Source organism: Cupressus sempervirens, chromosome 5, assembly GCF_028749045.1.
Source record: "Cupressus sempervirens isolate cs-2001-9-10 chromosome 5, ASM2874904v1, whole genome shotgun sequence".
NCBI classification, from domain to species: Eukaryota; Viridiplantae; Streptophyta; class Pinopsida; order Cupressales; family Cupressaceae; genus Cupressus; species Cupressus sempervirens.
This window is the reverse complement of record NC_143122.1, coordinates 185,532,081-185,604,169: the sequence shown is the minus strand read 5'-3', so window position 1 is coordinate 185,604,169 and position 72,089 is coordinate 185,532,081. Positions and strand designations below refer to the sequence as shown.

The 72,089-nt window shown below is 34.7% G+C and overlaps 1 protein-coding gene and 1 pseudogene across 1 annotated transcript; both read left to right on the top strand.

Annotated features, from left to right (window-relative positions):
• LOC149555033 (uncharacterized) overlaps positions 1-17,383 on the top strand; it is an 18,373-nt pseudogene extending 990 nt beyond the window's left edge.
• Positions 17,384-47,312: 29,929 nt separating this feature from the next.
• On the top strand, positions 47,313-49,690 carry LOC149555032 (protein trichome birefringence-like 36). Its single transcript, XM_089829059.1, has 5 exons — positions 47,313-47,699; positions 48,096-48,267; positions 48,553-48,740; positions 48,832-48,990; positions 49,168-49,690. Exons 1-5 carry the CDS (start codon positions 47,362-47,364, stop codon positions 49,448-49,450), a joined length of 1,140 nt encoding a protein of 379 aa, XP_089685185.1. The 5' UTR covers positions 47,313-47,361; the 3' UTR covers positions 49,451-49,690.
• The last annotated feature ends 22,399 nt before the right edge of the window (positions 49,691-72,089 follow it).

The window sequence follows — 72,089 nt, the reverse complement described above, 5'->3', positions numbered from 1 at the left end:
TTTGGAGTGGAGTTTGAGAGAAGGTACTGGGAGAAGAATTTATCTCCAGGTTTATGCTATTGTAAGCCCATAGGGCCTATTTTGGAGTCTGTTTCTCTATACTAAGTGTACTAGCATATTTTTACAGTTAATAAAATTTTCCCTTTCTTTTTGTGTCTATTTTGTGCTTGGCTTGTGTCTCCATCATCATTGAAGTATGTTCTACTTTTCTCTAATCTACATTTCTACTCCATTATTGATAAAATCTACCTAGAAAGAAGAGCACAGTCATTAAATCTATAGAAATAAAAAATAAAGGTAAATACTATATAAAGATCAAAAGTGTACATTATAGATGCTTCTTTAAAATATCTTGGATCTAAATCCTAGTAATGCTTCTTCAAAATATCTCAAATCTAAATCTTATTATCCATTATGAGAAAAAAATGATTATGTATATTTCTTGTTTAAATTTTTGATTGATTAGGATAATTCATCTAAGATCAAGCTATCTTCCTCAATAAGAATCATCTATCAGTATAGTTTTCATGAATCAATTTAACAAAACAAAGCTTCAAAGTTTTTTTAAATTTGATAGAACAATGATATCTCGAGGTCATAGAATTTAAGAAATGTTTTTTTTCTCAGTGAGATCATGACTCATCCAACATCACATTATCTTCTTTAATAGAACCTACTAATTGGAATGGTTTTGATGAGTCATTAGAACAAATCAAAGTTTAAAGTTTGATGAATCATTTGGAATCACACTATTTCTTGTATAGGAATGGTAAACTTCTGAAGGGCGGGGGGGGGGAGTGGGGGGGTGAATTAGTAGTTTAAACTTGGACCTACAGAAGTTTCACCACACATCCATCTCATACCTTAACAAATAAACTAAAATAACATATAAATCATGTAAAAATATAAGCAATCACACACATATGACACTAGATATGATTACCCAGAAACCCTCCAATGAGAAGGTAAAACTAGGGTGGGAATGACACCCACAAATCTTCACTACTATAGTAATAAAGTGTACCCAATGAAAGTTACAATGCTTTGATTATGAAACATGATCTACCCTATGAAAGGTCTACCATGTTAAAGGCTTACAAAGATTGCTAGGTCTCACCTTGTTAGAGGATTTCAATGCCATGTTAGAAGTGTGCCTAGTTAAAGGACTTTAACTTACAATTAAGTAAGCACCCTATTAGAGGATTTCATATAGCCTATTAGGACTACATTGTTAAGATATTTTGACTGAAATCACCTATTAAAATGTCTTAGCATTGATCCTACAGTTAGCACTTTCTTGCTTGATAATTGATCACCTCTAAACTGATGTCTTTTCGATCCTTCTTGATCAGATGTCTCTTTTTTGTATCCTTTTCTTTCCTCTATTCTACTGTAATTGATTCTACAATGTAATCTCACTTCATAACATCTAAGCCACTATGAAAACTCTATTTTCTCATGCAAACTATTCTCTTCACTCCTTTGACATTCATAGAAAGTTTAGGATTTTTCCTCCTTAAGATGACTTTAGTGACTTAGGGTTAGGTATGAATCTACTGCTGAGATTCATCCATTTTGCCACTTAAACCTTCCCATTTTTTGTTTGGTTGCATGTAATTGCATAGGAAATCTAACTAGAGATTCATCCTTATCTCCAAAATATTGTAATTCATCCTTAAGTTGGTTCAAAAATGGTTTACATAGTTGTTTGTGCCTTTACAAACATGTCAAAATGGTTTCACTCAACATCTGAAGTCTTTGATGCTTGGCATGCACTAATCTATATTGTGACTCGGCATCTATAATGTTAAGCATCCCCTATTTACTCAACTCTTAAATCACTCGGCATGCACTAACTTCTTGGTACTTGAGTAACTCAACACATGATCCCCTATTTACTCAACTCTTGAATCACTCAGCATGCACTAACTTCTTGGTACTTGAGTAACTCAACACATGAGTGGCTTGACACTCACTATGACTCGGCATGGTCTAATATATACATGGTGTCCTCGACATGTACTACTTGTTCATCATGAACTAAGTAAATAACCAAACTGTGTTGACACTCATTTGTTAAAACTAATTTGAGATCAACAATCTCCCCTTTTGACATGAGTGTCAAAAACACTTGAGTATGCATTAACATCCTTATCCTTACAAGCACAACATATCTTAAGTTGGCTTATATACAAAACTTCAAAATGTCAAAATTTTGTAATAACTTGTATACCTTAAAATTTGATAACTCCTCCTGAGTTGATATGTTTGTTCTATATCCAAAATTTGGTAATCTAGCTGAGTAAATTTGATACTCTTTGACTTCATGACGTTTATGCTTGCTCTTCCCTTAGCTTGTTCTATCTTAACTCTATCCTTTGTCTTACTTCTGCCTCCCCCTGTGCTTGCTCTTCCCATTTCTCATTCTCCTTATATCTCTCCAAAATTCTTATTCTCCCCCAAAATATTTCTCCCCCTATGTCCTATTCTCCCCCTTTTTGACACTTATGTCAATGGGCTATACACTTATAGTGTGTTTGTCCATAAAAGATTTATGGACATCCAATATCATCTTGAGAGTTGCATCCCGGTACTCACATGCTATATCCAATGACTTGATTTGGATTGCTAGCTTGGTAGCAAGGTGAACTAGACCATCTAGTGTAGAAAGATTTGGGTCTTTCTAATACAAGGTGCTCCCCTTAATACCATAAACTCATAATAGAAACATAGAAACAACGAAAAATGTGAGAATAAAATATGGACTTCTTCTTTGCAATGCAAATGCAAAATTATAGAATTCATAAGTACAATATGCTAACGCACATGGGTGCCATCAATACAATAATTTGCAAGACAAGCTACAAACTATCACCCAAAGTTGTCCTAGACAATTTTCAGGCATTTCTTAAATAGGTAGTTTTATGCTACCCAAGAAGGTTGTAGATGCTCAAATTTAATACCTAGGGCTGAAAAACCCTAACAATCCACATAGAGTCAGCCAAATACATATTTGACAAATTATTTATTAAAATTTTGGTAGCCCAACTTTTGAAGGCCATAACTCACAAACTGTTACTTTGATTGGCTATTATAACCACTTTTCATAAATGTGAGCTCTTGATCTATAGGCTTGAAACTATGCTAGCACCCTTCTGTCGAGTTTTCAAACCTCATCCGGGCACTCTAAGGCCTCCAACAGTGAGCTCAAATATTTTTTTGCAAATTTTTCTATCAAAAATCTGCAATAACTTCTCTAATACTAATGCTTGAGTAGTGATATTTTTATGGTAGGCTTACAACTCTAAAATGAACCTTCCTTAGAAAATGAAAATATTTTGAGCTCATATGACAAACTTAATAAAAATAGTAAGTTACCATAAATAGTAACCATCATGTCTACTAGTTCTTATTAAAATAGAAAAGACTAAAAATAAAATATTTTTGGGTAATGCAAGATTTCCCTTGCACCCAGGATGCTCCTGCATTAGACACTCGGGGTAATTTGAGAAGTGATCCTATCACATCTGAGGTGTTCAGAGGATTATCAAGATAGTTAACCTCCTCATTTTCTAGCCATGATGAATCCTCAACTAGTCTCCCTTTTCATTGGACTAGTATTCCTCATAAGTTCTGTTTCAGGTACTTTTTCCAACATGACTATCTAGTATCTCCTCAATCTCCTTTGTAGACAAACTAGCTACAAAATGCTCCACTATGCTTCTGCAACTTCATCTCCATCACCTCCTTTATAATAATCTATCAAATCTAAAATATTAAATACTGGTAAAATATTCAATTCACTAGGTAACTCCACTTCATACACATTTCTAGAATCATGCCTTTTCGCTATCTTGCATTATCCAAACTTCTTCATCTTCAAATTATTATATGTACACACTGGAAAATGCTCCTTTCTCAAATGAACCATGACTTCATCTCCAATCTAAAATTCTTTATATCTCCTTTTCACATCTACCTAAGCCTTATACTATGTATTCATCTTTATCATGTGCTTCCTCACCTCCTCATGCATGTTCTTCAAATGCTCAACAAAATCTCCTGCTTTAGCACTACTTATCTCTCCTTTATCAAACTACCTCAGTTCAAAAGAATTTCTAGGACTACTCCCATATACAATCTAGAATGGTGATTTACCAATACTCCTATTGACAAAATTATTATATGCAATTTTTTCCTGTGGTAAAATCATATCCCATCCTTTTGGTTTATCTCCAACCAAGCATCTCAGCAAATTTTCCAAACTGTGAATCATAGCTTTTGTCTATCTATCAATCTATGGATGATGTGATGAACCAAACTTCAAATCTATCTTCAACTTGTTCCACAATGTAAGCCAAAAATATCCAACAAATTTGGTGTCTCAATCTAAAATTATACTCTTTGGCAGACCATGTAATCTCACCACTTCTCTAAAAAACAACTCTGCTACATGAACAACATCACTAGTCTTTTTGCAACGAATAAAATGTGCCATCTTTGAAAACTTTTCAACCACCAAAAAAATAGAATCGTGCCCATGTTATGCCCTCAATAATTTAAGAACAAAATCCATGATGATATCCTCCCATGGCTTCTCTGGTATAGGTAATGGCTAATACAACCCTGTAGTATGCTTCACTCCTTTCGCCATCTAACATACTCCACAAATTTGCACAAAATTAATCACATCTTGCTATAACTATAGCTAGTAGTAATTTTCAGCAACCAAAGCTATAGTTTTATCTCTGCCAAAGTGTCCAGCCACTCCTCCACTATGCTTCTCCTTGATGAGATTCTCTCTCATTGAACTTCTAGGAATTCACAATTGGCTTCCTTTAAACAAAATATTATCTTGGATCATGAAATTCAACCACTTTTTTCTATCACATGTAATAGGTTATGTAGAAGCCTTCCATGCTTCAAGAAAATTAGGATCATCTAGATACAATGTACTAAGTTCTTTAAACTCAATCACCTCTATCTATATTTCTCTTAGCTAAGAGCATCTATAACTTTGTCAAACTTCTCACTCTTGTGTTTCAAAACAAATGTATAACTTTGCAAAAACTCAACCCACTTTAAATGCCTTTGGTTCAATTTTTCTTGACTATTCAAATATTGCAAACCTTGATGATTACTGTACAAAACAAGCTCCTTAGGAAGAAGATAGTGTCTCCACATCTTCAATGCTTGAACTATAGCATAAAATATTTGATCATAAATAGAATATTTTCTTTTTCCATTATTTAACTTCTCACTGAAATAAGCAATAGGTCTACCTTCCTAGCTCAAAATAGCTCCTATTGTAGTACCACTAGCATCACAGTCTACTTGAAAAACCATGTTAAAATCAAGAAGTGATAAAATAGGTTGCTCAGTAACTTTCTATTTCAACAGATTAAAACAATTATCTACTCCTACAATCCACTTAAACTCTTTCCTATCACCTCTCATTATTTCACTCAAGGGTCCACAAATACTACTAAAACTTCTTATGAACTTTCTGTAAAATATAGCTAGTCCATGAAAAAATCTTACCTCTATGGCACTCCTTGGAGTAGGCCATTCAAGGATAGCCTTCACTTTATCTGGGTCCATTTTTAGACCTTCTCTTAAGACTACAAATACTAGGTACACCAACTCTTTCTTTACAAAATTTCACTTCTTTAGATTTATTAGCAACTTTTCTTCCCTCAACTTATCAAACACCTTGCGAATATGAATCAAATGCTCCTCCAATGTCTTACCAAAGATCAATATATCATCTAGGTAAATAATGACAAACTTATCTAGAAACTCCTTCAATAGCTCATTCATGAGCCTCATGAAAGTGCTCGGTGCATTAGTTAGCCCAAAAGGCATGACTAACCACTCATATAGTCCAACCCTTTTCTTGAGAGTAGTCTTCCACTCATCACCTTCTCTAATACAAATCTAATGGTACCCACTCTTCAAATCTATCTTTTTGAAATACTTAGCTCCACTCAAATTGTCCATAATATCTCCATCTTTGGAAATGGAAATCTATACTTTATTGTGATATTGTCGATAGCACAAGAATCTATGCACATCCTCCATTCTCCATTCTTCTTTGGTGCTAATATTACTTGTACAACACATGGACTCAGACTCTCTCAAATCAACCCCTTCTGCAACAACTCGTGAACTTGCTTGTTCAACTCTTAAGTTTCTACTAGTGGCATTCTATGCACTACCTTCTTTGGAAAATAAGCTCCAAGAACCAAACCCATCTGGTGACTAATCTTCCTCATTGGGGGAAATCCATCAAGTACATTATCTAATACAATATTAAAAAAATCTTCCAACATTTTTGCAACTTCTGCAAGTACCTCCTCTACTTCTTCTATACTATCCTTAGGAATTATAGCAAAATACATATGCTCATGTTTCATACCTTTAAGAAACTCTTTTCCATCAACAAAACATATTCTCATAGCACTACATACATTTTCTTCTTTATCCTTCAATGGCTTTTACTTATGTTTTACCCCATTCTTAGTTAGAGTGTAGGTATTTGCTCATCCATCGTGTACAACATGCTTGTCAAACTGCTAGGGCCTACCCAACAACATATGACATATGTCCATTGGTATGATATCACATAAAACCTCATCTTGGTAGCTTCCAATCTTGAACTTCACTAAGCACTACTCATTGACCATGATCTTGTGGTCATCTTGCACCCAAGAAATACGGTATGGACATGGGTGTTTTTCCCTCTTTAGCTTCAACTTGGTGACCATTTTTTCTGACACTACATTTTCAATACTTCCACCATCAATGATCACATCACAACACTTATCTTCACATTTGCGCCTTGTGTGAAACAAGCTCCTTCTTTGCTCAAGTTTATTCTCACAACTCAACAAGACTCTTCGATTAACTAGGACTTCTCCTCTTTTAGCATCTTTAGAATGTAAGGATCTTGAATCTTCATCAACATGTGCAACTCTCACCTGACCTTCTATTCTTTGATCTATCCTTCATTGTCTTTAGGTACATTCAAATGTTCTATTCCCTTCTTCTCTATAGTGAAAACATTTTCCATGGAAGCCTCCTCTTCTAGATCCTTTTCCTCTTCCTCTTCCTCTCTAATCTCTATTGTTCTAATCATGGAAATGATTGAAATTGTTTCCCCTCTAGTTATGACTACTACTTCTAGCCAAGATCATCCACCAAATCTTCCACCGCAACCTCTTCCACTGTTCTTATTGTCAAACTTCTTGCTCATTTTCTCCTCAACTCTTAGGGAAAACTAGTATGCCTCCTCAATACTGCTCATTTGAACTAGACTTAGCTCATCTTGAATGTTAGGAAACTTTCTCCTCATTAGCTTCTACATGGCTAGTTCTAATGAGAACTTGGTAGAAATATTTAGTATACTCTTGAACAGATTTTCCTACTTGCTTCAACCCTTGCATCTTCTTCAACAAATCAAACTCATAATCCATAGGAATGAATTGTCACTTCATTTTATCTTTCATCCAATTCGATCTAGTGATTTTTTCCTTTCCCTTTCTATTTCGCTCTAACTAAACCTCGTACCACCAGATCTTCACATGTCCCTCTAGTTTTACCTTCGCAAACTTGACCCTATTAGGATCATCAATATCTTCATACTTAAAGTACTCCTCCAATTCATTGATCTAATCAATCAGCTCCTCTAGGTTAATATTTCTCAAAAATGTGGGAACCTCAAACTTAGGTCTTTTTCCAATCTTGGAGATGGCCCTAAAAACCTCTCTTCCTCTGGATTTAGAACTGCCTCTGCTTTGGCATTTTCTTCTACTTCATCATCATCCTCACTTTCATCTCTAATGGGAAGATTCATTCATCTACACATTTTTTGTTCCAATTCTTACATTTGTCTTTGGAGGGCTTGGAAACCCTCAGGTGTAACACCTATAGCTCTTCCACCATGCTTTCTTTATGGAGGCATTTTTGCACTTATGCTAAAACCCTAATGCAAACTAACTCACAATCGATGATCTATCTACACACTTAGCCCAAACCACAATCTTGGTGCAAACTACCTCATAGTTGGTGATCTATCTACACACTCAAGAACTCTAGCTCTAATACCACTTGATGCAATGTGCTCCCCTTAATGCCATAAACTCATAAAAAAACATAGAAACAATAGAAAATGTGAAAACAAAATATGGGCTTCTTATTTGCACCACAAATGTAGAATTATAGAATTCATAAGTACAATAAGCTAACCCACATGGGTACCTTTAGTATAGTAATTTGCAAGACAAGCTACGAACTATCACCCAGAGTTGTCCTAGACAATGTTTGGACCTTTCTTAAATATGTAGTTTTATGTCACCCAAGAAGGTTCTACATACTCAAACTTAATACTTAGAGCTGACAGACCCTAACAATACACATAGAGTTGGCCACATACATCTTTGATAAATTATTTAAGAAATTTTGGTAGCCCAACTTCCAAAGGCCATAACTCACGAACTATTTCTCTGATTGGCTATTATAACCACTTTTTAGAAATGCTAGCTCCTAATCTATAGGCTCAAAACCATGCTAGCACCCTTCCATCGAGTTTTAGGACCTCATTCAGGAACTCCAAGGCCTCCAATGGTGAGCCTGAAGATTTTTATATAAAATTTTCCACTAAAAATCTGCACTAACTTCTCTAATACTAATGCTTGAGCAGTGAGATTTTTATGGTAGGCTTACAACTCTATAATGAACCTTCCTATGGAAAATGAGAACATTTTGAACTTGTATGAAAAACTTATTAAAAATAGTAAGTTCTCATAAATAGTAACCACCATGTCTACTAGTCGTTATTAAAATAGAAAAGACTAAAAATAAAATATTTTTGGGTGATGCAAGATTGCCCTTGCACCTAGGATGCTCCTGCATCACTTTCTTCATTAGGATTTCAACATAGCCTAGTTCCTTGTGCAAAATTTCCCTATGGGGGGTGAGAGTTGCTAGGATGCTTGTTAGTTTGGCCCTTATGTTGGTCTCATCTACTGTCAATATTGCTAACTGTCTCTGGGTTTGAAGCAATGCCCTAAAATGCTTCTCACTCTGAGTTGGATTCATAGGTAGTTTGGCACCTAATGAACTTATCTAACTTTCCAAGCTCAAGATGTGATTTCTGATCTCTTGGGAGAAAAGTGGGGGATTGCATAATTTAGTGTACAATGAGAATATGTTCTCAAGTACCTTCTTCACATCCTCAACCTTGGTTGCTAATGCAACTTGTTTCAGTGCTATGTCACCTGATATTTTCTCATTCACTTTGTTTTGGAACTTATTTTCTTGTCATTCTAGTAATTTAGCATTAGTATCTAGGTCTTCATTATTGACCTTCTCCACTATGTATGTCAATTTTTCTATTAGTGGATTGGTCTCATCAAGAGTTGGCAAACTAAATGCATCTAAAAATATGCCTTTAATATCCTGTAGTGCCTTCTTTTTCCTATGCTCTGTTCTAAACATTTTGTGATACTTCTTCCTTGCTAGGGCTTGTTACAATATGCCCATCTATTCTATGGTTATTGTATCATAGTCATACTTGGGAAAAATGATTTCTTCATCAAGGCTCACATCTCCATACTATATGACATCTTCTGCCTTTGATGAACTCAGGCTCGACATTGAGATATGCAATGGGGTTGCATCTATGCTCAAAATTTTGAATATTTTTTGTGGAAGGAGTGCTAGATGCTAGTAAGGTTACCAGTGTTTGGATGTCAACTTGCTCCTTCACCTTAAAATGTTAGCTCTATCTCTTCAGGCTTGCCCTATTTTGTCAGAATGACTTGACTTGTACCTTGATCTTGTGTTGTAGGTGTAGATAAGTCTATCTGACCTGTTTCTTATTGTTTTATAGTAGTAACTTGTGTTTCCACTATGCTCATCTCTACTATATCAACCTTGGAAATTATATCTTCTAGTATTGGGACCAAAGGTTTTACATTAGTGACTAAAGGGATGATAGAAGGTTGTTCTTATGGATTCACCTTTTCCTTTGTAGTATTAATCATTGTCTTTTGTAGTTCATCCACACTAACTAGTATAGGATTATCACATAAATGTGTCTGCAATGTAGTTTTATCTAATATCTTCTTAAGATCTTCCTTAGTAAGTGGATTCATATTCTGAGATAATAGATCAAAAACATCCTTAACAGTTACTATTTTAGTAGTCTCCCTTGTGACATGTTGAGGACTAACACTCAAAAATTGTGTGTCTTGCACACTCTATTCTTCTAGCTGCTCTGGCTCAGTTGTTGCCTTGTCACCTATTTGCATTTTTTCTCCTCCCTTAATAGTGTCATTATGATCATCTTCTTCATCACCCTTTACTTCAATGGGTTCTTATTCTCCTTCCTTAACTATAGTCAACCCATAAGTGAGCTTCCACAGCTATGTGGAGTTCTAAACAACATCCTCAATATTATTTTCTAAAATTCTAAAGGCTTTGTATTTAGTTGTAAACCTAACTGCATATTTCTTTATAGCCTTAGCAATCTATGCCTTAGTAAGTTTAGGCATCACTTGGGCTAGAGATGTTTCTCTAATTTGTCTCTCCAAGTTTACACAATAGTGCCACTTTTTTCTCAACTCTATCATATAAACTATTTGGAATTGAGTTGGCAACCTCTAGTGAGGTTGTCTTGAATTTTTCCATCATAGCATATATGGCTTCTTCCACTTGATTTTTCTCCACTTTACCAAGATTTTCAAAATCAACATGACTAAATCCTGATAAGTCTACACTATTTCTAACATTTTCACATAAATTGTCTTAGTCTAAAAGAGGATTATGACTCACCAACTTAAATTGGTTGTTGTCATCTGACTCTATTTTCTCTTCATCAGACTTAGCTTGTGCAACATATTTTCTTCTTGGTCTTTTCTACTCTTGACCTCCTTTCTCTATTGTTTTGATCTTTCCCTTAGCCTTTTGAGTTGATGCACATGTACTATCCCTTGTAGTAGGTGTAGTGAGCTTGGGTTCTTGGCTACCTTTTTAGCTTTAATCACTAGTTAGACCTTAGCCTTCCTCTTCTTTGGCTTGTTAGGAGTAGGTGCTTCCTTGGCTTCTTGTTCCTCAGCACCTTTAGCTATTTCAGTCTCCTCCTCTTTGGATTGATCTTCACCCATACCTTGAGTTAATATAAGAGGTACTTGTGCTTGGGTTTCTTCTTCCTCTTCATCCCTTTCTTCTTCTTCTTCTTCTTCCTCCTCCACACCCTCTCCAAACTTATCTTTCAACTTCTTCACTATCTTCTCCTTTTTCTTCATGGTAGAAGTTGTCTTTAATTCCATGGTAATTTCTAATTTTACCATTTCATAATTGCCAAATATCTTTGCACTTTTTATGTACCTCTTTTTATAGTAAAGTAGTACTAGCTACAAAGGCCTCATCCACATTTATTTCATAACCAGGTGGCCTCAACCATCTCACTCTTGTTGTAGTAGCTTGTACAAAAGTGTAGTTAGCATCCACAAGAAAACATACATCATCATAGTGTTTCTCTACTAGTGAAACTGGTATTTTGAATCTTTTCTTCATTTACTATTTGAAATCCTAATTGCTCAATGTATTCACCAATCTGCATAGCTACTAATCTATTTGTTTCCCATGTAACTATTCCAAATGTTGGAAAGGTGTTTTGTACATAAAAGAATATGAAAATCAATATAGAACCAAATTTGCATTTTGCACTCTTTGTCTTTCTGATTACTCCAAGGTTCTCCATCAATTGTTGCAATTGTTGCTCTCCTAGATCATATGTATGATCTTTCTTAACAATTTTATATGCTACATCCATAGCTATATAGGGTACATTATTCAATCTACTAGATTGATAGAACTTGTGTGATATAACCCTTACAGCAAAGTCTATTAGAGGATCAATTATTGTGTCAATTTTCATGCCTCTCTTGTTCCATATAGCTCCAATATTCTTCTCAATTACCTCCTTTGAATCACTTCTTAGTTTCTTAGGCTGATCTAGGGTTGGGTAACTAGTAACCCTATGAATTATCCTTTTAGTTATCTTGATAGGTCCACTATCTAGCCATAATGAACCATCATGAATTCGACTAAGCACTATCCTAATCCATTCTATCTTAAAAACATTTGGAAAATCTAGGGCTCATGTTAATCCCTTCTTCTCTATGATTTTGAATTCTTCCTTTAGTACACCATTATCATAGAGTTTGCCATATGCTTCCCTAATTTTCATACGCCCAATGTTACCAATCTTACAGTTATAGCATTTTCTTACATCTTGTACCATTAAAACATTTAGTGGAATCATCAACAATGAAGCAGAAGGGTCTTTCTTATAAGAAATATTAGGAATAGCTTTGAAAATTGATTGCTTAACTTCATTACTAACTAATTGGACATTCAAAATTTCCTTTCCTTCTACATTCTTCAAAATTGATACCATTGTGTGAAACTAGGGTTTTTTTAAATTAAAACTACATAGCTCATCTTTTGATAAATACCTTATGAAATCTGACAAACTGGTGTAGAATCACTGCTTAGATCTTCTGCAACTACTTGGAATGGATTTCTAGATCACATTTTGTTCTGCTCTCTCTTTCTCAAATTCAAAATGATGTGAAATGAGCTAAAAATTTATCAAATACCCTTTCAAAACCTTGCAATTAATGTTGAGTGCTTACATAGTTGTAAGCTCGACATAAACCAATTTTAGGCTCACTTGGCATCCATTAACATTTCCATCACTCAACAACCACTACAAGCTTGGTATCAACTATCCAATCTATTAGCTTGGCATCTTCTAGCATTCCACTTGGCACATATAGGAAACTTTTTCATGCTCAGTAGTAACATGAAAAACTTAAAGATTTATCTTGGATTCCTACTAACATCTTACATCTTTTATTCATGCTAGTGTAATCTTTTTAGCACTAAATCCTTTGGAACTAATGTATGATATAACATTTGAATGTCAGTGCCACATACCTCTTGATTGCCTACTTTCATGAGGTGTGATCACCTGACCCATTAGGTGAAGTGACCCCTTCTCCATTTTATGTACTATAATCACTTTTCTTTTCCCATATCTTATTCATTTCATCTCCGATGAGTTCAACATTTGTCATGCCTTTTCCTTTATCAAATTCACAACTTGGTGATTTTGACCCTATTGGACAATATATACACTAGTCTTCAAACAACTAGAACATGTGGTTTCACTCAACCGACTTTGGTAGTTACTACTGAAGTGTGTCCTAATACAATTATTAGGAACATGTCCATATTCTTTGAAATAATGATAGCTATACCTTGTATTATAAACCCAATTATAAGAGTTGTTATTGTTCATTACCTTTGTTTGCCTATTTAATGACCACATGGGCTTGGATTTTCATTCAAAAGCTCTATGTCCATACTTTTGACAGTTATAACAATATCCTTCAAATTTTTGTGTATTCATGGTCTTGGTTCTACATTCATGTACTTGATGACCTTTCTTTTTTCACTTATGGAAATGAACCATGTGCTTAGGCTTGATATTTTGATTTTTAGTCTTGCTCCTACACAAATTAGTAGTATGTCCTTTCTTACCACAATTATGACAAGTAGGTTGGGAGTTCTTACCTTTGTTGTTCCTTTCTTCTGCACTTTTGGATGATTCTCCTTCTTTGATACCTGTGAATCCTAGTCCAGATATATCATTATTGGATCTAGGGGATCTCAATAATTGTTCAAAGTATTTGATGGCTTCATTTGGCTTCTTGAAACTTTCAAGAAATTCCTTTTCCCTCTTTAGTTCACTCTACAATTATTCATTCTACAACTTCAATGTAGTTATCTCAATGTCCTTGACATTTAGTTCATAGTTGACATTCATCATTTGACTTAAAGTATCCAATTGTATGTTGGAAATCTTGGTTAGCTCTATTGACTTGTCTTCTAGTTTTTTGCTTAGAATAATTTTATCTTCTTCAATCATGGCTTTTTCTTCCATATCTTTCTTCTTTCTTTCAGGCACCTCATATAGCAGTATGGCTTGTGATTATTTCTCTAACTTGAGATTTATGATTTCCTCATCTTTGGCTTTATTCTTTTCCATCAAGTCTACAACTACTACATTGAATTAATTTGAGTCTCCATTTGAAAATAGCTTGGTAGTGTCAATCTCTTTGTATTGTGTGTCATTTTTTACAATAGCAACTTCTTTCCTTCTCTTCAAAGACTTCTTTAGTTCTTATCTTACTTCATCCATTGATGTAGAATGAGTTGCATCTCAATTCTCTAATTCTCAATAATCTTTCCCAACTTGTAGACTTCCATTTCAAGATCTTTCCTCAAAGTTGAAAAGCTTCTCTTTTAGAGAGCAAGGCTTTGATACCAATTGTTTGAATTACAATAGGAAAGGTAAACTTCTAGGAGGGGTGAATAAGTAGTTTAAACTTGGACCCATAAAAATTTCACCACACATCCATCTCATACCTTAATAAATAAACTAAAATAACATGTAAAGCATGGAAACATAAAAGCAATCACACACATATGATTCTAGATATGATTATCTAGAAACCCTTTGATGAGAAGGTAAAACTAGGGTGGGAATGACATCCACAAATCTTCACTACTATATTAATAAACTATGCCCAATGAAGGTTACAATGTTTCAATCATGAAACATAAACTAGCCTATGAAATGTCTTCCTTGTTAATAGCTTACAGATACTATTAGGTCTCACCTTGTTAGAGGATTTCAACACCCTGTTTGAAATGTGCCTAGCTAAAGGACTTTAACTTACAATTAAGTAAGCACCCTATTAGAGGATTTCATAAAGCCTATTAGGACTACTCTATTAAGAGATTTTGACTAAAATCACCTATTAAAATTTCTCATCATTGATCATGTGGTTAGCACTTTCTTTTTTGATAATAGATCACCTCTAACCTAATGTCTTTTTTTATCCTTCTTGATCAGATGCCTCTTTGTTGTATCCTTTTCTTTCCTCTTTTCTACTCTAACTAATTCTATAATGTAATCTCACTTATAACCTTTAAGCCACCATGAATGCTCTATTTTTTCATTCAAACTATTCTCTTCACTTCTTCAACATTCATAGAAAGTTTATGGTTTGTCCTCCTTAAGAAGACTTTAGTGACTTAGGGTTAGGTATGAATCTATGTCTGAGATTCATCCATTTTTCTGCTTAAACCTTTCCATTTTTTGATTGGCTATAGGTAATTGCATAGGGAATCCAACTAGAGATTCATCCTTATCTCTAAAATATCATAATTCATCCTTAAGTCATCGCAAAAATGGTTTACAATATATTTTTTTGTGCCTTTACAAAAAAATATGTCAAAACTATTTTACTTGGCATTTGAAGTCTCTAATGCTCGACATGCACTAATCTTTATATTGTGACTCAACATCTATAACACTTGACATCCACTATTTACTCGGCTCTTGAATCACTCGGCATGCACTAGATGCTTGATACTTGAGTGACTCAGCACATGAGTGGCTCAACACTCACATGACTTGGCATGGTCTAATATATACATGTTGTGCTTGGTATGTACTACTTGTTCATCATTAACTAAGTAAATAACTTAAGTGTGTTGACTCTTATTTTTCAAAACCAATTTGAGATCAACATTTTTTTTAGTAGTAATCATTAATTAAAATGCCTTTGATGAATCACTCAAGAAAAACCAAATATAAGGTCCTTTTATTTACTAGTATTGATTAATAAGAATGGTTTTTATAAACCACTCAATCAAATCAAAATTTTAGGTCCAACAAAAAATAGTATGTTGTGATCATAAAAATGTTACAAGCTAGGGTTTTCATTGCACCAAAAGATTGACCTATTAATGCCTGATGCAACTGCTAGACTTATAGAACACAAGAGGTAGTTAAGCCACGTCATGAATCTCAAAGGGGAATGTTGGTGATTAGTCCAACAATCCACCCCTCAATGTTACCTAAGGAGATTTGAAACTATGACCAAGCTCTGATACCACTTGTTACAAGCTAGGGTTTCTATTGTACCAAAAGATTGACCTATTAATGTTTGATAGAACTACTAGACTTATAGAACACATGAGGTAGTTAAGCCATGTCATGAATATCAAAGGGGAATGTTGGTGGTTAGTCCAACAAAAAATCTAGAGAATTTTTTTCATAGGCAAGACAATTGCAAAACAAAAAAACTATAATTTTTTTTTTAGAATAAACTATGGGAACCTATCTATTACTATTTTTGTTTGACTAGGCAAAGAAGATCTGACTATGGGTTTATATGGATTTTATTTTAGAACCAATACTATGGAGAATAATTTCCATATGGGAGTCAAGAAATAGCTTACAACAATGCCACCACAATGGGCTATCTCAATACGTCTCAAGCTTTGGTTGATTTTGTTGTATTGATTACAGATCTAAAAAATAATTTAACAAAAAAGGACTCACTAGCAGTTGTGTTTGGAGGATCTTATGGTGGAAGTAAGTCTATTTCACCAATTTTTTCCTATAACTTCAAATTCCAATGATGAAACCATGTTTTTATGTCTAAAATATATAATGGGTTTGCAGTGTTAGCCACCTAGTTTAGGCTCAAGTATCCACATATTACAATTGGGACATTTACATCATCTACTCTAATTTTGTCTTTTGATCTCATTGTATATCTAAATAGTTTCAACAACATTGTCTCAAATTGTTTTAGGGTATTATCAATTCTTTCTTCCATAGTTCATAATATTAGAATGCAAATTTTGGGTTATAATGTGTTTGTTCATTTGATCAACATTTCAAATTAAATTTTGAAAGCAACAAATCATCAATTTTTTTTCCTTTTCATTTTCATATTTCCCTGATATTGTAAGTGATTTAGTCACATAAACAAAAATAGTTTAACTTAAAACTTTGTACTTTACTGTTGAGTTCTAATAACACAAAGTTATAATTTGATTTGATGTTAAAAATATCCCCTACTCATCATTATTTTTATAATTCAAAAATGCTTTATACACTATACAATGAATTTGGGATTTGTTTTTTATTTTTGATAGAATGAAAGAAAAAATTGCTTCAATATGATTAAGAAGTCATGGAAGATATTGGAGGAGATGTCATCAACTCCAAGTGACAAAAGATCCATCCAAGAATATTTCAAACTCTGCAAGTAAAATTATAATTTTTGATACAAGTCTTTTTAAATATTTTATTTTTCTCCTATAAAAAAATTGTTCACATTGGTGTAGAGATAGCGACATTGATAAGGTGGAAGGCTGGTTGAATACAACTTATTTTCAAGCTACAAAAGTAGATGATCCAATCCTTGCTAACTTCACATATTGGTGACATTTCTTTTTTCATTGATGATAGTTGACTAAATCTTAATATATTATTTTCTCTTGCATTGCAATCTATTCATGAACTACCTAATGGTCATGGCTAGACAATCTTTATAGCTACTACTGATATTGTTGTTCTAACAATATATTTTGAACCTGACAACTAAAGTATGAAGTCTTCTCATAAATTTTATGTTTTCATTGCAAATTTTTTAGTTTTGGAGTTTCTATTTAGGATCTATTGAAGGTTCCATTCATATGTCAATTTTTTTTAATGAACTATTAAGGAAATACTTTTGTTTTATTAGGTCCTACTGATTGGAGGTTCAATAGCTATAATGCTTGAAACTTTGGAAGTTACAGGTGTATGCCAAAAATTTTGAAGAGGTGATTATTTTATATTATAATGGATTTGAATTAGGAAAGACTAGAGAAGAAATAATAAAATCTATGTCAAGAATAGTGACATGGGCATGCTTTATTTTACTCTTTGGTTTATTTGCATAAAGTAAAAATATTTTGAAGGTTGGAGTAAATCTGATTGGAGTTCAAATTTCTATTTTGTAAACTACATCGCTTTTACTACTCTTTATTTTAATTCATATGGCTTTCCTTATCTCATTCTTGTAGTATACTTAATGCATAGACACAATGTAGAGAAAAATGAATGTGTATATTTAACGTGAAGGCACAAGATATGAAAGAATGAGTATTTTAGAGCAGTTTCTCAACATATTATTCTAAATTACTGATTTAGATAACTTTTATGAGTTTAGAAGCTATGAATTATTGATTTACCCCTCCCTCCTCTCATTCTTCTCTTCAAAGTTAGGTTACATTTTAAGAATTTATCATAGGTTTAATTAGACTTTTCATTCCCCATTGAGTACATATTAAAGGAAAATTTGTATTTATGTATCTTGACAAATTTGATTTGTCAATGAAATGCAAGGAAATGCTATTGTGTGAGTACTATAGCATTAGAGATAAGTTTGTAGGTGCATTCCTTCATGGGTGAGGTGGTGCTCTTATTCTTTCACATTTTCTTTCTACTATTTGACACATTTCTAAATTTATTTACTTTCTTGCACATTCATTTAGGAATGGAACAAGCGGTATTAGACTTCTATTGGTTCTCACTAATTTTTTTAAAATTTATATCATAGATCCCTAGAGTTTCCTAATTGGGGAACAAGGGAATAGATTGTTGGGATGGGAACCAAGGGTGTAAGTTTTTGGCTGGTAGGGGAACAATAGAAAGGTGGTTGGATAACTACATATGATACTTGAAAAATTCCTAGCGCAAGCTTTCCAAGTGCATTCAAATGATTTTCAAATCAATAACATTTCCTTAAATCCTATCTATAGATGCCACCTACATAGTTGATTGTTCCTAGTTAATCATGAAAAATCTATTGTATCTCATGTGATATCACTACCAAATGAGTATTCTACTTCATTTTATAATTGTCTAATTAGGTATATTGTTGGAGTTTTTGGACTTTCATTCTGAAACTCCCCAAAACACCCAGCAAACAAATAGCAACACCTAAAGATAAATATCCACACTAGTCACTGACTAGGCTCTCGTTAGTGATTGCTTTGGATATTTATCTTTAGGTAATTTTTTAAAACAAATCATATTGGTTGAAAGTTCAACCAATTCTCATCAACATTGGTCAAAATTTTGACCAAACTTTGATCAAAATTTTAACCAAAGCATTGACCAAGACCTCAAAATTTAGACCAATCTTTGGTCAAAATTTTAACCAAAGCATCGACCAGGATGTCATCATGGGTTTGGTATCCTAGTTGATCAAGGGAACCATTTCAATCAAGTTTGGTCAAAATTTTGACAAACCTTCTTGCAAACAAGGGAGACCATTTATGAGCAAATTTGGCATTGAAATTCTGATGTTAACAAGGATTGGCCAAAGTTTCAATAAGAAAAATAGCAAAAAGACAATTTATAGATCATTCAACCAACTTTAGTAGAAAATTTAACCATTTTTTGTCAAAAAAAGAGGCCAACTCTACTAGTATATTATAGTTGGATATCTAACATATAATATGATTAAATTAACAACACACTTCTCGTATTACAAATTGAGATTAGAAATGATTATAGCTCATAATCAGGCTATCGTAGACTTAGATTAGTATGCAAAGGACCAAACTGAGGACTATGCATTACAATTACAAAACTAAGCCAAATTCTATTAGTATAATTTTTTATTTGTAGTTATGAAAAAATAATATGAAATCTAGAAAATATAGAAAATTTTATATAGTTTCAATAAAATTGCACCTAAAAAAGAGTTCATATGAGCATAAACAAGGCCTTGGAAGTTGAAAATTTTGGGATTTCCATTTTTTAGAAAAAATATAAAAATATAGATTCAAAATTACCTACATCACTATGTAGATAATGGAATTCTATCAATAAAAATTAAAAATTAAAATTAAAAAAAGAATGCTAGATGACTTTGATATTACTGCCTCTAAAAAAATAAATTCTTAATCATTGTCATTACACTTCCAAAATTCAAATGGCTCTAGATTTGGCCTCAAATGTCTGATTTGGATGAAACAAAATTTGATTTGGGTTTTTTTGGACCTCTTGTGTATGATTTCAACCTCTGATTTGCACCAGTAGGATCAAATTTTTATCTATAGTAGAAAGTCAAAAAATACAAAATCCCAAATTTCATCAAAATAGAATATGCAACAATGATGCCCAAATCATCAAATTGTGCATCCACAATAATTTCTATCTTGAGAAGAGGTCTTCATACCTTGAGAGACCAAGATAAATTCCACAAGAGATTGGCAAGATAATTGCATATTAAGATGTAAGAATGATATTATTGATATTGAACATCAATACATTATATGGACATTACTTTACATGATTGAAGTGTGCATAATAGGCCTCCTTATATAGGAAAGGAAATAGGAGACAAAAATAAGGAGACAAGAACATATCACCTACACAAGATAGAATCACATATCCACCATAGGTGGATCATCCTCTAGTATGCAATGAAGTATGCAATGATGAAGATGATAATGTGATATATGCACTAAAGGTGGGATTAGATAACAACTATCACCATCTAGAATGGAATTCTCCTATACTACGTGCTTAATTGAGGTGCAAAATCTTAAGTGTGTCAATCACAAACTACTATGTAGTGCATTATCCTAGGTAACCTTAAGTGTAATTAATGAATATTTAATTATAGCAACAGTTATGAGTTTCTTTCTAAAAAAATATCATTTCCATTAAATCACAACTAAATTCAACATTATCAATTTCTTTTACGAACTTTCTTGGTTTCCTTCCATATTAAGCATCTATCTTGTCCATTTTGTAAACATATTGAATCACCTCTTCGAATTCTTAGATACTTTGTAGTGGTCCTCTAGTACAAGCTCTCTATAGCATACTACAACCACTAATTTCTTCTCATCTTTAATTCTCTTTTCAATATTATTCTTGCCCCATTTTTTAACATCTTAAAAGTCTCACTCTTGACCTTCTTCCATACATTCTTCACAACTACACATTCAAAAAATCTAACATTAGCAAATAAAAAAATAGGCCACACGGTATCTATAAGTGACTTCTTTTGAGACACTTTCCTCTCTTCATTAGTCTCCTTTCCTAATGCTCATTGCTTCTCTCTCTCCCTCACCCATAAATTAGAACCTCTTTACCATATCTAGTGTGTTTTTTTCACATGGAAACCATCTATTGTTCCAAGTTCCATGGGATCCTTTCATACTCTTACCCTCTCTTTATAAGGTGATTAAGGGTGCTCCCCTTACTACCATAAACACATAATAGAAATGGGTGATCCCACAATAATGGGTTCCAATTTTTGACCAATTTTGACATTGAAATCAATATTTTTGCAACAAATGTCACATTCAACTAACTATATCTTGAAAAATATAAATAATTTCAACATGACATAAACTAATGATTTTGAGTACTCTATTCCTATTTTGTAACCATATTTTTTAATCTAATTAAAAAAAAAAAAAAATTTAGGTCAATTTTTTCATCTACTTCAAAAAGTGGTACATATTTAAAATTCAATATTTTTAAAGAGTGACAGTCCGTTTGACACACATAACTTTTTTTTCTAGAAATGATAATGATGTAATTCTTTCAATGTTAGATTTGTAACATCAATAGCCAAAGGATGCATTTGGTTTGACTCATTTTGGTTGAATATTGTATAGTTTATGAAGTTTTGAAGTGATACGAATCATAATTCAAACATACATTCCATTTGACACAGATAATTTGAAGTCAATTTATTAGAAACCCTTTTTTTTTTTTAATAAAAAGGTATCTCAATAAGCTCGTTCCTACATATTTTTTATAAAAAAATTGACTTAATTTACTAATTTTCCCAAGGTGTCGAAGTCAGTTGATGTTGAATCGGTAATGAACCTATAATGAGTTAAACTCATATTTACAAGTCTTAATAAATATAATATGTATTACAATTATAGTTGTTGGAAAGCTTGCTCCGAGTAGCACAAATTGGCATTTTTTATTTTATAGTAGGAGATCATTCAATCTCAATTTTAGGGGTCAAAAGAGCCAATTTCATTTTTGTCCACAAAACAACACCAAAAATTTGTACTTTGAGATGTTCGCACGAACACAATGTTCACATGAACTTGTCTAGTATGTTCGTGCCAACAAATGTTCACACGAATGTATGAGAAAAATAATCCAGTAAGTGGAAATTTAATTTAACATGTTCGCTCAAACATTTATAATAATTTGTGTTCGCACGAACATACAAAAAAGGCAAATTTATCAAGATCTCAAACGGGAAAGTGGAATTTGCATCGCAAAATTGCCATTACAAATATGTTCGCACAAACATATGAACAAGGTATGTTCGTGCAAACATACCTTATTTAAGCTCAATATGTTCACATGAACATATAATGCTTATATGTTCGCGCAAACATAGTTACCACATTCGGGCAAACATACGTAAAATTCTATATGCGAATTTTTCATCATTTCGTGATTTCCTTTGTCCCCAAAAAGTGGTACCTAGTATTGTGGGTTCACCCAAACAAAAAAAAAACAACAACTATGAAAACAAAATATGGACATCTTATTTACACCACAAATACAAAATTATAGAATTCACAAGCATAATATGCTAACCCACATGGGTGTCTTCATTATAGTAATATGCAAGACTAAGTTGCAAGCTACCACCCAGTGTTGTTCTAGACAATGTTTGGGTCTTTCTTAAATATGAAATTTTTGTTAGAATTCTTTAGAATAACTGAGAGGGGGGGTGAATCAGTTATTCAAGGTCCAAATGCCCTGTTAATACCTTTTTACTACTTTTAATGAATCCATACACTTTTCATCCATCCAGACTTAAATCAATCATATAAGCAAGTTACTGTAAATCAAAATGCAAATATAAAACATTCAAGATCAACACATGACACAATGATTTATGTGGAAACCCAATTTAGGAAAAACCACCATTAACATGCTACTTGATTCTCACTCTTCTGAAGTGATGCCCTATGAAAAGCCTGCCCTATTAAAGGCTTACAGCACACTGTTAAATGTGACCCTATTAAAGGATTTCACCAAACTATTAGGAATGGGCCTGGTTAAAGGTCTTTAGAACATTCACTTGGAATGTCACCCGGTTAAAGGATTTATCTAATGGCTATTAAACCAACCTAATTCCATAGGATTTAGACTTACTGTTATAATTGCTAGAAAGTAACGATAATGGTCTTTTGATCTGATATAACTTACAACATACTTTGCAGATCTCAGATCACACTTTTAGTTCAATCCTTATGCTTGGCTTTAATCACTTCAGCTCTGACTGCTTGTCTTCCCCTCAAGCTTTGTCTCCTTGAGTCTTCTTACTCATTCTACCAATGCAATCATCCTTGTGGTCATCTATCTAAATAGAGTTCTTGTGCTTTCTTCTCCTTAGCACATCCTTCAGCACTTCATGATTTTTATGCTTGACCACCTTCTCTCTCTTTTTGTCCACCCTTTTGCATTAACTTATGTCTTCTTAAATAGAAGTCTGATTTGCCTTTGCCGCTCAATTATCCCTCTCCAATTTTAGGGTTTTAAGATGGATTAGGTAGGATACAATGTATCTACCCCATATCTTGTTCTCTTCTAGAAATTTTGCTAGTTGTATCCTTTAAAAATGTTCTACATAGTGTTCTGTGCCACCAGCTCATCATTCCTATCTTCCTTTTAATTCACAAATTTCTAGATAAGAACCTTGTCGGCTTAGATCTAGCTAATCTTTGATTTCCAAAATAATGCAGCAGCTCGACATTATTGAGTTATTAGTGCTCGGCACCTCTGTGTTACTCGACACTTGCTTCTGCTCAGCACTTGGTTCTGCTCGGCACTTGGTTCTGCTCGACACTTGATTCTGATCTATGTCACTTGGCATCTGAAGTTTACTTAGCATCTAGATTTTTCTCGGCATCTTTAGTTTACTCGGCATTAACTAGAAATTTGCACAGCTCTTACTAGCTTGCATAGCTCCTTCTCTCTAATGAACTTAGTTTGAGCTTTACAAAAGACTTAGCTAAAACCTTAAATCTTTGATATGCTTTAGTGTACCCATTCTTTGTATCTTATAGTATGTCATCAAATACACTTTTTCATCAATGGCTTAGTTGATCCTTGTACTTCATTACAACATCATAACTTCAACCTTTCTCTAGGTGTTCTAGTTACATCTTATTGATTGCCTCCACCTTGACAATCAACTAATTGATAGTATTTGGATCACTAAAGTAATTGTCATTCCTGCAAGTACCAAGTTTGACATCAATGAAAAAATAATGATTGAGGACATTCTTTACCAGTTCCATATATTATTCCAACAACTCTTTGTATGATCATTTCAATCATTTCCAACAATCTCCCTCTTTGGCATTGATGGCAAACCAAACCGATCAAGTAATCAATTCAGTTACCACCAAGATTGTATACGTTGTCTTGCTACATTTTCACTACTGATCTCATATATCTCCCTCTTTCATATATATCTCCCTCTTTCTTTGTATTGGTCAGTTTTCTACATATTTCTCCCTCTTTGACATAAATGCCAAAGATGTAGCATCTTTATCATGCAAAATATAATCTTTAGCTTCTTGTTTTTTTTCTCCCTCTATCACCATGCTTGTGACTAATTTGGAGTTTCTATTCCTGCTGTCATCCTTTGCATCAACCCATTAATATTTCAATGATTTATTCCTGTCGATGCATGACAGCTTCCTTATTTCCTTAAACTACTTGAGTTAGGGGTATGACCCCCAACTTGCCTCTAAGATATTCATAGGCATCCTTGGGCAATGGTTTGGTGAAGATATCTGCAGTTTGTTCCTTTGTGAATGTATTCCAATTTCACTTGTTTGTCTTCTACCAATTCTTGGACATAATGATACTTGATTGCAATATGCTTGGTTTTTGCATGCATCACTGGATTTTTGGATATATTTATAGCACTTGTATTATCACAATACAATATCACAGGTTTTGTTACTTCTTCTTTCATTCCATTCAATAGATGTGTGAGCCATACAATGTTTGTGCAATTGACTGTAGCTGCCACATATTCTGACTCTGTAGTGGACTGAGATATACATGTTTGTTTCTTGCTAGTCCAAATAACCAACCTTTTGCCTAGAAATAATGCACCTCCACTTGTACTTTTTCTATCATCAATGTTTCCTCCCCAGTCTACATCTGTATATGCATTGAGCTCAAATTTTCCATTATTTTTGTAGTACAGACCAAAGTCATCAGTTCCTTTGAGATATCTCATTACTCTTTTTACTGCTATGAGATGATTTTCTTTAGGATTAGCAGAGAACCTAGCCACTATTCTAACTGCTAATGCTATGCCTGGTCTACTATATACAACATATTGTAGTTTTCCAATCATGGATCTGTACATTTTTTGATTGACTTTAGCTGACTCATCATTTTTGGATAGCTTATTTCCTGTGGCCATTGGTGTGCTGACTGATTTGGATTCCTCCAATCCAAATGTTTTGAGAATTTCTTTGATGTATTTTGATTGTGTAACAAATATTCCATGTTTGAGTTGATGTACTTGCAATCCAACAAAAAAATTGATTTCTCCAAACATAGACATCTCAAATTCATGTTTCATTTTGTCAGCAAAGCCTTTTCAAAGTACTTCCTTACCACCAAACACTATGTCATCCACAAAAATTTCAGATACAATAATGTCTTTACCTTCTTCTGCTTTGATGTACATGTTGTTGTTATCATCAGTTCTTTCAAATCCAATTTGCACTAGATACTTGTGAAGTCTCTCATACCATGCTCTAGGTGCTTGTTTCAAACCATAGAGTGCTTTATGTAACTTACACACCATATCCATGTTGTTTTCATCAACAAATCCTTCTGGTTGTTCAATGTAGACTTCTTCTTCTAGTATACCATTTAAGAAAGCAGATTTTACATCCATCTGATAGACTTTAAAATCTTTGTAGGCAGCATACGCAAGTAAAGTTCTTACTCCTTCCATTCTAGCAAAAGGAGCAAATGTGTCTCCATAGTCTATTCCTTCTTCTTGAGCATAACCCTTGCATACTAGTCTAGCTTTGTTTCTGGTAATCTCACCATTCTCATCTGGTTTGTTTCTGAATACCCATTTGGTGCCAATCACATTCTTGTTAGTTGCTCTGGGAACCAAACTCCAAGTTTGGTTTTTTCTTATTTGATCAATTTCTTCTTCCATAGCTTTATACCAGTCATCATCCTGTAATGTACCATATGTTGTCTTGGGTTCAAATTTTCTGATCAGACATGATTCATGTCTTAGCCTGTTCCTTATCATTGGTCTTGCATCTTTGTCACCAATTATCTGTTTAGCAGGGTGATGTCTTTTTACATATTTGGGTAATCTTGGCTCTATCCTTGTTTCCATGTTTGATCTTTCAGATTCAGGATCACTATACACTTCGTTGTTAGGTTGTTCTTCATTATGTGTACTATCTTCAGAATCAGATTGTGCATTTTCTTCATTTTGCAACTCGGCTTTTGAATGCAACTCGGCATTCACTGGTTGTGATTCGGCTGAAACTGATACTTCTTGTTGATTTTCAATTTGATTGACATCATCCTCATCATCAGTCATTCCTTCACAAGAATACACAAAGGTTCTGTATTCTTCCATTTTCTTTGGTACTTCAGCTTGGACTTCTGTGTTCTTATCAAAGTTTACATTTGCACTTTTCACAATTTTGTTAGTGTTAGTATTCAAGCACTTATATGCCTTACTTCTAGTGGAGTAACCAAGGAATATGCCTTCATCACTTTTTGCATCAAATTTTCCATTTCTAACATCTTTAAGGATAAAGCATTTACAACCAAATACTTTGAAATGTTTTACATTGGGTGAGTAACCATACCATAATTCAAAAGGTGTTGTATTTGTACCTTTCTTAACTTGTACATGGTTCAGTGTATGAATAGCTACACTTACAGCTTCTCTCCAGTATTTTAGAGCAACATTCTTTTCCATCATTAATGTTCTGGCACAGTCAATTACAGATCTGTTTGTTCTTTCAGTAATTCCATTATGTGGGGGAGTTCTAGGAGCTGACGTTTGTCTTTTGATTCCTTTGTCATTACACAATATCTCGAATTCATTTGATGTAAATTCACCACCTCTATCTGATCTTAGGCATTTCAAGCTTTTTCCAGTTTCCTTTTCAACTCTAGCCACATACCACTTAAACATTTGAAAAGCATCATATTTTTGTTCTAAGAACATAACAATCATCATCCTGGAATAGTCATCAACAAATAGCATTATGTATTTATTTCCTCTATAGCTTTGTATTTCCATTGGACCACATAAGTCAGTGTGAACTAACTCAAGTATCTCTTTAAATGTATAGTTTTTGATTTTGAAACTTGACTTTGTCATCTTTCTTAGCTGACATTGTTTACACATGATATTATCAGGCTTCTTCAGTTTTGGTAGACCTCTGACTTTCTTCATTTTACTGAAGTTGACTAGATTGTCAAAGTTGACATGACATAATCTTCTATTCCATAACCATTCATCATCAAATTTTACAAATAGACAAGAAACATCATTAATATCAAGGTAAAAAAAATTACTCTTTGTTTGATCTCCTTTTCCTATTAGTTTACCATCAGTATCATAGATTTTTGCAATTTTGTTTACAAATTCCACTTTGCAACCTATATTTCCTAACTATGAGACACTCAATAAATTGTAGTTCAATCCTTCAACATAGTATGCATTGTCACATGAAATTTGTTCTATGAGCTTAAGGGAACCTTTTCCTTTGATTTGACATGGAGCATCATTACCAAATCTAACATTATTTCCATCATACTGAGTAAAGTTAACAAACTTATTTTTGTCTCCTGTCATGTGATGTGAGCATCCACTATCTATGATTCATCTGTCATTCTTGTTTATACATGTTACTAGTGCTATGGTCTCTTCTTCATCAGATTGGTCCTTCATGGCTACATAAACAACTTCACCATCATTGTCATCAAAATTTTCTTCAACAATATAACACTTTTTACCTCTTTTTTTGTAGTCTCTCTTGTCATCATCTCTTCTATTCTTGTATTTTTTGCCTTCCTTGGAATCCTTTTTCTATGGACACTTTGCAGCAATATGACCTACTTCATTGCAATTGAAACAAATGATAGGCATCTTACCTTTGAATTTTCATTTGCCCCTGTGAAATCTTCTAGCAAGCAATGCTTCCAATTGTTCCACATCTTCCTCATCAGTGTTGCTGTCACTAGATACATACTTCATTTTTCTTCCTTTCTTTGATTTCACCTGTTCGACATCTTTCAGTGATAACTTGGCCTTAAAAGCAGATTCAACATTTTTAGGTTTGTAGTTGTCAAAGTTAGATAACTCAAATGCAGTGAGTCTACCGATTATACCTTTTAAAACTTAGATTATTTCCTGGTATACATCTTAGCTCTTGTATTGCTAATACTCAAATAGCATAGATAGGGAGCAAGGTTCTTAAGAACTTACTATTAATAGTATCTCCATCTAGTTGACTACTCAAGCATCTTATTGCACTTACCACTTCCTTTATTCTTGCACCATACTAAGCAGCATTCTCATTTTCTTCCATTTTCATGTCATCAAACTTTCCTCTGAGACTTTCTCTTTTTGCTCTTTGTACATTCTAATCTCCTCCATAGATGTCTAATAGGGCTTTCCACATTTTGAATGTAGTGTCACATCCTTTGATATCATCAAATTCAGCATAGCTGAGTGCAGAGGCAATTTCCAGCATTGTCTGATTATGTTCTTGCTTGTTTTTCATGTCTTCTGCAGTAGGAGCACCTGTTGGATCTACATGTTTAGTGAAAATTGAATTTTGGGCATAATCTCCTATGGATCCAAGATGTATCTTCATCAAACTTTTCCATGCAACAAATTTGTCTTTGTTGAGCTTGGGAACTTCTCTTTTTGCCATTTTGATCTTTTATGCTTGTAGTCCTTTTAAACTGAATCAGCAGTCGGGCTCTAATACCAATTGTTAGAATTCTTCAGAATAACTGAGAGGCAAGGTGAATCGGTTATTCAAGGTCCAAATGCCCTATTAATACCTTTTTACTACTTTTAATGAATCCATACACTTTTCATCCATCTAGACTTAAATCAATCATATAAGAAAGTTACTGTAAATCAACATGCAAAGATAAAACATTCAAGATCAACACATGACCCAATGATTTACGTGAAAACCCAATTTGGGAAAAACCACTAGTAACATGCTACTTGATTCTCACTCTTCTGAAGTGATGCATTGTTAAAAGCTTTCCCTATTAAAGGCTTACAACACGCTGTTAAATGTGACCTTGTTAAAGGATTTCACCAAACTGTTAGGAATGGGCCTGGTTAAAGGTCTTTAGAACATTCACTTGGAATGTCACCCAGTTAAAGGATTTATCCAATGGCTATTAAACCAACCTAAGTACATAGGATTTAGACTTACTATTACAATTGCTAGAAAGTAACGATAATGGTCTTTTGATCTGATATAACTTACAACATACTTTGCAGATCTCAGATCACACTTTCAGTTCAATCCTTATGCTTGGCTTTAATCACTTCAGCTCTGACTTCTTGTCTTCCCCTCAAGCTTTGTCTCCTTGATTCTTCTTACTCATTCTACCAATGCAATCATCCTTGTGGTCATCTATCTAAATAGAGTTCCTGTGCTTTCTTCTCCTTAGCACATCCTTTAGCACTTCATGCTTTTTATGCTTAACCACCTTCTCTCTCTTTTTGTCCACTCTTTTTCATTAACTTGTGTCTTCTTAAATAGAAGTCTAATTTTCCTTTGTCGCTCAATTCTCCCTCTCAAATTTTAGGGTTTTAAGATGGATTAGGTAGGATACAACGTATCTACCCCATATCTTGTTCTCTTCTAGAAATTTTTCCAGTTGTATCCTTTAAAAATGTTCTACATGGTGTTCTGTTCCACCAGCTCATCATTCCTATCTTCCTTTTAATTCATGAATTTCTAGATAACAACCTTGTTGGCTTAGATCTAGCGAATCTTCGATTTCCAAAATAATGCAGTAGCTCGGCATTATTGAGTTACTGGTGCTTGGCACCTCTGTGTTACTTGGCACCTATACCTGTTCGACACTTGGTTCTACTCGGCACTTGGTTCTTCTCAGCACTTGGTTCTACTCAACACTTGATTCTGCTCTGTGTCACTCCGCATCTGAAGTTTACTCAACATTTGGAGTTTGCTCGGCATCTTTAGTTTACTCTGCATTAACTAGGAATTTTTTTGGCTCTTACTAGCTTGCTCGGCTCCTTCTCTCTAATGAACTTAGTTTGAGCTTTACAAAAGACTTAGCTAAAACCTTAAATCTTTGATATGTTTTAGTGTGCCCATTCTTTGTATCTTATAGTATGTCATCAAATACACTTTTTCATCAATGGCTTAGCTGATCCTTGTACTTCATTACAACATCATAACTTCAAACTTTCTCTAGGTGTTCTAGTTACATCTTATTGATTGCCTCCACCTTGACAATCAACTAATTGATAGTATTTGGATCACTAAAGCAATTGTCATTCCTGCAAGTAGCAAGTTTAACATCAGTGACAATACAATGATTGAGGACATTCTTTACCAGTTCCATATATTATTCCAACAACTCTTTGTATGATCATTTCAATCATTTCCAAAAAATTTATGCCACCTAGGAAAGTTCTAGATGCTCAAACTTAATACCTAGGGCTAATAGAACCTAACAATACATATAGAGTCAACTAGATACATCTTTGACTTTTATTTTAGGAATTTCAAGTAGCCCAACTTTGGAAGGCTATAACTCTCAAATAGTTGCTCTGATTGGCTTTTATAAAAACTTTTTGGAAATTTCAGCTCATGATCTACAAGCTAAATACTATGTAAGTGCCCTTTCGTCAAGATTTTAGACCTCATTCGAGCACTCTAAGGCCTCCAACGGTGACCCTAAAGATTTTTCTCCTAAATTTTCCACTTAAAAATTGCACAACTTCTTAGATACTTAAGCTAGAGCAATGAGATTTTTATGGCAGCCTTATAACTCTAAAATAAACTTTCATCTAGAAAATGAATGCATTCTAAGCTCGTATGAAAACTTACCAAAAATAGCAAGTTCTCAAAAATAGCAACCACCCTATCTACTAGTCCTTACCAAAATAGAAAAGACAAAAAACAAAATATTTTTGGGTGATGCAAGATTTCTTTTGTTGACATTATAGTCAAGTTTTTTTATTAATGACATGCACTTAATCAAATGGTTAGAAACTACCAAGCTTATCTTGCAGTTTATAGTGTTAACCAATTAATTTAGGTTCTACTGAGTTCTACAATTGCTACCAAGTTCCAAAAATAGTATTTAGTTCATACCGAGTAGTATCCACAAAGTTGATGATTATCAGTGTAAACTGAGCTTCATAGTGTTTACCAAGTTTCTCAATCCAAACTAATTTCTCTAGTGTTTACCAAGCTTGTAGTGATAGTGTTGACTAAGCTATTCAATGTCAACCAAGTGATTTAGTTTATATGTCAAGTTTTGTAGTATTCACCAAGTCACCAATGCTAACCGAGTTCAAACTACTTGGAAGTGATTAGTATGAACTGAGCTTCTATGTCTACTGAAAGCATGACAATGTTGAGTGTTGACAATGGTTACCGAGTATAAGAATCTCACCTAGTTTGTCTTCAAAACCTAAGTACCAACAATTGGGCCAACTTTATGTATTTTGATAAAACTTGTATTGTAGCTAAATTTGATGATTTATGATTTGGATTGGTATATATATAATATATTATATCACATCTGAAGAAGTATGGTATGAATATAAAAAGATATGTGTAAGAGAAAAAGTGATAAGTAAGAAGGCTACATGCAGTATAAGGAGCAGTAAAGATTTATCTATCACAACAAGGTGAGCATTACACTTCAAAGGAACCTCAACTACCAAATCAAAGTTATAGATAAGAGATTGAAGCCACTGGTTTATCCTAATTGGTGGAATAGTTAAATCCTTTCACAAGGTAAACTTAATAGTCTTTTGTAAATCTCTTTATTGAGTGCATACTTCATTGTATGTTTTGTAAATCATTTTACAAGGTGGACCTAGTAGTCCTTATTGATCCTAACAAGGCAGATCATTAGAATTGATCATTGTAAGTCTTAATCAGCCAACTTTATACTACAATACTAAAGCTTGTGGGTATCATCCCCACCCCAATTTTACTTTTTATTTGGAAGGTTGATGGGTCACCATATCTTGTGTCAAAGTGTTATGAATGTTTTAATGCTTTTAATTTTTCATGCATGCAATTAGATCAAAATAAATATGAAGGATTAATTGGTAAAGTAAGAATAAGTTTTATTGGTTCCTAATTCACCCCTCCCCTCTTAGTAACCTATCCTTCTTATATTTCCAATAGCTCTTACACCCAGGATGCTCCTACATCAGACACTTCGAGTAACTTAAGAAGTGACTATGTCATGTCTTAGATATTCAGAGGAAAACCAAGATAGTTAACCTCCTCCCTTGCTAGCCATGATGAATCCTCTATTGGCCTCCCTTTCTATTTGACCATATATTCCTTATAAGTTTTTTTCCTTGTACTTTTTCCAACATGACTATCTAGTATCTCCTCAATCTGCTTTACAGTCAAACTAGATGCCAGAATACTCCTCTATGCTTCTAAAACTTCATCTCCATCACCTCCTTCATAATACTCTGTCAAATCTGAAATATTAATTACTAGTGAAATATTTAATTCAGAAGGAAATTCCACTTCATAAGCATTTCTAGAATCACACATTTTCACTATCTTGCATGGTCCAAACTTATTCATCTTCAGCTTATTATATGTACCCATTTGAAAATGCTCCTCATTAAATGAACCATGACTTCATCTCCAATCTAAAATTTATTATACCTCCTTTTCACATCTACCTTAGCCTTGTACTGTGTAGTCATCTTTATGGTGTGCTTCCTCACCTCCTCATGGATTTTTTCAAATATTCAACAAAATCATATGCTTAAGTACTACTTATCTCTCCTTTTTCCAACTGTCTCAATTCAAAAGCATTTCTGGGACTACTCCCATATTCAATCTGGAATGGTGATTTACCAATACTCATGTTGACAGAATTATTATATGCAATTTTTTCCTATTGTAAAATTAGATCCAATCCTTTTGACTTGTCTCCAACCAAACATCTCAACAAATTTTCCAAACTCCTATTCACCACTTATATTTGTCCATTAGTCTATGGATGATGTGATGAACTAAACTTCAACTCTATCTTTAATTTATTCCACATCATATGCCAAAAATACCCAACAAATTTGGTATCTCAGTCTAAAACTATACTATTTGGCAAACCATGTAGTCTAACCACTTTTCTAAAAAATAACTCTATTACATGAATAGTGTCACTAGTCTTCTTGCAAGGAATGAAATGTGCCATATTTGAAAACTTGTCAACCACCACAAAGATAGAATCATGCCCTCACTATGTCCTCTATAATCCAAGAACAAAATCCATGTTGATATCCTCCCACAACTTCTCTGGTATAGATAATGGTTGATATGACCCTGTATTTTGCTTCACTCCTTTTGCCATCTCACATACTCTACAATTTTGTAAAAACTTCTTCACATCTTGCTGCAATTGTGGCCAATAATAATTCTTAGCAACTAAAGCAATGGTCTTATCTGTGCCAAAATGTCTAGCCAATCCTCCACTATGTTTCTCCTTGATGAGATTCTCTCTCATTGAACTTCTAGGAATGCACAACAAGCTTCCTTTGAAGAACATAATTGTTGGTGTATATACGCATTTACTATTTACACTTACTTAAGTTTACTTAGGTTAATGCATTATTTTATTATTTATTTTGTGAGACACTTAGGAGTTTGCAGACTTTTATGAGCTCTCATGTTGACAACACAGAAGCACACAACTCTAATTTAGTACATGGTGTCTACAACACTAGAGTTTACATCATTCACTGAGTTGTCATTTTGACAACACTTATTCACACTCTTTTTTTAGTACATTTTGTCTACAACACCAATTTGTGTGCTACACCATTGTAGGCTTATCCTCTCATCATCGCACTTACTTATGTGCTTAATGGAGGATAACCCATATCTGGTGGACATGTGCCTAGTTGTATGACTTATCATGTAGCTAATTCTTAAGCATTCTAGATGCATCTCAGAGGCCTTTATATATAGGCACTCCTAGTGTACTTTCATGCATATTGAATTGAATACATTGTTATTCTAATCATACTCCTTTCTGGCCTATAATTGTGCTTGTGTTTGAGTTCTTAGTTCCTAGGTCAATTTTTCCCTAAGAAAAATTTTAACATGGTACCAAAGCTTGGAAATTTTCTCTTCACATAGCCATTTAGCTACCCTAGGCCAAAGTTGATCATGAGGCAAAAAAGAAATTGTAAATCAGCACCCAAAGGCCCTGATTTGCGACTCAAGTATGATCCTTTAGATCTGCGATTTAATTTTATTCAGAACTGCAATTTAATTCTCTATATTTCCATCATGCATTTTTGCATATCTTCCTAATTATTTTGGCCTAGATGGGCCAATAGAGAAAAAAATTATAGGTACCAGTCAATCACACCCCGGCCCTGTACGGTTGCTAGAATATTCTATTTTAGTGGGTATTCATTCCAAACTAGTTGCAACAAAATCCAGCCGAGAACCATTTTCGACGATCACACTAATCATCAATCCAGTGAGAGCAACCATTGGCCGAGCCTCAACAACCAGTGGGCTCCAACTCAATGGCCATAGTGCAACCATTGTATTTTATATACTGTATAATGTTCGCACACATTGCATGTAGGACAAATGAAATAACCGAGCACCAGTTTAACAACTTTCTGACATACACTTTAGAACCTGGTGATGACTATAATTCAAATCTCTAAAGACATTTTTATACTCTCTAGCCAATGTTGAACAAGTCCTGGCACCGTCTTCTTATATTTCGGGCCACTAAATGCGAAATCCTGCCCCTAGAAGTGACTGTTTTACTTTTTTGGCTGCTGCAACAATGCCCTCTACTCCACCGACCTGGCAGCCTATGAGACGTCACCATGTGGAGTAGCCCTCTATAGATAGTCCTAGTCAACACCGAGTCACCCCCCTCTGCACTCATGCTCAGACCACGTCAGCACCAATACAGGTCTTAGCCACATGGACTAACAGTTGGACATGTGATGTCAGCATCACATAGGATGCCAATGCAAACCTAGTCATACTACCACATAGGATTTTTTTGTACCTTCTATACCGCACATGTTTTGGATTCATACGCCTAGTTAACAATGTATACTACCATGTTACCTAGGCAACTATTTTTTGCTAACGTCATCATTTTACGAAAAAAATTGATAGTCATCTGACTGTCATTTCTAGGGATTTTATAACTACTATGATGGTTGTTTGACCATCAAATTTAAGTTAGCAATTTTTTTACCAAACCCCTCTCTAGATTGCTTTTTGATTTGGCAACCTAAATTTGCGAGGCCATAACTTGAGCATCCGGACTCCAATTGAGATGCAATTTTTTGAAATTGGGTAGAATTTTCTAAAAAATTTAGTGGTGGTGTTCTTTTCTAGTTTTGGTGCAAGAATTTTTTAGAAATTGCATTTTTTGGCTACTATACCTATTCAATCTTGCATTTTGCAACTTCAAATGCTCCGTACGGGCTCATCTAGACAAGAAAATAGGTTTCATTTTTTTTTAAAGTGCATTATTTTTCATCTACTTTCTAGATCTGTAGTCAGATTCTAGGGTTGTGTGGACAAAAATCTCACTTTCAAAACTAGGACTTTTTCTGCATTGTATTACTTTGATTACTTTTCAAAAAAAATGCACATTTGAGCTACAGTTCTTAGTGATAGATTTGGGCCTCAAAAGGTAGTTGTAAAAAGAAAAATTAGAAGTCCACTTTGTTCATTTTGACAAGTGGCCTATTGTACATGCACTACATATAAAGTGCCAAAAGCATTTTTTTGGGGGGGGTCTTTTGATTGGGTGAAAAGGGGGGTGTGTACTATGTTCTTGTGTCTCTTTGTGTGCTCTTTTTATTTTTTTGCGTCATGGGTTCACCTAAATTTCCACTTCTAACTTCATGTAATTATTCTACATGGAAAGATGTTGCATGGAGTAGATTAATGGAAAAAGGTTATGTCTTTATGTTGATGGTACAATTCCCAAACCCACTGATGCTAAAGAAATCATTAATTGGAAACAACAAGACCAACATGCTTTAGGAATTATCAGGAATTGTATACATAGAGACATCTTCTTCCACATTTCCAATTTCAAGGAATCCAAACCTACATGGGACAAACTTGAAGCATTGTATGGTAAGGTGGATGAGGAAAAGGGATTCTAGATTGAAGATGATCTACTTCTATTGGATCCAAAGAACTTTGACACAATTCAAGATTACATCAACAAATCCAATGAGTTTAGGGCACTAATTAAAGATTGTGGTAATCCCATGAAAGATAAAAAGTTGATTCATCACATCCTGAAGAGGCTACCTTTAGAGTATGCTTCCTTTGTTTCAAGTTATAATACTCATAGGTTGACCAAGGAAAATGCTTACCAGAAGCCTACATTTGGTGCATTTGTAGAAATGTTGATTGTTGAACAATCTCACTTGATAGATTTGGGACTTCTCACATCATCAAAGACCAAAGCATTGGGGGCTAGTGATGAGCACCAATCAAATCAAGAAGGGAAAAGTTCTAGCAACAACAAGAAAAAGTAGTGGAAGTAGAAATCACAATCTGAGACACAATAATCCTCCTCACAACAAGGCAATTCTTCTTCCAACAAGAAGGGAAGTAATATAAAGAAGGACAAACTTTTTTGTGCATACTGCAAAAGCTAAATCATGATAAGCATCATTGCAAGACTAAAAGAATCAATGAGTTGGAAAACCTACTCAAGAAGAACAAAATTCAAATGCCAAGTACTTCCAAGGATTCAACTCCAACCTCTTCAAAGGGAAAAGGGAAACCACTTATGGAAAATACAAGTTCTTCTTCAGAATGGATACTTGACTCAAGTGCCTCCTATCATATGGGTTCTTCAAAGGGAGACTTGTCTTCATTGAAGCAGTCATAGGTATCGTACATCTTCATGCGAGATGATACCAAAATGGAAGTTGAAGGGAAAGGACATGTGAAAATAGAAAATGGGAAATTCAAAGACATTCTCTACGTTCCAAATCTAAGCTCCAATCTCCTCTCAGTTTACCAAATCACTCACCTTGGAGATGGTCACAAAGTTGAGTTACTTCCAGATTCAGTGGTGCACAATCTTAGAGATGATTCCTTGGTTGCATTGGGGAAAGTCAATCATAACAAGAGGCTTTATTCCTTCTCCCACTTTGTGCTTAAGTCTCCTTCTCAAGCCTTGTTGACTCACTCTACTTCACAAACTACATTATGGCATGATTGGTTTGGTCATCTTGCCTTCCACTCTCTTTAGCAACTTTGCTTCAAACATATGGTCAAAGGTCTACCTAAGATCAACTTTTCTAAGGGTGAGTGTTCATCATGTTCGTTGGATATGCATCTCAAGGAGAAGTATGATAAAGGGAAGTCTTCAAGAGCTCTAGTTGTTTTTATTTAGTTCACATGGTATTAGCAGGTCCTTTTGTAGTGACTTCAGTCAGCCAATGCTGCTACATCCTTACTTTTGTTGATGACTTTTCATGCTTCACATGGGTCTATTTCCTTCATCATAAGAATGAAGTAGTTGATAAGTTTCAAGCCTTTAAGAGTCATGTTGAACACAAATCAAGGAAAGCCACCAAGGTTCTATGGATGGACAATGAAACTAGATATAAGGATAGAAGACTAAAATACTTTTGCAAACTTGAGGGAATTGATCTTCAGAATCCACCAGCATTCAGTTCACACAAGGTAGATGTTGTAACTATGAGGATTAGAACTCTTAAGATCATGGCAAGTTGCATGATTAAATCCAAGTCTCTTGATCCTACATTAGAAGTCAAAGCTATCAACAATTCCACTCACATACTTAACAGGTCTCTTCATAATGCCTTAGATGGGAAGACTCCTTTTGAGGCATGGTGCGGTAGAAAACTAGTTGTGAGTCACTTCAAAGTCTTTGTTTGTCTAGCATGGGAAAACCTATCCTCTAGGGGATAAAAGTTACCATCATATTGGCCTTGTACTTTCATTAGTTATGAAGATGGTGTTAAGGCTTATAGACTTATGGATCTAGAGACTCATGAAATTTTTGTGGAGAAGGATGTTCACTTTGAGGAAAGTTCACCCAAGTTATCCTCTACTCCTCTCTACACTTCATACACTGTGGAAACTGATAGTGACACCAGCGATAGTGCTTCAACAGATTCAGACACATGGGTTTCTATCGACAGTTGCAATGAGAGGTCACAACATCAGTATAGTCCACATGTTGCCATAGTGATAGGTCTAGCATAGTAGGGTACATATTGTCTTCTGGCTCTAGCTTCAGTTGATGACTACAAGGCAAACATTGTAGGCTTGTTTGTGGAATCACACTTAGTAGACTTGGAAGACAGCCTTGATGATTTACATCTTCTCATTGATGATGATGATCCTTCTATAGTTGTTGCAAGGGCTCACTCTAACCCTCATGTCCATTCTCTACATGATCAATCTTCACAAGTTGGTGTGATTGTGGATCCATATGAACAGCAATTGGAGGAGGTCTCTTTATCAATTGAGGAGATAGTTGGCTCATTGGGATAGGTTCAACAAACATCCTTGCCAGATCTACATTCATTCTTTTCAGCATAGTTGGAAGGGGTGACCACCAGCATCAACATAGGGACACTTGAGCAAGTTTCAAGGCCACCATACATCTTCAAGATTGTACCTTTGCCATTGTTTCTTCCAAAGGGGAGGAACATCATCTAGCATTCATGGACTAGCTTCTTCCTTGGAGTAGCAATCACTGGTCAGCATTCTTCATTTTGGGGGCAGGGGACTACCTCTTCTTTCTTATGGGGGGGACTTTTTCCTCTTATGAGGTCTTGTTCTTCTCATTCTTCACTATACTATATACTTGATGTATGTCGTAATGGGGGGGTCTTGATTACTCCATCCATCCATGTATCTTAATTTTCATCTCTTTGTGGAGAGGGTTTTTCCCATGAGGTTTTCCCTCTTTATCCACTTTATGAGAGATTGCATTTCATTATGTACATGGGTACCTAACATGGCCTAGTAGTTGGGATCCATCTTGCATTTCATCCTAGTTTTTGTAAGCTTAAGGGCATTCTCCTAAGTTGCACTTAAGGGGGGGTGTTGGTGTAAATACGGATTTACTATTTACAAATACTTAAGTTTACTTAGGTTAATGCATTATTTTATTATATTGCATTATTTTATCATTTATTTTGTAAGACACTTAGGAGTTTGCACACCTTTATGAGTTGTCATGTTGACAATAGGGAAGTACACAATTCTAATTCAATGCATGGTGTCTACAACATTGGAGTTTGCATGATTCATTGAGTTGTCATGTTGACAATAGGGAAGTACACAATTCTAATTCAGCGCATGGTGTCAAGAACATTGGATTTTGCATCATTCATTGAGTTGTCATGTTGACAACATAGTTATTCACACTCCCTTTTTAGCACATGTTGTCTACACACTAATTTTCATGCTACACCATTGTAGGCTTATCCTCTCATCATCGCACTTACTTCTATGCTTAATGGAGGATAACCCATATCTGGTGGACATGTGCCTGATTGTATGACTTATCACATAGCTAATTCTTAGGCATTCTAGATGCATCTCAGAGACCTTTATATATAGGCACTCCTAGTGTACTTTCATGCATATTGAATTGAATACATTGTTATTTTGGTCATACTCCTTTCTGGTCTACAGTTGTGCTTGTGTTTGAGTTCTTAGTTCTTGGGTGAATTTTACCCTGAGGGAAATTCTTACAATAATATCTTGGATCATGAAATCAAACCACTTTGTCTTGTCAAGTGTAATAGATTATGTACAAGCCTTCCATGCTTCACCAAAATTAAGATCATCTAGATACAAAGTACTGAGTTCCTTAAATCCAACCACCTCTATCTACATTTCTATCAGAAAATTTTGTCTTCTACTAAGAGCATCTACAACTTTGTTAGACTTACCACTCCTGTGTTTCAAAACAAATGTACAACTCTACAAAAACTCAACCCAATTTAAATGACTTTGGTTCAATTTTCCTTGACTATTCAAATATTGTAAAGCTTGATGATCAATATACAAAACAAACTCCTTAGGAAGAAGATAGTGTCTCGACTTTTTCAATGCCTAAACTATAGCATAAAATTCATGATCATAAACAGAATATTTTCTTTTTGCACCATTCAACTTCTCACTAAAATAAGCAACAGGTCTACCTTCTTCGCTAAAAATAGCTCCTATTGCAGTACCACTAGCATCACAATCTACTTGAAACACCATGTTAAAATTAGGAAGTTTAAAATAGGTTGCTCAATAAAATTTTTTTTCAATAGATTAAAACGCTTATCTACTCCTATAGACCACTTAAATTCTTTCCTATCCCCTCTTATTGTTATAGTCAAGGATCCACAAATAATGCTAAAACCTCTTATGCACTTTCTATAAAAAGTAGTTAGTCCATGAAAAGATCTTACATCTCTCACACCCTCTGGAGTAGGCCATTCAAGGATAGTCTTCACTTTCTTTGGGTCCATTTTAAGACCTTTTTCTAAGACTACAAATCCAAGGTACACTAACTCCTTTTCAAAATTGCACTTCTTCAAGTTTATCAAAAAAGTTCTTCCTTCAACTTATCAAACATCTTGCAAATATGTACCAAATGATTCTCCAATGTCTTACTAAAGATCAAAACATCATCTAGGTAAACAATGACAAACTTACCCATAAACTCCTTCAATACCTCATTCATGAGCCTCATGAAAGTGCTCGGTGCATTGGTTAGCCCAAAAGGCATGACTAACCACTTGTATAGTCCTTCTTTTATCTTGAAAGTAGTCTTCCACTCATCACTTTCTCTGATATGAATATGATGGTACCCACTTTTCAGATCTATCTTTGTAAAATACATAAACCCACTCAAACAATCCATAATATCATCCATCCTTAGCAATGAAAATCTATACTTGATTGTGATCTTGTTGATAGCATAAGAATCTATGCACATCCTCCATTCTTCATTCTTCTTTGGTACTAATATGACTTGTACAACACATGGACTCAGATTTTCTCAAATCAATCCCTTCTGCAACAACTCATGAACTTTCTTGTTCAACTCTTCACTTTTGGATGGTGTCATTCCATATGCTTCCTTGTTTGGAAAACTGACTCGTGGAATCAAATCTATTAGGTACATTATCTGATACAATATCATAAAACTCTCCCAACATATCTGCAACTACTGTAGGTACATCCTCTACTTCTTCTTTACTATCTTTTGGAATTATAGAAAAATGCATATATGCTCATGCTTCATACCTTTGAGAAAATATTTTTGATCAACAAAACATATTTTGGCAACACTACATACCTTTTCTTCTTTCTCCTTCAATGACTTTAACTTATTCTTCACTTCATCCTTTGTCAGTGTGTAGGTATTTTCTTGCTCATCGTGTACAACATGCCTATCAAACTATCATGGCCTACCCAAAAACATATGATATATGTCCATAGGTATGATATCACAAAGTTGATACAGTGCAACGTAGGAGAATATCCAAAGGAGATGTTCTAGCCCCCAACAATATAACCACACAATAGAAACACAACAAGAAACAACAATGCAAGATCTGATACCAAATTACAATTCTTGATTCATAGATATATAACTGATTACATGTAATATGCTCAGCTATAAGGCCTTTTGGGTTAGGGCTAAATACAAATAGAAATTAAAAAATTAGTTCTACAAGATCCAACAAGATCCAACTTACAACCAATCTTAGCTAGTCCATATACACAACTAGATAAGAACACCAAGAAGAATCCACACTTGTACCTACAAGTCCACCAAGAGATCCTCTAGTTCATAAGCTGCAGCTCTAGCTCCTAAAATTTTCATCTATCCTTCATTCCATCCCCAAACTCCTAATGACTAAAAGACTCCACAATACCCCTACTTATACCAATCTAATCCACAAGTTGACCTAGAACACAAATTAAATGCCACAAGTTAGCTGGCAACAGCAATTAAATGTCTAGAAATCGATATCTGAGTAAAATCATGATATCTCCTACCTCCAATTGAATTAGAACTCATGCTTCAAAATATAGGTAGAAATTTGGGTCCAATACAACCCTTTAAATTTGAAAAGGCTGATTCCCCAAGGAAAATTGTGCATCCATCCTAAAATTCACACACATCAGACTATCATGTGAGATTGCTAGAAATCGATACTCTGAGAGAATTTCCATATCTCCAAACTTATAATGAATTAGAACTTTCATCCTTAACCAGAGATATTAATCTACACCCTCTTCAATCCTTGAAGTTCATAGCCTCTCATTAATTAATAATAATTAGTTATACATCCTACAATAGGCACCCAGAAACCAAAAAAAACACAATTTCAGCAGCAAGGTTCAAACAGCTCAAACTTCAACTTAATACATTCAATCTCTATGCAATCATAAGGAAAGGTTTCCTAATGTGTCTCGAACACATATCTAACCATACAAATATAACTCCACCAAAATCTAAGCTCGATGCTCCTCGACACTTGACCAAAATCTCTCCAAACATGTAGGATTGCACAAAAGCCTAGGATGCTCCTGCATCAAAAGTAGCTCATCCTAGTAGCTTCAAATCTTGAACTTCACTAAGAATAGCTCATTGACCATGACCTTGTGGTCATTTTTCACCCAATAAATATAGTATGGATGTAGGTGTTTATATCTCTTCAACTTCAACTTTGTGACCATCATTTCTAACACCAAATTGTCAGTACTTCCACCTTAAATGATCACATCATAACACTTATCTTCACATATTCACCTTGTGTGAAGCAAGCTCCTTCTTTTATTAGGTTCATTCTCACCACTCATTAGGACACTTATATTAACTAGAACTTCTCCTCTTTCAGCATCTTTAGAATGTGATGATCTAGCATCTTCATCAACATGTGCAACTCTAGCCTAGCTTTTTGTTCTTTGATTTGTCCTTCCTTGGAGTTGGGAATATTCAAATGCTATATGCCCTTATTCTTCACAGTGAAAGAATTTCCAACAAAAGTCTCCTCTTCCTCTCTGGTCTCTATTATTTTGATCATGGAAATGATTGGAATTATTTCCCCTTTGGTTCTAATTGCTACTTCTAGCCTCATCCTTGTTCTTCTTATCATCATTACAACCTCCATAAGATCATTTTCTAGATCTTCCACCATGACCTCTTCTGCTATTCTTGTTGTCAAACTTCTTGCTTAGTTTCTCCTCAACTCTTAGGAAAAACTAGTATGTCTCCTCAATACTATTCATTCAAACCAAACTTAGCTCATCCAGGATACTTGGCCTTAACTTATTAAAATAATTGGCCACTTTCTCCTTATCAACTTATGCATGGCTGGTTCTAATGAGAACTCGATAGAACTCTTTAGTATACTCTTGAACAAATTTTCTTGCTTGCTTCAACCCTTGCATCTTCTTCAAAAGATCAAGTTCATAATCCATGGGATTGAATTTTCACTTAATTTTAGCTAACATCTGATCCCATCTAGTGTTTTTTCCTTTCCCTTTCTATTTCACTCTGACTGAACCTCTTGCCACCAAATCTTTGCATGTCCCTTTAGTTTCTCCTTTGCAAATTTGACCCTATCAAGATCCTCAATATCTTCATACTCAAAGTACTCCTCTAATTTAAGATTTCCCAAAAATGTGGCAACTTCAACCTTAGGTCTTTTTCCAATCCTGGAGATGACCTTAAAAAGTCTCTCTTCCTCTAGGTTTAGAACTACCTCTACTTCAACATTTGCTTCTACTATGTCCTCCTCCCTAATTTCATCTCTTATAGGAAGATTTATTCCTTTGCACATTTTTTCTTCCAATGCTTGCATTTGTCTTTAGAGGGCTCTAAAACCCTCAGGTGTAACACCTATAGCTCTTTTGCCACGCTCTTTTTGTGGATGTATTTTTGCACTTTCGCTAAAACCCTAGTGCAAATTGCCTCACAATTGGTGATATGTCTACATGCTCAGCCCAAACCATGATCCTAGTGCAAACTACCTCACAATTGGTGATCTATCCATATACTCAAGAACTCTAGCTCTCATACCACTTGGTTAAGGTTGCTCTCCTTAATACCATAAACACATAACAGAAACAAAGAAACAACAACAAATGCAAGAACAAAATATGGACTTCTTATTTGTGCCACAAATGTAAAATTATAGAATTCACAAGTACAATATGCTAACTCACTTAGGCACCTTCATTATAGTAATTTGCAAGACTAATTTGTGAACTACCACCTAGAGCTCTTATATACAATATTTGGGTCTTTCTTAAATAGGCAATTTTATGCCACCCGAGAAGGTTCTAGATGCTCATACTTAATACCTAGGGCCAATAGACCCTAACAATACATATAGAGTTAGCCAAATACATCTTTAAATTTTATTTGAGGAATTTTGGGTAGCCCAACTTCGAAAGGCCATAACTCTTGAACTATTGCTCTGATTGGCAATTATAACTACTTTTTAGAAATGCCAGCTCCTAATCTATAGGTTTAAAAGTGCACAAGCACCCTTCGACAAGTTTTCAGACTTCATCTAAGAAATCTAATGCCTCCAATGGTGAGCCTGAAGATTTTTCTCCTAAATTTTCCACCGAAAATCTGCAATAACTTCTCTGATACTTAAGTTGGAGCAATGAGATTTTTATGGTAGGCTTCTAACTCTAAAATGAACCTTCATGTAGAAAATGAGAACATTTTGAGCTCATATGGAATACTTACTAAAAATAGCAAGTTCGCAAAAATAGCAACCACCCTATCTACTAGCCTTATTAAAATAGAAAAGACTAAAAAGGAAATATTTTTGGATGATGCAAGATTGCTCTTACACCCAAGATGCTCCTGCATCATAAGGTATGTAATCTTTATCTTTTCCTTTTCTCTACAATCTTTTATAAAGGACACTTTACATTCTTCAACATTAGTGAAGCTCATTAGTCTTGGGTTCTCTCTTCTAGCCATTACTTATATGCTTCCAAATCCCTTCTTAACTTTGTTGATTCCTTATCAAATTATGCATTTTCCCTTCCATATTGGCTTTTAGTTTATCCCTCTCTCAAGTGCCTTCTTTATTCTTGTCGCTCTTTTTGAGACTCTATTTTTGTATGCTTCTACATCTTGTCTTCTTTCATCTTATAGAAAACTCACCTAGGATTCTCTTTCCTTCCTTTTCTGCCTAGTCTTTTGGTGCTACAATTATCCTACCACATCAATCATAACAAATAATAAGTGCAACTTAAAATATCAATAACGCATTCCATATTCACTGCCAAGATCTTTTGGCTCCCAATTTTCCTAGACCTTGTAGGCTTTAGTAATGTTTAATTCACACTATAACTATGTACAAGAAAAATGCATAAACAAACTTGGTGTTCTCTACCTAGATCTTTAAGGCTCTAATACCTCTTGATGAAACCACTCTTGATGAACATTAATCTATGCAACTTATAAAGAATACATTATACAAATAGATCATAATAGAAATAATGATAGAAGCCTAGGGTAAATTAATAACAATCATTACACCCTTCTCACAATTGAAATATAGCTTTTATTAATTAAGTATTTCTAATAGGGTGTAGACAGTATGCCCTCTACAAATATAGAGATTTAATTTAAACTTGACAGTGTCTTATTAACATGCACATTTGATCTCTCTACAACCATTCTTATATAGACTGTAAAATCATTCTAATTGGTAGTGGATTTTATTGCCTAATATCTTCAATATCTCTCCCTTTGTGTATCTAGTCTACTATATTCCTCTGTCTTACTCCAATGAACATATCCTCCTCTTATGCCCCTTCCTTTCTTGAACTTATTGGCTTCCATCAGATTAATTGAGCTATTGATCCAACTTTTTATTCTCCTAATCTGCATAACTATCTTTAATTTCTCTCCCTCTCTGAAGGAAACTAATCATCGTGATTGATCTTATCCAACACCTTATCCATATGGTAGTTAAATTACCCATAATTTTTTTTCTAGAATAAAATAATGTTAGAAATTAAATCATCATACCAAGAGAGTTGAAATTAGAGAGCAATGCCCTTGCAGCAAATTGTGAGGTACATGTAGCCAATCTTCTCAAGGAGGTCATAAATCCCAATTACATGCCTCATAACCATATATTAATAGAGTAAGTTCCCAAATAGCTCATGGTTGATCAAAAACCTCTTACATAACCTCTTACCTATCTTTAGCCTTCACCTACCCTCACAACCAAAGGACTTCTACATGACTATATTTTTTGCTCTCACTATTTTTCCTATTCAAGCTACTCGATCATCTCTAGAGAATACAAATGAAGAAGAAAAATGTATAATTACAATTAGTAGCCTTTCACTAATCACTCTAATCATTTCGTGTAGTTGTCACCACTTAAACAACTCCATTGGTTATTTTATTATTTATAATTTAAACAAAACTGAAGACTCATATACATCAAACATTATTGCTTGAAAAAAAAAATAGCTATTAATTTCGTTATCTTGAATAACTTATACTAAAGTGGAGCTACAAATTCAATAATAATAAAATGTCATATTGGGACCACAATGAATAACAATGCTAAAATGGGGCAACAACTTGAAGAAAATACCACAATTCTTATTAGGTCAAACACTAAATAACGAATCGGTGTCATCTGATAATATCATGATTCATCTTGTTTGTACAGTTGAATCAAAGTGGAAGTACAGTCGGCATTAAAGATACTCACGGGTGGACATTCCAACATTTTTGTTAATCATCAACAAAGTTAAAATAAAGAAGATTCCAGTCACGGAAGCATGTAGGGCTGGATATTTCTTTTATCATCACAAATGCCACTTTCTCAAAACACGTTTGCTCTCGTGTGATAGTACTTTCATTCTCTCATAACATCCATTAAATCTATGGAGAACGTTCTGTCTTTTGTTTTGTTTTTCTTGTTATCCAACTTTTGTGCATGATAAATACTGCACGTATAACTTATCAAGCTGTGTTATTGTTATTTCAGCCTGCCCTTGAGAGGAAGAAGGAATTCAGTAATGGAGATGTTTTTGTTATTGTTTTTGTTGTATATCTTAGTTTTCCCATGCATCCATATAGATGTCAGGGTCTATGGTAGTGTTTTTACTACAAGAGGGAATGCACACTCTGAGTTACATCCAAGTGGCCATGTTCTTTACAATAAAGAAAATCTTGGTGTAAAAGCAACAAAATGCAATTTGTTTTTAGGGAAGTGGGTTCATGATGTATCATATCCACTGTATAATGCTGTGGATTGCCCATACATTGGTACTCAAACAAAGTGCAGACCAAATGGGAGGCCAGATTCTGATTATGAGAAGTGGAAATGGCAGCCAGATGGTTGTACCATTCCAAGGTTAAGTTACAAACCAACATCTTTTCTTTTTGTTTGTCTCCTAATTTATTATTCCTGTTTACTTTCTTGTAAATGACGAATACCATTGAGTAATATATCACTAAATCTATTTTAATATTCATGTTTGAACTTATTTCTTGTGACTTATTTTACCAACAATGATAGGTAAATGGGTCTTCGCAATTGGTTAGCTTCATGATAGGAAATTGATCTTCACAAATGCCTAGTTCCATGACATATAAATGAAACTCTGGAAAAAATGTAATTTTCATTGATTTATGTATCCCCATCATGGATTTACCTATCATTGATTCGAATGAACTTACTATATTACTTAATTTTTCCTAACATTAAGACATCTTGACAGATTCATTCTAATGTAAGATCCTCTATCAGGTTCAATAGTAAAGATATGCTAGAGAGGCTAAGAGGAAAGCGATTGATGTTTGTTGGAGACTCCATAAGTAGAGGGCAGTTCGAGTCCATGGTTTGCCTCCTTCAAGCAGGAATTCCAAGCAACAAGAAAGTTATGGTTGATAAGATGCCTCTAGCAACATTTAAACTACTGGTAAGTTGTTTAGAGTGTTCACTCCAATTTTATTGGTTTCTTTCATATTGGTTTAAACAGTAAATTTAGATTAGACGTGGTTTATGATTTCAGGCAAGTCTTGTATTTTAATGATGAATCATACAGTGTGATCTAAAATGTTATTAATAAAAAGAAATTATACAATAGAAAATATCTTGAACACTCGTATGAATTACAAAAGTCTAATAATGTTAATATTTAACCATCTTTTACCAAAGTTTCAAAATATTCTTACCCATCTTAAAATCCAACTCTTTCTTGCAGGATTATGATGCTTCTGTCGAATTATTCTGGGCTCCATTTTTGGTTGAGCTCGAAAAGAATAAAGAAGGGAAAATGATTCTTCACATAGACTCTATAGCAAACAATGGAATTATTTGGAAGGGGGCAGATATCCTTATTTTTGAGTCATCCCACTGGTGGGATCATACCGGTGGAAGCAGTGGACAAACGTATGTTTCCTCAAAGTTTTTAAAGAATCATTAAGATATCATATTTCTCAAGTAGTGATATTAACCAAAGAGTAATTGTGTGTATCAACAGATGGGACATAGTCATGGAAGGCAACAAGACATATAGCAATATGGACCATATGGTTGCTTACAAGAAGGCACTTAATACTTGGGCGAATTGGGCAAATTCACAAATAGATTTCAAGAAAACTATGTTGTTTTTCAGAACAATGGCACCTCGCCATTCAAGGTTGTTTTCACATCTAACTGTCATTTTAATTAATTCCCATTAGTGATCACAATTGGGAAGTTTCTTTTTCTCTTTCCTTTTTAATGGCTCATTATATTTTTATAATCAAACATATAAATATATTTCAACCTTCTAACATGTACTGAAACAAATGTAATGGGCATGATGATAAAACAGCTGTGAGAATGAAAAGGAGCCTGTCCAGAACGCATCTGGATACAATCCTCCATTACCTCCTCAGGTGCCAATATTAAAACAAGTTTTAAGCACAACAAAATTTCCTCTTGTTTTGTTGGATATCACAGGCATGTCTCAGCTACGTAAGGATGCACATCCCTCAAAGTATGATTCTCCTCATCCAAGTGGTAATGGCGACTGTAGTCATTGGTGTCTACCAGGGGTTCCTGACATATGGAATGAGATTTTGTATAATTCCTTTGTGGGTAAGGGAAAGCACTAAGGCAAGACTTTGTGGGTAAGAGATAAGGCTTATAGGTTTCAACACAAATAAGTGGTGGCTACATTGAATCCACTAACATCACTTCCATGAGGCTTTCATGGCCCATCTTTACGTCTTTTCTTTTAAACTATTATCAAATTCCCATCAGGAAATCTATTCACATGTCCACCAAGCTTTCTTCTAAGAATGGTTAATTTCAAATTGCAAGAGTTTACGTTTGAACTCGTTTTTACGTATAAATTGTGTTGGTGGCCTTTGTACAACAATATGGATAATGACTTTATGTTTTATATAGAGGATTTCAAAATTTTGAAAAAATATTAATGGAAAAAATATGATATGGAAAAGTACAATCAATCTAGGATTTATCACTTTTTAAGTAAGGATTAATTAGATTTCTTTGAAAATATTTTACAAATGAAATTGTTATTGTGTCTTAAAATATAGCCTTAAATTGTTATTGTGTCTTAAAATATAGCTTTAGTTTTCTTAGGATAGGTTTATGATTAAAGATTCTAACTATAGTTTAGTTAAAATTGTATCAAAAAAATATTTTCATGTGAGCATTAATAAAGTTAGAACTCTAATCCTAACCTTTTTTTTTAATAGGGCTACTTAAGCATATTTTTTCTTGCTTGAAGTGTTCCCATGCAAATTTTGAAGGAAAAAGGGGAACCTAAAAATAAGTGACAATTGCACATTTGAAAAATGCAATGTAGCTCACAAATTTCTTTCCTTGAGGTTTTTATTGCCTCTTTTTTCATTGATTCCAATGTGAAAAAAAAAACTTACTAATTATATGAGATGACTTAAAATTAATAATAATAATAAAAGCACAAGAGCTAAATTCTTAATGGGAAAATACATTCATATTCTTTGAAGTCATGATATATTTAATAAAGTAGGTGTAACTTAATTTTATTTCTCAACTTCAAATAACCTTATAATCATTTGAATAGAAAAGTTTGCTTTCTCTTTCTAGTACAAAAATAACAAGAGGATATCCTAAGAAGAAATATTTGAATTTGTATAGCCTCATAAAGAAATACACATGAATAAGAGAACACCTCATTTTATATATATATATATATATATATATATATATATATATATATATATATATATATATATAGTGAGGAAACTCCTACACAAGCACATAATTGTAATATTCCTCAATGATTTATGTTAGATACATGTACTTATAAATTGAAAACACCAATTTCAAAATTTCTATCTAGGCCACAATATAACACAATTGGTTAGTCACATGACTCACTCATGATACTAGATGTCACCACTTTGCACTTCAAAATATATGACCTAGATCATGTGGTGTAGCAATGTGTTGGAATAAATAATATAAATTGTGTTGAAGAGATGTTTCATTATACATTTGATGTCCAATTGATCAATTATTATGTTATCATTGTTGTCAATTTTCAAAAGGTTATCAATTGATAGTTTACTGAGAGATCATTATAGTATCTACGGAGCATAAATTCAATGTGTAGTTGCTTTGTGTGTTGAATTGGTATGTGTGGTAGATATGGAAGACTCAAAATGGTGTATGTATTATTTCATGTACTACACACAAGTATGAAGAAAGTTATGATTGATTTAAGTATGATAGAGAAACTAGGTCAAAGAATTAGTGATAGGCTTTGAATGATTTGATCGGTCAATAAAATCTATGATGATTTTGATGTTGTAATTCACAATATATTATCTATCCTTAATTGTGAGATTTTGTTTATAGTCGCACATGATTTGGTTTATAGGAAGGCATCTTTTGGATTGATTGTTCAAGAGAAAATTCAAGAACACTTAGAATAGTTTATGTTTGATCCCCAACCATAGTGGTTGGGATGACTCTAGTAGATCTTTCATTATTTAAAGTTAAGTGAAGATATGACAATGATGTGATATAAATAGGTTAAAATGAATTGGTCATACATTGTGTTGGCTCATGAAACAATGTTTAAATAACAAGGTAGCTGAAATAAAATACATCTAAGGCAACTATCCTTCTACTCTTCAAGCTTTTAAAAGCTAGGGGGGTAAAACTTGGATTCACACAAACATAACCATTACTAAAACATATTCTAGAATCCAAATAAACCAAATGTAACCCTTTAATATTCTACACTTGTGTAATGAACTAGTTGTGTAGTAGCAAATCACACAAACTAGAAACTCGCAAGCTAAGTGGGGGTCTTCCTTTTAGCTCCTTAACAGAAATGGAAATGGTTATTTTAATATTTGAAGATTTTAACAAGAACAATTAACCAAACTACAAGAAAATGTAGATCTTGTAGCTTTGGTCAATGCATTTTCCATTGGGTGTTACACAAGCTAAAACATACACCATGGTCCTTGTGACATATCCATGTACTTTGTAAATGAGAAATCGTCTTTCACCATAAATCTTCTACCCACCAAAATCCTCCCATGAGATCTAGAACTTTATCAAAGTACACTAAGCATTTACTTATTTCTTTGAATCAACAAAAAAACAAACTATGGTATGCAAGTCAAAACAAGTTGTAACTGATATATGTGGTCTTTGTCTACATGATATAGAGAATTGTACAACTCAAAGATAGGAGACAATCTGATTCAAGATGAAAATACTCTAATAACTGTTTTGTATTCATCTCTTTGAAACTAAATAAATGAAGATGTATATGAAAACTCAAAGCAACACAAAATAGACTTAGCACTATAACTATTGCTTCATTATTTTCTTAAGGAAAATATATTTGTTGCTCAAATCAAGAAATTTAGAAGAATGGTTGAATCATAGCAATGGAGACTTTCTGAACAAGCTAGAACAAATCCTACATAATGAGAGTGAAGAAGAATATTTAGAAGAACAAAGAAGGGTTAGATCTGATCTGATGATGCCATCTATCCTCTTCATTTTCCATCCATTACTGAAGTAAGGCATGTCTCCTCTCTCCTTAACTGAAAACTCAATCTAATATTCATCATTTCTTCAACAAAATTTAAGAAAATATCTCAAAAAATGATGAAAAACACTCTTGGAAGAATATAAGATCTACTTCTAAAAATCTCACTAAAATGCCTACAAGATGGATGCAAGGATAAAATAAAGATAGAAGGATATTGATACTTTCCTCTCCAAATTTTGCCCATACCTAGATGATGGTTTTTCCAAATGATGTCTCTAACTACCATGGATGAGTCACAAATAGCCATGAAGAAGAATAGCTAAAAAATGCCTTGCTTAACAAACCCTACAATATTTTTTTATAATGCACTTGTTTTATCAGAAAAAATAAAGAGTGTCTCTAGAGATTTTTGATGATATATGAAACTCCTATTGTTGATGAAGATTCACACAAGATATACCTCTCTGAATGTCCCATAGTGAAGAAAATTGTAGTTCCCTTCTCAAAAAAATTAAAATATTTCATTAAAATATAGTTTGAACTAATATAAAATGAAAGAACATTCTATTAATAGTATGTAGGCCTATGAAACATTGCAGGTTTATGATGATTGGTTGCAACTATCCAAGTAGGCGGGTCCCATATCTTTCAATACAAATTTGTTTAAAAGTATTAGAATGTACATATTCTCCTTATATTTCCTTGTGCACTCATTTTGAAGTAATTATTTTAACATTTAATTGAAACCTTCATCTTATTTCCATCAAAATTAGTCAATTCATCTGGACAATGTCACATATTAGCTCATGATTGGCTCTTCTGTCCTTGTTATCACCCCTTGGGTTGACCCCACCTGGCCCACCTCTACCACGTAGCAGCATCCCTTTCTTTCATGAGATGTTGGCAAGCTCTCTTGAAGACATGGGATATTTCCATGTGTCATCTTGTTGACATCATCACCTACTATTGTGCATGCCACATGTCAACTCCTGGTTCATCGGTTCTACCACATCATCTGCTATTAGATACCATGTCATCACCCTACTTGTGTACTTGTCAGACCCACCATGACATGTGGCAGCCTATCATATTTTTCACATTCTTCATGTAACACCTCACAATAATCTATGATTGGCCCATGTGGAACCTTCGCTCTATCACCACCATTGGGTCCAATGTCTTTATGGTGCCCAATTGCATTTTCATGACACCTGACAACTTTCACCCAAAAATACATCATTGGTCTACCTCATCCACTCATCTAGTTAGCTTTCCTTGGAAAATGTACCACATGGAAAGCTCCAATTCATTCACCCATCTGCCACATCATCAATTTGCCAACTCATCAGGTCCACGTAGTGGTATTCTTTGATCAATATTTATTTATATATACCTGTTAGCTAATTTTTCCCTCCCGCCAAAATGGAAATATTTGGATTTAAAATTAGTTAACGGTCACATACATTATAATATTTAGAATAGGGCATGATAATATATTTTTATGACCTTAGGTTATATCTTTTCCTAAGTAGCATGATTTAATGTCTTTACGGGCCCATGTTTTATCCACCGTCAGATCTTTTGATATTGGCGGCCTTCACTTTGTTGCTTTCCAAAAGTGTGCAGATGATATTCTATGTGACAAAGAGACAAGAGAACATGTGTCCATGATGGACCTTTCTTCTTATGGTTGTGAAGTCCTTTGACATGGGTCTAGTTGGTAGTTTCTAGTTTGTTATTTCATCATGGGTCAATGTTTCTTCATTATTTTCATCTGCTATCAGATCAAGATTATTTGAGGGTTACCACTTTCTCACTTTCTCAAGATGCGAGGACTTTAAATTATGCAAGAAAGTGAGTGTGTGACATGTGATAGGTGGCTCCTTTTTTTGTGGGCCACAAGAGAGGTGGGCAAGGTGTCAGATGACCTGCCATGGGGCCATGTTTCTATTGGTTGATGTGGTAGCAAAGATTAACATATCTTCAAGACCATCACATGAAGTGAGATCCATGACTGTCATTTTGTCACCATATAGAGTTGTTTGATCTTTATTTCTTGCAAAATAGTGACAAGTGGATGTGCATCCTTGTGGGCCTAGGTGGGAATCAAGCAATTAGCCGTGGTAATTGAGTTTTCATGCAGTGGAAAGGTCACTGACTTTTTATGCTTAAAAAGTTTCATGCTACTTGTAATCAACAATTTGAGAAGGGCGAGTGCGGTTTTGCAAAAAAAATTATATTATATTCCTTTCAGGTTACGAAGCTATGACCCAAGGTTTCCAATTATTGCTAGGTTATGGCAATTAGTGAGAAATGTCAAGGGCAGGTCACGAAGCAGTGACAACTATTGTTCGCATAGTCACAGGCATTTGGCGTTAGTTAAATGGAAAGGTAGTGAGGTCATGATTGTATTAAATGGTCAAACTTGTGAAGACTTTGTAGGGTAGTAGAAAGAGATAATATGCTTGGTCCACATGGTGCTCTCTAGTTACTCGACTTGGTTGATCTGTTAAATATTCTAATTTTTTGAGCAAGAAATAAAGAAAGGCATCTTTGTCTGCACAATCCGATCCTCATGATTGATTTCAACCATTCCTAAATGAATTTGGGCTAGAAATGATGCAAAGGACATCTCTCCACCATTTTGGTTATCCATTTTCCCAATTATGCATTAAATAGAGCCATTTCTATCACTTCAGGGTCTCTTTTAGTCAGTCTCTTTTAGTCAGGGTTTGGTGATTTTCATGCCTCTATAGGAGTACTAAATCAAATCTATCACTCAAATTGCCCTTGATTATTCTCTAAGGACTTAATCACAAGGATGGGATCAGTAACTTTCAATTGAAGTTATCCTAGTTATGCTTATGCTATAAAAGAAGATTTTGTAACCCTTCTTAGGTTTGACTCCTCTCTATTTCTCTGATATTGCCTTGCAAATTCACTGTAAATCCCCTTTTGCCTTTGGACCTAATGACATTTTGTCTTATCTCTTTCAGCCATTGATGCATTGTGCAAGATTTATTTTCCTCTCTTCAATTTTTTGCGGTTATCTACAACTGGCATGATTATATCTCTTTTGACCTATGAATGATATATAAGTGAACTCTCTTCTTCCTTGTGTTATTCATTTTGGTTGTCTGATCTGCATCTGATTGTTGGATTTGAACAAGTCTAAATCTATATATCTTTGATGTCATAATAGTTCAAGTGTGCGTGTATGGGCAGAGATTGGTTTGAACACTCTATTTTGGTGCATCACCTCCTTAGGATAGATTAGGTTAGTGTCTTATGCACACCTTCTCTCGTTTTTCCCTCCAAGAGTAGTTAGGTGCATCCTAATAGTAAAGGAAGCTAGCCTTCTCTAGAGATTCAACCTCATAGTTCAAGTCCCATAGCTTAGAGGTTGTTTCCATGTTTCACAAGGTTGTCATTAGGTAAAAAAATTGGACAAGGGTGAAAAATTTTGTGACAACATTTTTTGGCACACCCAGTGGGACTAATATTTAAAAGATTTCAAGTCTACTGGTGTCAAAGAAGAATTTAAAAGATTGATACTAAGAAGATAGTGTTGCTCTCAGTATTCCTAGCTTTCAAGAGGCTCATTTCCTCAAAGCACTTGGAAACTCTACTCTATTTCACATCTGGTTTCAGACCAAGGTTACTATGATTCATGTCCAAAGCTGAAACAAGGGCATCTTCTAGAGATAAGTTTCAATACCAAGAGTTTAATTTTCAAATCCTAGAAGAAGAAAGATAATGGTATCTCTATCACTAGTTAGGAGTGCAGCAGTGACACATACCCTTGCAAGATCCATCTCCACTCCTCCTCTTGTTAGATCTCAACCTAGGATACCATCTACTCACATCAATAGATCACTTGCCTATATGGCTAGAGCTCATGTGTTTTCCACCTTTAATGGTGGGATTCCTCTCCTATTATCCCAAAGACATGACATACCAATATCAACTCTTAAAAGTATACCTGAATTTACTGGTGAAGCTTCTATTTCCCCCTTAGAACATATTCAAGAGGTTGCAAATGTTTGTAACATACATGGAATATCTAAAGATGATGTTGCAGTTAGGCTGCAAGCTTCATAATTAAAGGAAAAAGCACTTCAATAGTATAGAGGGTTTCCTTACAACTATATAATAGATTGGGATGAGTTAAGAGCAGCCCTATGCAAACATTTTGAGGATAAGAGTGACCATATTTCACTTTTAGAGTAGTTTATTACTATAAAGAGGGCACCCCATAAATGTATGATAGGTTTTAACTATAGATTTCAAAAAACATGGGATAGAATACCTACTACAATGAAACCCACTCCTGGTAATGCATTCTTACATTATCGCAAAGCTTTTAATAGTGATAGTGCCACTGCAATCCAAACCATGAGAGGAGATACATTAGGACACATTGTAGCTAAGGATGGTCTAACCATTGATCTTGAAAGAACTAAGGCCGTTCTTGCTCTCTCACTTCCTAGCCACAAGAAAGGGCTGCAAAGTTTTCTTGTTAGAATAAACTTTGTGAGATGATTCATTCCCAATTTAGCTACCATGGTGAAACCTCTTACAACTATACTCAAGAGCAACATGGTATTTTCATGGACCAAGGAAGGGAAAGCAAGTTTCAAAGAGATCAAGGCAGCCATATACTCAGCCCCAACTCTCATCAATCCAAATTTTGAAAAAGATTTCATTCTTCATACCTTAGGTGGTGAGTCAAGTATCTCTATTGTTTTGACTTAATAAAATGACAAGAATGAAGAGCAGCCCATTTCTTTCTTTAGTGAAGGGCTTAAGGAGTATGAGGATAGGTAAAGCTATGTGGAAAAGCAAGCACTTTTAGTCATCAGTCTTTGAAGGAATTTAGACATCCCCAATCTCATAATAAGGTCCACTTATTGGTCCCTCATGCAAGTGTCAAGAACTTCCTTCTTAACAAAGACATCAATGAGAAAAGAGATGGTTGGATTACCAAGGTGATGGATTATGGTGTGGATGTCTAGATCACTAAATTGGTAAGAGGGAATGAATTATGTAAGTAGATGGTCTCATCTCATGAATTTGATGAAGAAGTGGCCTTCGTATTTGGCAGAGCAACAAGAAGTGAGAAATGATAATCCAAGGAGTTGGAAAGATAACATGATGACCTTCTTGTCAGGCAATGGATATCCTCAGGGATTGGATAGGACTAAAAGGAGATAGTTTAGATTGCAGTCAATTCGTTATGCCATTATTGATGGTATTCTCTTTAGGAGGGATTTCAATGGTGCATTTTTGAGATGTATAGATGTAGATCAAGTTGAAAGGATGGTTAAGGAGCTTCATGATGGTCCTGATGGTGGCCACTTTTTAGCAAGAACCACAGCCATGAAGATAATGAAGGCAAGATATTATCGGTCATCCTTGTTCAATAATTGTCATAGATATGTCAAAAAATGTGAATAATATGTTTTTTTTAGGTAAGTAGGGGTTTGCAACCCTCCCACTTCATCCCATCTAGGTTTATCAGTCATTTTCTCAATGGGGATTAGATTTTATATGCCCCATTAATCCTCTATCTAGTTCTGGTCACAAATGGATCCTACCTACTACAGATTACTTTACCTGATGGACTAAGGCAATTGCATTAAAGGATTCTACTAAGAATTCAGTTATTGAGTTCTTAGATGGTATTATAATGAGGTTTCGTACTCCTTCCACTATTATTTCAGACAATGCAAAGTCATTTGTATGAGCTCAGATATGTTCATGGGCAACAGGTCATGGCATTTATTTAAGTACATCTTACAATTACTACCCCCAAGGTAATGGCTTGGTTGAGTCTTCCAATAAGAATTTAATCATAATCATTAAGAGTACTATTGAAGATAATCAAAGGTGTTGGCATCAGAAGTTGAGAACTACCCTTTAGACTCACAAAATAACACCTAAGAGGGCGATTGGGAACTCTCCATTTATGTTTTTGTATGGCAGGGAAGCAAGGCTTCCTATCTCATTGGAGTTTCCATCCCTAGAATTATCCCATCAATTAGAACTAATTGAAAATGATTTTATGATAGTAAGAGTAGTAGAGTTGATGGAGTTGGAAGAGAAGAGAAATTAGGCTATGCATACTCTTGAGACACACCAACAATAGATGAAAAGGAGCTTCGATAGGAAGGCTAAATTTAGATTTTTTAGAGAAGGTGATCATGTGGTAAAATGGGGTGTAGAAATAGAAAAAGAAAAGAGGCACTCAAAATTTGATGCATTATGGAGTGGTCCTTATGTGATTATCAGTTGCAAGTAGGCTAATGCTTTTCAGTTAAGTAGGCCTGATGGTGAAATCTTGCCTATTCTAGTTAATGGAATATACCTCAAGCCTTTTTTTTGATACAAATGAATGTTCTCATGTATATAGTTAGTTAGTTACTTCTTGTTCTTTTCTATTTTCCAAGAAGTGCGTGAGCACATGGAGGTCATAGAGGTGTGTTTTTTCCTTATGTATAGTTGCAAGGAGCAATTTTTAGGGTTTTGATGGGTAGATCTTCATGATTTCCATGACTCTATTGCCCAATAGATGTTTTAGGTCACTAGTCATATGCATAGTAGGCTTGTATCCCCCTTGAGATGCCAAAATTGTTAGCTAATTTTTCCCTCTTGCCAAAATCAAAATATTTGGATTTAAATGTAGTTAACGGTCACATACATTTGAATATTCAAAATAGGGTACGATAATATATTTTTATGACCTTGGGTTATATCTTTTCCTAAGTAAGTTGTGTGATTTAATGTCTATGTGAGCTAATGTTTATCCACCATCAAATCTTATGTCATCAATGGCCTTTGCTTTTTCGCTTTCCAAAAGTGTGTGGACAATATTCTATGCAACAAAGTGATAAGCGAATACGTGTCCATGGTGGGTCTTTCTTCTTGCAGCTAGTGAAGTCCTCTGACATGGGTCCAGTTGGCAGTTTATGGTTCATTATTCCATCATGGGCTAGTGTTTCTTCAATATTTTCATCTTTCGTTAGATCAAGATCATCGGAGGGTTATTGCTTTCTCACCTTCTCAAGATGTGAGGACTTTAAATTATGTGAGAAAGTGAATGTGTGACATGTGGTAGGTGGGTCTTTTTTTTTGTGGGCCACAGGCGAGGTGGGAAATGTGTCAAATGAGCTAGCATGGGGCCATGTTTCTATTTCTTGATGTGCTGGCAAAGATTAACATATCTTTGGGACCGTCAAATGAAGTGAGATCCACGACTATCATTTTGTCACTATGTAGAGTTGTTTGATCTTTATTTCTTACAACATAGTGATAAGTGGACACGTATCCTTGCGAGCCTGGGTGGGAGTCAAGTAGTTAGCCATGGTTGTTAAGTCTTCATGTAGTCACGAGGTCATGGACTTTTTATGCTTAAAAGGTTTCATGTTGTGACTAAGAAGTTAGCAATTTGAGAAGGGTGGTCATGGTTTCATAGGATTTTTTATGTTATATCCCTTTTAGGTTGCAAAGTTGTGGCCCCAGGTTTCCATTTATCACCAGTGCATGGTAGTTAGTGAGAAATGTCAAGGGCAGGCCATGCAACGGTGATAACTATTGTTTGTATAGTTGCAGGCATTTGGTACTAGTTAAATGGAAAGGTGGCAAGGTCACGATTATATAAAATGGTCAAACCCTTGAAGACTTTTTAGGGTGGTGGAAAGAGATAACATTGTTGGTCCACAGGGTGCTCTCTAGTTACTCAACTAGTTAACCTGCTAACTATTCTAATTTGTTGAGTCAGAACCAAAGAAAGATATCTTTTTCTACACAATATGATCCTCATGATCGATTTCAACCACTTTTGAATGAATGCAGGGCTAGAAATAATGCAAAGGACATCTCTCCACCATCTGGGTTATCCATTTGCCCAATTATGCATTAAATGGAATCATTTCTATCACTTAAAGGTTTCTTCCAATCAAGGTTTGATGATTTTCATGTCTCTACAAGAGTACCAAATCAAATCTATCACTCATATTTCCCTTGATTATTGTCTAAGGATCAATGACAAGGATGGGATTAGTAACTTTCTATTGAAGTTATCCTAGTTATGCTTATGCTATAAAAGCATATTTTGTAACCCTTGTTAGGGTTGACTCCTCTATGTTTCTCTGATATTTCTATGCAAGTTCACTGTAAATCCCCTTTTGCCTTTGGACCTAATGACATTTTATCTTATCGCTTTCAGTCATTGATGCATTGTGCAAGACTTATTTGCCTCTCTTCAATGTTTTGTGGCTATCTACAACTAGCATTATTGTATCTCTTTTAACCTATGAATGATATATAAGTGAACTCTCTTCTTCCTTGTGTTATTCATTTTGGTTTTTTGATCTGTGTGTGATTGTTGGATTTGAACAAGTTTGAATATGTATATCTTTTATGTCATAATAGTTCAAGTGTGCACATATGGGAAAAGATTGGTTTGAACACTCTATTTTGGGACATCACATCCTTAGGATAGATTAGGTTAGTGTATTATGCATCTCTTCTCTACTTTTTCTCTCAAATAGTAGTTAGGTGCATCCTAATAGTAAAGGAAGTCAGCCTTCTCTAGAGACTCAAACTCATAGTTGATGTCCCACAGCTTGGAGGTTGTTTCCATGTTCCACAAGGTTTTGCATAAGTAAAAACTTTGGAAAAGGGTACAAAATTTTATGACAAAAATACCTTTCAATCCTTGGCCCCACATACATTGGTGCTCCTTCTTGTATATAAGGTGTGTGCCTTAAAACATTATATACATTGAGTGTTTGTATATAAAAATACAAGCAACATCCTAATGCAGGAGCATCCTATGCTTTCTTGTAATCTTGCATGTTAGAGTTAAGTGCTAGTGGTTTCCAATTTTCTAGAGCTCCTAGTGGATGTTGAATTACTATAGCTCCTAGTGGATGTCAAGTTATTGTAGATCCTAATGGATGCCAAGTTACTGTAGCTCCTAGTGGATACCAAGTTATTGTAGCTAGTGGATGCTGAGTTACTGTAGTAATCTTATGTTAACCAAGTGTTCTTATATTTGTTGAGTGCTAGTATTGGTCTTAGTTCTATTCATGCTGAGTTTTCTGTGAGCTAATTTTTGGCATTTAATTTACATATCAGTATTTAACTTATATTTTGGCTGACTTGTGGCTCAACATATATTTAATGTGAGAGATTTAATTTAGTTTGTAATGAACTAGGTTGACTTGTAGCTTAATTGGGTATAAGTAAAGGGTTTTGTAGAGTCTTTAGAGAGATTACGGAGAGTTATTCATTCCAAGGAGTGGAGGGGATTTTGTAGATGAAAATTTTGAAGAGCTAGGGTTGTGGCTTGAGAACCAAAGGATTGATTGGTGGACTTGAGGGTACAAGTGTGGATATCTCTTGTTGTGCTTATCTAGTTGTGGATCTGGACTAGTTGGGATCAATTTTGTAAGTGGATCTTATTGAATCTTGCAAAATTGTTATTGTAATTGTTGTTTGTATTTTGCCCTAACTCAGAAGGCCTTATAGTTGGGCATATTGCATGTTAGTAGTTATATCTATGAATAAAGTGTTGTGATTTAGTGTCAGATCTTGCATTATTGTTGTTGATTGTTGTGTTTCTATTGTGTGGTTATTTGCTAGGGATTTGGACATCTCCTTTGGGGATTCTCCTACCTTGTACTACATTAGATGGTATCAAAGTGAAGGTTATTACTATGTGTAAACAAATCACTGAGGTTGGAGAAGGTTAATCTAGTGGTTGATTGATCTTCTGGATTTTTGGATCTATTGCTTTGGGTTTGCAAAAATTTTGGAAGATGCCTCCAAGAAGATTAGACCCTAGGGAAATTGATGATCTTAGTGATACTATGGAAGAAAGGATCTTAGAAAAGATTAGAGTAGAGTTTAGATCTAAGATTGCATTGATGAAAAGTGACATGATTGCTGAAATTTTTAGTGCTTTAGGTGGTATACCTAGGCATGTGGGTATTGAAGGTACTTGTGAGGAAGTTGCTGAAGAATTTGATGTTGCTAGCTCTAGTGGTGAGGATAGAATTGATCATGTGGAGAGACCTATTTGAACTAGGGTTGGTTAGTTTGCTAGACCTAGATCTTAGTTGAAGCTGAAGCATAAGATGGAGGTTTCTAATTTCTTAGTTACTTTGACTTGTGAAGACCTGATTGATTGGATTGGTGAGTTGGAAGACTACTTTGAGCTTGAGGATATTGAGGATCCACTCAGAGTGAGATTAGTACAAACTAACTTGAAAGGACATGCTACACTTTGGTGGAAAGGATTGCAAAGAGACAAAGAAGAGGAAGGTGAAATGAAGATCACTAGATAGAGGTTGATTGTGAGTAAGTTGAAGGCTAAGTTCATTCCTGTTGATTATGAACTTGACTTGTTTAAAAGGTTGTAGAATCTAAAATAGAAAGATATGATTGTGGAAGATTATACCGAGGAGTTCTACAAGTTGACTATTTAGTCTAGTCAAAGAGAATTATCAAAGGTAAAGGTAGCTTGGTATATTAATGGTTTGGGATTCAATATTCAAGATGAGGTTGGTATGTTGAATATTTCTTTAGTTGAGGATGCTTATTAGTATGCCCTAAAGATAGAGGATAATTTGAAGAGGAAAGGTCAAGGTAATGCTAGAGGGAAGGAGAAGTAGGATAGCAAGATAAACCGAGTGCAAAAGGTGAACCAAAACCTATTGATAAGAAAACGAGGATAGGTGGAGGTGGGTTTAGAGGTAATTGTTTCAAATATCCACTTAGCAAGACAACTATTGTTGTGAATGAGGTTGTAGTTCAAGAAAGTGGAGAAATTTTGCTAGCTCGACGAGTTTTGGTTGGTGAGAGGACATTGGATTTTTATTAGAGGACTAGTTTGTTCAGCAATTGTTGTAACTCTGGTCGTAAAGTCTATAAGGTGATTGTGGATGGTGGTAGTAGGGATAACCTTGTTGATGAGGAGATGGTTCAAAAACTTTGTTTGAAGAGAGTAAGACATCCTTATCCTTATAGGATTGGTTGGTTACAAGGTTAGCATGCTTTGGAAGTGAGGGAGCAATGCCTTGTTGATTTCCAATTTGGGCAGTTTAAGGATCAAGTATTGTGTCATATTGTGCACATGAACATTTTTCATGTGTTTCTTGGTAGACCTTGGTAGTAGGATTGTAGGGTTGTGCATGATTGTGTCAAGAATGTTTTACTATTGAGAAAGCTGGCAGGAAGTTTTCCCTAATTCCTTTGTAGAATGAAGAGCTCAATAGGAGGAATCTAAGTACTAACAACTAAGTTGAGTTGGTAAATTCTGAGAAGGTTGGAGATTAGTGTGGAAAGAAGACCTATAGCACACCTAAGATGGATGTGAAGAAGTAGAAGAAGAACAAGGGAAAGAGTGTACAAGTTGAAGACTTAGAGGATATGTATGTGAAGAACCATTTTGGGATTTATGTGTTGAATCCTAGAAGATGTTCTTTCAGTTACTAGAGCATCTTTTCAAACCTGGGGTGTCTAATGCGGGAGCATCCAAGGCTTTCTTGCAATCCTACATGTTGAAGTTGAGTGCTAGTGGTTTCCAATTTTTTGTAGCTCCTATTGGATTTCAACTTACTATAGCTCCTAGTGGATGTCAAGTTACTATAGCTCCTAGTGAATGTCAAGTTACTATAGCTCCTAATGGATGTTGAGTTACTATAGCTCCTAGTGGATGTTGAGTTATTGTAGCTAGTGGATATCTAGTTACTATCGCAATATTATGTTGACTGAATGTTCCTGTATGTGTCGAGTGCTAGTATTGGTCTTGGTTTTATTTATGTTGAGTTTTGGTATTTAATTTATGTATTGGTATTTAATTTGTGTTGTGGCCAACTTGTGGCTCAACATATATTTAATGTGAGGGATTTAATTTAGTCTGTAATGAACTAGGTCGAGTAAAGGGTTTTTTGGAGTCTTTAGAGAGAGTACAAAGAATTCATTCATTTGAAAGAGTGAAGGGGATTCTGTAGATGTAAATTTTTATGAGCTAGGGTTGTGGCTTGAGAACTAAAGGATTTCTTAGTGGACCTAAGGGTACAAGTGTGGATTTCTCTTGGTGTATGTATCCAATTGTGGATGTGGAGTAGCTAGGATTAAGTTTGTAAGTGGATTTTATTGGATCTTAGAGAATATTTAGTGTAATTATTATTTGTATTTGGCCCTAACCTGGAAAGCCTTGCAGTCGGGCATATTGCATGTTAGCAGTTATATCTATGAATAAAGTTTTGTGATTTTATATCAGATCTTGCATTATTTTTGCTTATTGTTTTGCTTCAACTATGTGGTTATTTGATGGGGCTTTAGACATATCCTTTGGGGATTTTCCTACTTGGTACTTCATAACATCCAATACATAAACAATGTGGGATAAATAAGTTTTACCCTTTATTTACAAACATCTACCCATGGCAAATACTTATACAACCAATTTTAAAGTGGACTCAATGCTAAAAATTTAATGCTTCATCTAAGGAAAATAGATAGTGGTTTGTGTATATTTTTTAACGCCCCTTTTGATTTGCAAACCTCTATGATTATTCTCATTTGTTGATGTCTAAAACTTGGAAATTAAACTCCCATTTTAACCTACATTTGTGTTTCCCAAGTGTAAACAACCACACTATAAAATGGGAAATCTTCCTTTGAGATTGTGGGAGTGAAAGCCCTTTATTCCTTGTCAATGGTTCCCTTACCACACAAGTCTTTGTGTTTTTATTGAAATTTTGCGTGATTTATATGTATCATCCTTGATTGTGCTTCTCTCCACATGATTCACATATCTTATCAAGTTAAATCAAGGCCCTTAGAAAGAAAATATATTGAGGCAAGCTCTATGAGTTTTGAATAATCAAACGAAGAGGGAGAACCTAAAATTAAATCTACACCTGAATCAGATCTTGTTTGAAGGTCTACTAGATGGAGAAAATCATTGGAAATGTATGGATATTCTCTTGATGATTGGAGGTGTATTTTTTCCTTGAATGCTAATATTGATGAACCAAAATCTATAGAAGAGGCTCTTGGTATGAATGATTCAGAGTCCTAAAAAATAGCCATGGATGAAGAAATGGAAGCTCTTAAGAGGAATGACACATGGGACCTTGTACCATTTCCTGAAGGATGGAAGCCTATTGGTTGAAAATGGGTGTTCAAAAGGAAGATGGGTTCTTATGGAAGCATTGACAAGTACAAAGCATGATTGGTTGCTAAAGGTTACTCCCAAGTTGCAAGAGTTGATTATGGTGAATTTTTTTATCTTTCTAGTGCATAAGGCATCAGTTTATCCTTCAAATTTACATATTATCTTCTTATTTTCTTATTTTGACATTTATGTAGAGGCTCACAACCTTTTACAATTCCAAAACAGTAACATTGTTTCATTGATATAATAAAATCAATTTGGTTATATCAAACTCACCATCCTCTTTATCTTACATATCGGATCAAACCATCACAAAAATCTACATTTAGACATGCTCCATCTTCATTAGCACTTATTCATGAGTTCTATCATTTTCCACAAACTTTTGTATTACAATATCCACATGCCATCTCTGACCGAGATCCATCTCCTATAGGGTTATATAATAGTTTTAAACATAAAAGAAATACACATCCAAAACCATCAACCCAAATTCAACCATGAATACATAATAACATGAAACTTAACAAGGAACTACCATCTTTTCATTGTCCAATATCCACCATTGAGGAAGATCAACTCCTGCCATATTCAAAATCCAACACAGGTCATCTTCATTGGTACAATCAAGCCTTCTCTTCCTATGGTGATTATCAGGTCCCTCCTTCAAGAATGTCACCACCTTCATAGTATTTTTAAAATGGTTGGCAATTTAAAAAAGGAAATGTCATCATATTTTTGTTATGATTGGGCATGGGTGAGGAAGTTACATGCACTTGTTATCTTTACCACTCTCCTTCCTCTTTTTTGGGCTCCACTAGTCCTTCCACCATTCATTATCAAGCCAAGGCATGATGTCACCACCTTGCCTATTATCAAATAGCCACCTTTTTCCATCACCCTCACTATCATCTTGCTGCAAGACTCGAGCCTCTTTCCATTCTTGGAAATAGTCTCCCTAAGGCTTGACATCCACACAACGTACCTTTACTTGATGATATACTTAGCCATCCCCTTCATGAGAATAATGTATTCAAACCCAATCAAGAAACATCAAGTTTCCTCCTTCCCTTGTCGATTCAAATCCAAAATTATTTATTGTTAGGATAAACCACAGATAGAAATAAAAACTACATGCAAATATAACCAATAACAGAAAATAATAGATCACACAGAAATGAACACAAGGCACCAAGATTTAACATGGTTCACCCAATCCCTGGGCTACGTCCACCAAATAGCAAGTCCAATCTTATTACAATCTAGTGATTACAACCTGATTACAATCTATAATCCCTTACAGCTAAGAACCAATTTCTCATCACAACATAATGAAAATACCTAACCCTAAACCCTTTTATACAAGCATTAAACTACTTTAGGGTTATAACATGTCGGCCATATGTCAGCCATAATATGTCGGCCATGGCCCAAAAAAAATTTTGGGCCGATGCCCTGAACCCCACTATTTATGAAGTATGTACAGTACTTTCCTGATCAGTCACTATAATATAACAATCTCCCACTTGGGGACTAATCAGGCTCCACACTAAACAAAAATCTCCCACTTGGAGACTAATCCTGTACCAATACCACTACCACATGGGGCTCCCACTAGATCAAACCACTCTGGACTCTACTATTCTTTTATTCATGGTCAGTCTAAAAGACCAACCGAAGCTGTAGAGGAGTTCAGCTTCTCCCTTGTTACAACCTTTGTCAACATATCTGATGGATTTTCATTGGTATGTATCTTCTCCAGCTTTAATTTCCCATCCTCCAAAACTGACCGAATGAAATGGTACCGCAACTGTATTTGTTTGGTCTTAGAATGCAAAGCTGAATTCTTAGCAAGATGAATGGCACTCTGACTATTTGTGAACAAATAATTTTCCTTCTGAGGATGTCCCAATTCTTCCAAGAACTAAAGCCATATCATCTCCTTGGCTACCTCGGTAGCAGCAACATACTCTACCTCTATAGTGGATAGAGCATTAATCTTTTGTAACCTAGAAACCCAGCTCACAGCTGCCCTACCAACAGTAAAGACATAGCCTATAGTACTCTGCCTGGTATCAATATCCCCAGCCAAATCTAAGTCAACATAGCCCTATAAATCAGTAGTAGAGCCCCCAAAGTGTAAACACTTATTGGATGTTCCTCTCAAATATCGGAGAATCCACTTGACAGCATTCCAATGCTCAAATCCTGGATGACTCATATACCTGCTAACGACTCCCACTGCATGTGCAATATTTTGCCTAGTGCATACCATACCATACATCAAGCTTCCTACAGCTGAAGCATAGGGTACCTTGGACATCTTATCCTCCTCTTCCTATTTCTTGGGACACATTTCCTTAGTCAATTTCAAATGACTAGGTAAAGGTGTGTTGACAGCTTTAGCATTCTCCATAGAGAAACATTGCAACACCTTCTCAACATAATCAGCTTGAGATAGCATCAATGTTATGCTCTTCCCATCTCTGCAAATCTTCATACCAAGGATTTGTTTTGCTGCCCCCAAACTTCATAGCAAATGCATGTGCTAACTGGAATTTCAGCCCCTTAATATGATCCATGTTAGACCCAGCTACAAGCATATCATCAACATATAAACATAAAATAATGTAGCTATCATCATCCAACCTCATAAAATAAACACAGTAATCTGAATGACACCTATTATATCCATGCTCATGCATAAAACTGTCAAATTTCAAATACCATTGCCGAGGTGCCTGCTTCAAGCCATATAAACTTTTCTTCAATTTGCACACTAAGTTCTCCTTACCTTTGACCTCAAAACCCTGTGGCTGAGCCATATATATTTCTTCATCCAAATCACCATGAAGAAAGGCTATTTTAACATCCATCTGCTCTAAATGCAAATCTTCAGTAGCCACAAGACTTAAAATAGTATGAATAGAAGTCATTTTAACAACAGAAGATAATATCTCATCAAAATCAATTCCCTTTTCTGTGCAAATCCTTTTACAACTAACCTAGCCTTAAATATTTTCTTACCTCCTTCCTCTTCTTTCAACCTGTAAACCCACTTATTCTATAAAGCCTTTTTACCTACAGGAAACTTGCACAAATCCCATGTCTTATTTTTCACCAAAGAGTCCATTTCATCTTTCATTGCAGACTCCTACTGAATCTTAGTATCCACCTGCACAGCTTCATCATAACTTTCAGGTTCACCAGCATCAGTAAGTAAAATAGAATACAAAGAGGGAGAAAACCTTTGTGGAGGTCTAATTTGCCTTGTTGATCATCTAACATTCACTGGTGTGTGTGGTATTTGTTGTTGCAGTTGTTGCACATCATGAGGAATGGCTGGAACATCAGCTTTTGGAGTATCATCCAGCACTACATAATCATCTTCTTTCTTCTCATGTTGCTGCAACAGATCTTTGTACAACACTTTCTCATTGAATATGACATCCCGACTTCTAACAATTTTAAGATTTTCAAAATCCCAAAGCCTATAACCAAATTCATTAATGCCATATCCAACAAAGACACATTTCTTTGATTTAGCTTCTAACTTGGTTCTATTTTTAGAGTCTATATGAGCAAAAGCTTCACAACTGAAGGTCTTGAGAAAAGAATAACTCACCTTCTTACCAGTCCATGCTTCCTCTAGAATACAACAGCCCAAAGGAGTAGAGGGACCTCTATTAATCAAATATACTGTAGTATTGACAGCCTTCGCCCACATGTGTAAGGGAAACCCAGCATGCAACCTCATGCTCCTTGCGCGCTCCATTATAGTCCTATTCATGCATTCAGCCACTCCATTTTTCTGTGGAGTCCTTGGAACAGTTTTCTGTCTACGAATACCATTAGTGGAGCAATAATCTTCAAATTCATGGCTGCAATACTCACCACCATTATCAAATCTGAGACATTTTAATTTCTTACCAGTCTCATTTTCAACCAAGCATTTCCATTTCTTAAAAGTTTGAAATACATCAGATTTCTGTCTAAGGAAATAAACCCATACTTTTCTAGTTGCGTCATCAATAAATGTAACATAATAATTAGAGCCACCAAGGGAAGATACCTGAGCTGGTCCCCATACATCTGTATGCACAAGCTCTAATTTCTCCTGTTTGTTTTCCTTCCCAGTCTTTACAAAACTCACTCTCTTTTGTTTTCCCTACACAGAACTTTCACAGAAATCCATATTCACACATTTCAGACCTGGTAAAACTTTCTTTGAATGAAGTACTTTCATACCTTTCTCACTCATGTGCCCAAGTCTATTGTGCCACAGTGCTGTATCAGAATCTATAGCAACTATTTGTTCTCCCTGCTCAACTGCAGCAATTGTTCCTAAACATTCATTTTTCTCTGAAACAATCAAAGTAGAATTAACAATATGACCTGTACAAAGATATAAGGTGCCTACTTTCACACCTTTTGCTACTACAAGGGAACCTTTTGAAACCTTCCAATTTTTATCATTAAAAGTAACTATACAACCCTTATCACTGAGTTACCCTATTGAAATTAAATTCCTACTTAGTTTTGGAACATGTATTACCTCATGTAGTAGCCAATGATTCCCATTCTGTAACTTAATCTTAATTTTTTCCTTTCCAACAATTTGACAGGGTTCATTATCCCCCAAATAAACAAGCCCAAAATCTGCTTGGACATAATCAATGAAATAACCTCTATGAGGTGTAGCATGAAATGAAGCACCAGAATCTAAAACCCATGAATCATCAACACTTTCTAAAGATAGAAGAAAAGCATCCTCTTTAGATTTGTTACTTGCCACATTTGCCTCCTTGTCTCCATTTGATTTATCTCCTTCATTTTTCTTTCGATTCCAGCAATCTTTCTTTTTGTGCCCTAGTTTCCCAAAGTACCAGCAATCATTTGGTCCTCTTGATTGAGACCTCCTCCCCTTTGACTTTCCTCTTGATTTCCCATGATTTCCAGAGTTACTTCCTCTTTCAGTCGTTTTGCCCCTGCTTTGTTCACTCAAAGCACTTCTTGATGTAGATCCACCTGAGGATTTCCTACAAGTTTCTTCACTCAAAACAACATCGATCACATCATCATATTTTAGGGTACTAGATCAAGGAACAGAATTACTTATTGCCATTACCAAGCCATTCTAGCTTTCAGGCAAAGAACACAAAATCAAGAGAGCCCTAATTTCTTCATCAAAATTGATACCCACAAAAGATAACTAACTAGTAATAGTATTAAACTCATTTAAATAATCTGCAACAGATCCACCTTCTACCATTTTCATATTAAATAAATGCTTCATGAGAAATACCTTGTTTGAGGCGGAGGGCTTTTCATATAGTGTCGCTAGGGTTTTCATCAAATCTTCTGTCGTCTTTGGTTTTTTAATATTAAATGCCACCGATGGTGCCAAGCATAATCGAATGCTTTCAAGTGTCTTTCTATCCAAAAGATCCCATTTAGCCTCTGACATAGTTCCCAGATTCTTGGCTTTGCCTTCCAATGGCTTCCATAAATCCTTCTGATATAGATAGTCTTCCATTTGCATCTTCCATAACTAGAAGTTCTGCCCATTAAACCTGTCAACCCTCAGCTTACCCTCATCTGCCATCGCTCTCACTCAACTGTGAGACTCCCACTTAACCGTGAGAATTTTTTGCAAAGGATAACTGAAAAACAACTAGGCTCTGATACCACTTGTTAGGATAAACCACAAACAGAAATAAAAACTACATGCAAATATAACCAATAACAGAAAATAATAGATCACACAGAAATGAACACAAGGCACCAAGATTTAATGTGGTTCACCCAATCCGTGGGCTACGTCCACCAAACAGCAAGTTTGATCTTATTACAATCTAGTGATTACAACCTGATTACAATCCGTAATCCCTTACAGCTAAGAACCAATTTTACATCACAACATAATGAAAATACCTAACCCTAAACCCTTTTATACAAGTATTAAACCACTTTAGGGATTGTACAGTACTTTATGAAGTATGTATAGTATTAACCCGAACTGCACTATTTATGAAGTATGTACAGTACTTTCCTGATCAGTCACCATAATCTAACAACTATGTGATTGTTACCAATTTCCATGTCGTTAAAACCCTTCAACTAAACTCCATGCCAATAAATCTAAACATGGGTTTTTGAAATTGAACTATAGGAGAGACAAAGAAAATAATTTAATGATAATAGGAAAAGACCAATAAAAGATCATGTGAGCAAAATACATTCCATTTAGAATAAACTAAAACATGATATTGATACCTGCAATTACAAATGTATGGTTCTCTAGTTGGAGGCCAGAGAGCCTAACTCTTTCCTCACTTTCATGTTACACTATATCCACTAAGACTTTAGGTGACTCTCCCTCTAATTACATTAAGATGTCTATTTAAAGACAATTCATGATGATTACAACCATTCATTTACATGACCATTCATATTCCTTTTGGTCTTTGATTACAAAAACCCATTTTTTGTTTATTACAATATATTTTCATCACTCAATTATGATTTAATGAAA

What these genes read in the sequence shown, in the direction of transcription:
- LOC149555032 (XM_089829059.1), top strand. Translation starts at nt 47,362, where the DNA reads ATGGAGATGTTTTTGTTATTGTTTTTGTTGTATATCTTAGTTTTCCCA. An exon ending in TAGCAACATTTAAACTACTG is followed by an intron (nt 48,268 to 48,552) that starts GTAAGTTGTTTA and finishes TCTTTCTTGCAG; the next exon opens with GATTATGATGCTTCTGTCGA. An exon ending in ATGGCACCTCGCCATTCAAG is followed by an intron (nt 48,991 to 49,167) that starts GTTGTTTTCACA and finishes ATGATAAAACAG; the next exon opens with CTGTGAGAATGAAAAGGAGC.